The 72,089-nt window shown below is 40.3% G+C and overlaps 1 long non-coding RNA gene across 1 annotated transcript; it reads right to left on the minus strand.

The window, feature by feature from the left end:
• Positions 1 to 5,764: 5,764 nt before the first annotated feature.
• On the minus strand, positions 5,765 to 59,542 carry LOC121020909 (uncharacterized). The gene is made up of 4 exons (XR_005786356.1): positions 59,416 to 59,542; positions 23,878 to 24,022; positions 9,110 to 9,254; positions 5,765 to 6,514 (listed from the first exon to the last, which is right to left on the minus strand). It is a non-coding gene; the product is annotated as an uncharacterized LOC121020909 (long non-coding RNA).
• Positions 59,543 to 72,089: the final 12,547 nt, after the last annotated feature.

Genomic DNA, 72,089 nt, shown 5'->3' on the forward strand with positions numbered 1-72,089 from the left:
AATTATTCACAGCACGTAACCACTCAGAATCATTGAACTAGTTTATGAAATCTCTGAGGGCAGAGATGGTGTCTTTCTATTTTTACACTGCCTCCTACAACTCCCACACGAGAACATCTTTGTGAATTTGTTTGATTTGATATGATCTGGATTTATCTTTGAGGTCATGCATTAGCAAAGAGAGATACAGTTATAAATTCAGTACTTAAAGGAGAGTTACAACCTCCCAGCTCTGAGATCCGCTGTTTTAATCAACATTCGTTATCAGAAAATATGTCTGTCCCCAAAGAGATGTGTCATGTGGTCATTTTAAGTTCCATTCTCTTCACCTTGTCTTCAGTGCCTTAACTCAGGGCCTCCCCACTGCCTGCTTCTTTGTCCTCGGTCTATCCCTCATCTCTAGTTATTTCCCAAACTGCACTATCATTTCACGTTACAAATCTCATCAGGTGATTCTTTTAGTTCTCTTCTGGCTTTCAGAATCAAGTCCAAAACCCATGGTATTTGGAAGATCATTGCAATGGGTCTTCTGAGGACTGCCCCCCCCCAATTCCCCAGCTTTCTAGTCCCCAGTGATACCCTTTTTCTCCAGTGAATGGATGCTGAGCTCCAGCCTCACTGGCCTACTCATTTTCTGCACCATATCGGGTAGCCTCTCTTGCCTTTAAAATTGCTTTTGCCTCTTTTTTTAGTGTGCCCTTGCCCTCATTTCTCCAACTGGCATATAGTTGGTGAAATCAATATATGATAAATAATGCATACATGCATTTAGAATTTGCCAACTTCTAAAGTAGTTCTGTGTCTTTGAGATACAAGGAGAGTGGCATCTGGCATTCTGAAAATACATGAATAAGTAATCATAAAGAAATAATAATTTTTAAGAACTCAGTCTACTGAGTCTACTGAGCTGTTTGCAGGTCAGCTGAGCTTCAGTAGCTTGGGCCAGGAAGATGCCTTTTGTGGCCAGGGAACATGTAGGTTTCTGGTTCACATCCCAGTCATGATCCTGTGAAGAGCTCCTGGGAGACTACACATGGGTAAAGTCTTCAGTCTTAGCATGACTGGGCACCCAGTTGGCAGTCATAACCCAAGTAAAGGGTAATGCAAGTGACTGCCTTGGTGCACGGTTAGTTACTTAACCAAAGGGTTAAGCACTCAGGATTCTAGAGGCACCTGCAGAGGGAATTATCCATCAACCAGGCACATAAGCGAAAGGGACAAGCTCATGAAAAGAAAAAAAAAACATCACTCTGAAGATGGGTAGCTTGGAGGAGGTGAGGGACACAAACCAAACACCCTTCCTTTATGAGTCACTTTCGAAGGTTATTTAATTTTTTTTTTTTTGCTTTGTTTTAAAAAATTATGAGTTAAAAGGCTCAAACAGCCTAGGGAAGTAAATCCATGCATACTTCTAACATTAGTTAATATTTACTAAGAAATCATAGGTTACAACAAATTAAACTTTTTGGCATTCTTACTGAGCTTTTCTGGCCAACCATGTTAGTGACTGTTCCTACAGATAGTTTATAACCTTATTTTTTACCCTTCTAGAGCAACCAAAGTGCACAGAGTTAGAAGAACTCTGGGTTCACGTGGTTCTTAAGCCAGGGTCTTAAGAAAATGGATTGGAGGTTGGAGAATGGGTCAGGGTGAACAGGCAGACACTAGACATGCCCACTAATAACTGGGAAAAGTGAGTTAAATTTCTCCTTGTTTGAGGTGGAATTCCTTCATATAAACCTGGGCACCCTCAGAGAGAAATGCTTTATAGTCCAAACTGATGTTTATTTTGGACTCCGTTTCTCTTTCAGCTTTCAGTTGTGACCTTAGGAATGAGCTCACAATTGGAAGCAAATCTGTCTTCTGTTTCTACTGTTAAAGAATTACCTACCCACTGAAAAACCACATAGGATTAACAATGGCCTTGTCCCAAATATATGCTTTTTGGAATTGTACAAGCTGTATTTATGATGCTAGCAAGTTTCAGTTCAACTGCTGAAATATTTCAATAAGAGTGATTGAATTCTTAGTAAATGGAATGCTTCCTCTGTTCAATTTTGGCCTGTTGAATGCTGGAAGGTGGGTAGGTCTGACCCATTCATTACACATATCTGGGTGATAGGAAAGGCAGGCCTTTGGATTTTGATGCCATGTATGTTTTTGGCAGTATCTCAGACTGAAATACTATGAATCAAAAAATGGCCTTTAAAAGTTCTTTTTAGCCTCCTAGTCTTGAGACATGGTTAGGGCTTCTGAATGCTTACTCTAGTCATATAATTCATGATTTGGTAGGGGCGCCTGGGTAGCTCAGTCGGTGAATTCATGATTTGGCATATCTCTTTTGTGGATTTTAGTTGGTATTGATTCAAAAATATCTGATGACTTCAATTTCCAGAATCACCAAAGCGAGTGGTAGTGTTTTTGTACTTCATTGATCAGATTGTTGAATAGACTCCAGGTTATCCACATTGGATTAACATCCCAAACTCTGTGGATGGGCTGGAGAAGGTAGAAGGAACTAATATTCATTTGCTCATTTGTTCTTCCAACAAATTTTTCTTTGGTACTGACCCAATGCCAAGCTGAGTGATTTACATATAACATCTAGTCAATTCCTAAATATTCTATGAATTTTATAGGTATGGAGACTTAGGCTCAGAAAGTTTAAATAACTTGTAAGCGGAGGAGGTAGTAAGCGAAGGACCTGAGGTTTGGATTTAGGTCTGCCATTAAAAATAGCGAAGGCTTTTCCATTAAGCACGCTCCCTCATGAACGTGTCATATGTATGAAAACACCAACACAGCTAAAAGAAGGAAGAAGAGTCTGGTTGGGAAAAACCAATCCCTCTAGCTACTAAGGGAGTGAGAATATACCGCCATGTTAAAAGCACCTCCCTCCTCTTGGTCATGGTGCTGAACGTCTGTCTCCCCCATCTTCCTTCTGTCCTCCCTTTCCCCACCACCCAAGACGTGTCATGAACTCCCACAGCAGGCACATTAGGGAACATCATTTCGAGAGTGCTCCTCGAGCATACCTCTGACAGACTCTTGCTTTGAATCGCCTCAACACATTTCAGAGGAGAGGATTCAAAAGGGAGTTTTAAGAAGAAGCAGACCTAGCGTTGCACAGAGGCAGCAAAGACACCCTTGAGGTCATTCTTCTCTTTTTTCTACACTGATGTATTCTCTCCAGAGTGATAATAATCTTTTTTGAAATGCAGGTCTAAGACGGAAGGAATTTTTATCTGGAAGAGTAATATAAATTAGCTTTGACTGCCAGTTTCCACTGATTATTACTTTCCAGGCGGAATTCCTACAAATTCTTGAGGCATGACCTCCAATGAAAAAATAAAACCCCTTTAAAAACTTGTTGAGAAATTCCAGATAACTTTCACAAGAGATTTAATTTTAGAGCATTAACACAATCTTGGTTGGAAAGATAAAACTACAATGCAGTTATTTGGTAAAAGTCATTACTTCACAATGAAGTCATTGGAGATTATTTTACTGTGCTTATCTGTCCCCTCTCTCTCTCTCTCTCTCTTTTTTTTTTCTTTTAAACTTGGTTCCTTTCTCCCCAAACTAATTTTATTATGCATTACTCAGTGCACTCTGGATTCACCCTTATAAAAGCATAAAGTGTTTCAACAGATAGCCAGCTGGAGGCAGCCAACTTGAGATTCAACCTACCGGTATGAGCAAACGTTGTGATTGGTTCTTACATCTTAGTAATATGTTCTAGGCATGATTGACTACGTATGGTTTGGGGAACTATAAGGGAAGGTTCTGGGGTTTTGTTTTTTCAACATGATATGAAGCAATGGATTCAAAGGGATTTCTGTATATCGTTGAAAGAGATTTAGGGGTGAGGAAGTGAGAGCCTGCATACTAGTATTTACTGCGGGCTTGATAGGCGACACGTGTGAAGATGTGGGCGGGGTCTCATCCACATTGGACACATGGCGAGAGCGAGAATCGGAAAGGTGAAGTGATTTGTCCAAGGACTCTCGCCCTCTCAGCGGTGGAGCCGGAGCAATTCAAGCCCAGGAACATCTGACTGCAAGGTTGGCCTCCTTCCCACGGCAGGGTGTTGCTCCTTCTCGAGCTGGACTAAATGCGGATGGGAAAACATGAAGACTGGGGCTACATGTGCAAAACGTATCAGTGGTCCCAAGTGGCCAAACGGAAAAAGATGTCATTACTTACCATTTTCCCCAAATTTTTCATTTACTTCAATTCAAAGTGTCATTTAAATTATATAATCTTATTGTATACATAATCAAGATAAATCAGTATCTGGTAAAAAAAAAATACGTACATATGAAACTATATGTAGATATACGATACCAGATAGATAGATAGACGGATAGACGATATAGTTTTATATACATCTATGCCTTTATCCTCTAGTATATATATGAATATAATCACATGTGAATTATCCTTTATCTTTCAGTACCTAACATGAAGAAGCATGAATTCACAGTTATCCTGTGAATATAATGATTATTATTAACATAAAATTTCCCTTTCCTGTTTTAACATTTTAAAAACAAAACAGTCACCTGATGTCCATGAGTAGGTGGAAAAGAGATCTATAAAATAAGAAAGAAAAGGGATATTGTGAACCTTTGATACTCTTTATCCTAAAATGTTCTAATTTCCCTGAGAATAAGCCAGCGGTGGAAATTATCTTTTAGATATTTAAATGTTTTTTAATTCCTTTCAAGAACATTCCCATTTTACCAGTTGTTGTACAAGAAGTCAAAATGAGTGGCCTTTCCAAGAGTAATTCAACATTATTAATTCTCAAGTGATGAAATCTCTCAGCATAATTTATGTTACATAAATCTATTCGCTCATTAACCTCATTGATTGAGCATCTTATTTATTCAAGGCATTAGAGACACAAAAATAAACAAACACATTCTCTTCTCTAATCTTTGCAGTATTCTCGGGAAACAGGCATAAAAACACACAATTATGGTACAGAATGGTGAGGATTATGTCCGATGTATAAACGGACGAGTGTATAGCTGGCCTTTCTAACCTCCCAGATGTCCAGAAATCAGAACTATATGGAATGAAAATGATACCAGAATATGTAGGGAAGTTGTGAGGAAAAAATGCAAGCTTGTTTTTATTCCGTTTAGACCAGGTTCCTTTCTTTTAAAAGGCGCTTCAATAAATATTTCTCCAATAAGAATCTAAAGCAGTTTTACATGCATTATGTCTCTTAATCTTAAGAGTATTCCAGAGATGTGGGAGAAAGCAGGTGCTTGTATCAGTTCTAATTCCTACATGAAGGTCTATCATATCTTCAGTTACTTCCTAGGCAAGATAACAGAACCCTGTTCAGTAGAATTCCTTAAAGTTTTATAACTCTCCAAAAATTTCTCTGAACCCTTCTTTTTTTTATCTGATAGAACTCTCTCTCTCTTTCTCAGATATACAATTTAACTCTCTTTCATTTTCTATTCTTAATATCTTGTAAATGCCTCTTCACTTTTTATTACTTGCGAAAAGTGGCCAGTAACTAATTCTCCCTTTTAAATTTTCTTTTTTTGTTATTGAAAAAAAATTTAAGTTTGTTTATTTATTTGGAGAGAGAGAAAGCATGAATTGGGGAGGGGCAGAAGAGGAAAGAGAGAGAATCTCGAGCAGGTTCTGTACTGCCGGAGCAGAGCCTGATGTGGGGCATGAACCGATGAAGCCGTGAGGTCATGACCTGAGCCAAAACCAAGAGTCAGACACTTAACTGGTTGAGCCACCAGGCGCCCCTTAAATTTCCTTTTTTATTTCACAATAATTCATATTTGTTTTGGAGAAAAAAAACTACAAAATACAGATTATCAAAAGCAAAGAGAGGACCGTGTGTGTGTGTGTGTGTGTGTGTGTGTGTGTGTGTGTGTGTGATGTGAATGTGTGTGTTGAGAATAGGGACTCTAATCAGAAACAGGTACCACAGATACAACAAAAAAGGACATGGGCACACCAGGAGACAATGGACAATAGTATTAAGGCTGCATCTTTCTCCTGACTTTGCCCTACAATAATCCAATAATTCTCCCATTTTTAAACTACCATTATTCCTGTTCCTTCTTCGTTCATTTCCATTTATCTCAGCTCAGAAATGTTACGATAATTGTTACATGATCTCCTTCTTTCTCTTTTTTCAATCTATTCAGATTCAATTTCCTAAATGAATACTTTCAAAGAATCACTCCCCTGGGTAAGATTTTTTAATATCTTCACTTGTCTTATGGTATAGAGTACCATCCGAGGTCCTTAACATATTCTAACAACAGACTAACTTCATCTTCATTTTTTACCATTCTCCTACATATACCTCCCCTTTCCACAGATCAGAGACTTTTCCCCATCAGTGGAGAAGCAGGGTCCTGGAAATCAGACTGATCTGGGCACAAATCCTGACTCCATCACCAAGGTTTGGGAATCCGGGCAAGCTGATTCATCCATAGAATAGAGATAATAGTCTCCTTTCAGGATTTGGCTGGAAGATAAATGAGAAAGATATCTGAACATATTATTTGATTCCCCTTCTATGCAATCAGATTGTCCCTTGCTCTTTCCCCTCAGGCATCTTTGCCTGGGATACCCCCTGATTCACATCCTTGTATTCTCACTTGTTGTTTTTCTCCTCTTTGAAGATCTTCTAGGTCATTTCAGCTCACAGGAATTTCTGCCCTTCCTCTGAATGCCTAACACATTATGTGGTTTCCTGCTTCACAATCCACCATTTGCTGGTGAGATCTCTGAGATCTTACTCGACATACTATCTTGTTTTATTATTTTTCTCCTATACGTAGTGTTCCATGCAGTCCTGCTTTGTTTCCCTAAATAGACTGTGAGCTCACCAAAGATAGGTCCTTCCACTCTGTATTCTCAGTGCCTCACAAATGCCAAAGCATAGATGGTACTCAGCTATACCTTTACTGAATTCACATTATGTTATCTTCCTGAGGCCTGCTCCCTAAATTCTTATCCACAAAAGAGAATTAATTGATCAATTGATTCATTCACTCATTCACTCATTGGTTTTCCAAGAAGATGTATCAAATGTTTGCTATGTACCTGACAATGATTTAGTCACCCCAGATAGGGCCATAAACAAGAGAGTCAAGTTCTTTGTTTTCATGGATCATCTTTCATTCTAGTGGGAAAAGCACACAACTCAAAGGTAAGCAAATAAATAATTTAAGAGTCATAAATACTCTGAGGGAAATAAAATAGGGTGACAGGAGAGATGGTGACAGAGAAGCAGGGCTCTGCCAGGGGTTATGCAGGTTAGCCAGGACTCTTTGGACATGGGACAGATGATTCGCATCTGGCAACTGACTGTCTTCTGTCACCCAATGGCATTGATGGCTTCTCCTCATCTATGTGCAGAGCACAGAATGTGTGAGCTCGAAGGGTACTCAGCAGTTATAAAGTCCAGGAATTCTCAACTATTATTCCATTGCCATGTGTTCATTCAAAGTGAAATCTCACAGGAAGGTCCATAACCTCTGTGTATTTTCATAGTTGCATTGGAAACCTTGGATCTGGTCTATGCTATTTATGGGAATGGAGGTACAGTTGGGGCCCAGAGCTGAATGGTCAAGAGTTAGATGCCAGGCAAATATACATCTTTTGATAATTGTTTGGCTCATTTGGCCATCATTTAAAACCATTTCTTTTTTTTTTTTTTTTAATTTTTTTTTTCAACATTTATTTATTTTTGGGACAGAGAGAGACAGAGCATGAACGGGGGAGGGGCAGAGAGAGAGGGAGACACAGAATCGGAAACAGGCTCCAGGCTCTGAGCCATCAGCCCAGAGCCTGACGCAGGGCTTGAACTCCCGGACCGCGAGATCGTGACCTGGCTGAAGTCGGACGCTTAACCGACTGCGCCACCCAGGCGCCCCTAAAACCATTTCTTATGGGTATGATTTATTGCTCTACTTCCATTTTAGAAGATGGTATTATCCCATGTATTCACTTAGTTTATTCCCCACACTTAATTCCAAGTAGCTTTTGTTTGTTTCCTAAGGCCAAACCAGTGATAGAATAAGGGTATACAGCTTTTGAGGAGCCTCAGCTCTAAATTACCTGGTCTTGTCTTTTTGGTCCTCAGTGATCCTTTGTGCCTCAATTATAGGACTTGACCCATTTTGCCTTGTATCATCACCATCTACAGCCTTCTACAGAAGACTTCGTATCTTCTACAGAAGACTGCAAACTGTGAGCAGAAACTGTGTTTTAATCTTCGCGGTGCCCACCGAAAACAGTATCTTGCATTAGAGTAGGTGCTAAACGTCTGACATTAAATGTCACATTCTGACACACATTCAAACAGAGAGAGGTATTGAAATATTATTTTGAGAATTGATAACATCATTGGCATATGTGGGTAGCCTCCCCAGGTGGCCGACTTGCCAAGGAAAGCACTCATTTGAATGTGTAAGATCTGGTATGTCATCAGAAGCAATTAGTATGACTTCATCATCATGGCACCTATTTAGTGAGTGACTGTTAAGTTATTCAGACAGGATAGTAGGTGCTTTGAGTGAGACTCAAAAGAAGCACAAAACAGAGCCCACATCTTTAGCAAATTAGCAGTTTAGATTGGGAAGCAAGAGTCCAAAAATGTAAAGTCTATGTAATTAAATTCTAAATTATGTAGTGAAAGTAAGTGAGGCAGAAATCCAAGAAGCCATCACTAAGTGACAGCTGCGGAGCGTAGGGAAGGGACCAGACCGTGGATTGCCATGAAGGCACCAGGCACTGCTCTGAGGTGCCAGACCATCTACACAGACCTCTAGGGGAAGTAAAGGCTAGTCCATCGGAGCTCACGACACAATGAACCAGTTAGAAGAAGGAGGAGCCAAACTGACTTTCACTTTTCCCTATCCGGTGCCTGGGTGGCTCAGTTGGTTAAGCATTTTTCCTATCGGGAAGAGCCTTGGCTTGCCACAGTACCTGAGGTTTCAGAAATCCTAGTGTCAGATGTTGTTCCTAAAGGAGAAACATTCTGAGCACTTGGGAGAATGCAACATTGTCCTTGAACAGGAGGAAGTCAGCCAAAGAGTTCCCAGACATTACTCACTGGTTCGGCATATCCCACAACCTACGAGGCTGTCTTGTGCCGTGTCACCGAGGGGACCGCAGTTTGTTCTTACATGGACTCTGGCTCAGTAAATTCAGAACGGAGAAGGAGCGGGATTTCTGATATGAAGATGTGAGACACATGCCTTGTAGGGAGAGATTACAAAAGAAAAAATGTTAGAGGACAGGCAATGCCAGGTGATAGACTTTGCCATGTATCACAGGTAAGGAGACAAACCATCCAGAGCTCTAGATACAAACATCTCTCTCCTGAGGTATACAATTCCTTAAAATTTTTTTTTAACATTTATGTATTTTTGAGGGAGAGAGACAGCGTGAGTGGGGGAAGGGCAAAGGGGGAGGGAGACACATAATCTGAAGCAGGCTCCAGGCTCTGAGCTGTCAGCACAGAGCCCGACGTGGGGCTGGAACCCACGAGCAGTGAGATCATGACCTGAGCCAATGTCGGACACCCAACCAACTGAGCCACCCAGGAGCCCCGAAGAACAGGCCTCTATACGGTGATTCTTAATTGGGATCAAAAAATATATAGAGTGCTGTTCTCATAGGCCATTAGCCTGAGGCAAGAAGTTATGAAGAGGTTAGAAAAGGGGCACCTGGGTGGCTCAGTCAGTTAAACGTCTGACTTCAGCTCAGGTCATGATCTCGTGGTTCATGAGTTCAAGCCCCGCATCGGGGTCTGTGCTAACAGCTCAAAGCCTGGAGCCTGCTTCGGATTCTGTATCTCCCTCTCTTTCTCTGCCCCTCCCCTGCTCACTTGCCGTCTCTCACAAAAATAAATAAACGTTAAAAAAAAAAAAAGAAAGAAAGAAAGAAAGAAAGAAAAGAGATACCCTGATGAAATAGGATAGTTAAAGATGCCTCTTTCCCAAGCCTCTCCATTTATCTCAAAAAGATGTTTGGCTATGAAAGTGGGTGGTACCTGCAGAGACTTCCCAAAATTATTGTCAAGGCCACAATCGCTGATGCGAAACACTAGAGTAACTGTGCTTGTCTTAACCAGCGCACACAGCTCGGTTATGCAGAATAACTGCACAGTGAAGAGTGCGCTGTTCAGTGCATTAGAGATTTGTTGGAAAACCCGAAGTTTAGACATAGAAGTTTATTGACTGTATGTTGGGCTTTGCAACAGATGCCGTCAGGATAGAAAAGAAATACAGGGCTGATTCCTCCGTTGAGAAGAACCCATAGTTGCGGTGACCATATGTTCTTGGTAATAATAAGCTCTTACCTTCAACATCACCACCACCACGGCACTACCCTGATTCCACTTTGTTTATACAGTGTTTTTTTTTACTTAACCCAAGGCTGTTGGTGGTATCTTCCTCCCGTTTTCAGATTAGGTCCGATGATCTTCATACATGAAGAGTAACTTAATCTTTGGACACTCTGAGAGTCCCCACTATTACTGGTACTTTCTAGAAGACAATGAGCTCTACACATGGAACTGAATTCACAGCAGTCATACACACATATAGATGCATACACATGAACATTACCATCTTCAGCATAGACCTTGAGAGTACAGGGTTGGAAAACTTGGAAAATCTCTTTGCAAATTGATTTCAGCAAGTGCGTTGCATTCTTTGGATTCTTTAGCTCTGGCAAATATTTATCTTGTAAAAAAATAAACTTTGTAAGTAGATAAAAGTTTTGGGACTCTGTAATAGGTAATTCTATGTGTCAACTTGAATAGGCCCCAAGGTACCTGATGGTCAAATATTATTTTGGGTGTGTTTGCCAGGGTGTATCCAGATGAGATTAACATTTGAGTATGTAGACTGAGTAAACCAGATCGAGCAGATTGACTTCTCTAATGTGAATGGGCCTCATCCAATCAGTTGGAAGCCTGCACAGAATAAAGAGTCTGAGTAAAAGCGAATTCCTTTTGCCTGACTGCCTTCAGGCTGGGGCTTGTTTTTGTTTTTTGACTGTTTGTTTGCTTGTTTGTTTTTCTTTCTTTGGACTTGAATAGAAACGTCAGTTCTTCCTGGGTCTTGACTCTGTTGCACTTGGACTAGAACAACACTGACTTTCTTAGTTGTTAAGCCTCTGGACTGGGGCTGAGACCATAGCATCAATGCTGCTAGGCCTTCAGCTGCCAGCTGTAGATCTTAGGACTGTCAGCTCCTTAATGACATCAGCCAATTCCTTGTAATATATCCCTCTCTCTCTCTGTCTCTATCTCTCTCTCTCTCTCATTTTCTTTGTCTCTACATGTATATACACACACACACATATATACACATATACACATTGAAAATCACATATATATATGATATATATATATATATATATTATAAATATCTCTCCATATATATGGAATATAGGAGACAGATCCTATTGGTTCTGTTTGTCTAGAGAACCCGATGAATATAGAGCCAGAGGAATACATTAGCTGACAAGCTAGAAATGAAATTTTGTTCACCTACACCCCAAAAGATGTATATATAATAAAGACCCGTTATTTTTCTCATAGGCTCAATAACTGGTTTTGAAAATAATTTTGAAGTAGGAATTCCAAATAGGTCTTGAACAATGGGAGTATTTAGTAGACTCCACTGCCTGACCACCAAATCTGTTTCTTCCTCTTTCTGAGAATATAGCTTGACTGCTTTTTCTGTGTGACTGAGTGCTTATGTATACTACTTTTAGTTATGGCCCATAAACACCCCCCGCCCCCGCCAAAGCACACACAAGATTCCTCATGCTCGCTCCTTCCTTCCTTCCTTCCTTCCTTCCTTCCTTCCTTCCTTCCTTTCCTTTTCTTTTTTTTTAATGGTTATGTATTTACTTTTGAGAGAGAGAGAGCACAAGCAGGGGAGGGGCAGAGACAGAGAGAGAGATAGAGAGAGAGAGAGGCAGAATCTAAAGTAGGCTCCAGGCTCCAAGCTGTCAGCACAGAGCCCAGCGCAGCGCTTGAACTCACAAACTGTGGGATTATGACCTGAGCGGAAGTCAGGCACCTAACCAACTGAGCCACCAACGCACCCCCCTCATGCTCTTTTCTGTTCAGTGGTGACTTTAGTCATGTATTGAAGGTGGTGGAACATGAGATGGAAGGAGCCTGAGTCCCTCCTTCCAACTGGAGGACACTTGGTCGGGAATATCCATTTGTGATTTTATATGAATGAAAAGTAAATTTCTATTTTGTTAAGCCACTGAGATTTCTGGAGTGTGTTTGTTCTTTCTCTTTTTCCAGTTTTTCATTTTAATTCCAGTACAATTAACATACGGTGTTATATTAGTTTCAGGTTTACCATCTATTGATTCAACTGGCATATGGCAGTTCTATAACGGTGGCTGGTAGCTGGTATAACCTAAGCAATACACAGAACCACTAGGATAAGAGTAGAGGTGATAATGTTGACAGACAAGATCCTGTGAACTTACAACTTCTGGTATGTCTGTTTAAAATATTCATCTCAGGGGCGCCTGGGTGGTTGAGTCAGTTAAGCGTCCAACTTCAGCTCAGGTCGAGATCTTGCAGTTTGTGGGTTCAAGCCCCATGTCGGGCTCTCTGCTCTCAGTGTGGAGCTCGCTTCTGATCCTCTCTCCCCCACTCTCTCTGCCCCTACTCGGCTCATGTTGTCTCTCCCTCAAAAATACATAAACTTTAAAAATAAAATAAAATAAAATAAAATAAAATAAAATAAAATAAAATAAATAAAATAAATTATCCATCTCAAAATACAGGAATTCTACCTTAGCTTGTTAGAATCCAGTTAGTCCCATTTGTTGTGTGCCATGTAGACAAGTAATCAGAAGCCAAACAACAATAACAGCAACAACAACAAATCATCATCATCATAAATGATTTGGTTTGGAAACCTAACCTTAGATTTGATCTGCTTGAGTTGCTCTGCTAACACTAAGCCAATTACATTGCCAGTTTGACTCAAACAAAATTGATTTTTTAAACAGTAGTTATAGTGGGCTCAATGGGGAAAAAATACTATTTGGGGTTAGAACACCAGAATTTGAGCCCCAGCTTTACCGTTTGCTGGTGGTGTAAACTCTGCAAGTCTCTTACCTCATCTCGGAATGGGATAATAATTGTCCCCCAGTGCACTGTTGAGAAGATCAAAGTGCTACACTTTGGAGGAGTAATTATTTTTGCCTGTTTTCAAGGCAACTCCTTTGGGGGGGGGGGGTGCGTGCTGAACGGTAAGTCCAGCAGTTTTCATTCACTCATTTCCTGCTTGCTACCTGGGGTCTTGACGTGTCCAGGAGGTTGTGAATCTTAACTTATAAGGGCCCCAATCCATGCTTGAGGGTCTGATAGCTGATTTGAGTTGGAAGACGTGTCACAAGCAAGCACTCATGTGTTTTGGAAGCAGGAGCAAAGAGACCAAAAGACCAAGCCCTCTGAAGAAAGTAAACACAACAGGAATGCTTTGAGGGTGACGGAGCCTGCTCTTATCTCACTTCATACAAGCTTAGACTTCAAAGCACATTTTGTGACTCACATCCACTAATGACTAAAAGCAAAGGCCAAGTTATGAATTATGGAGTGGAGAGGGGTGGGGGAAGGAAATGATGGCAAAATCTTGAGGAAAAAAGTGAAGTTAAATGAAACTCATCTTCATGATTTTCGTATTTCCGTGAGTGGGCATTTCTTGACCCCGCCGGGGAACATAACGACAACATAGGAAAGTTGGTTAAGAGAATGGATTTTGGTGTCAGAAAATGCTGAGTCAGACTCTCAGTTCAGCCACCTGTTCTGTATGTTCCCTTGGGAAACTTACCTCTCAGTACTTCACCTCCTCCTTAATGGAAAAATAATCGTTCTTATGTCTAAAGATTGCTGAAAAATGAGAAATGCATCGATGCACGTAGAGAATTTAGCACAGTGAGATAGATTCAACATTAGCTCTAATTGTTTTTGGCTTATCCTTTAATATCACCGTGGCTTATACACTATATGTCATTCACACTGCAGGCTTACTCATCAGATCAAATTATTGCAAAGAATATACCTTCTTAGTTTTCTGATCTAAGAGTTGTCTCTTCCTCCCTGGTCCTGGACGTGGAGTTGCTGCTAAGGCTTTTGTGCTTAACCCCCATCTTTCTCTGTCAGTCAGAGAATGGAAGAGAAGGAGTGGAAACAGTGATATATATTTTTTTTAATTTCAAAAATTATGAGAGGCAGCATTGCCTTCATGTGAACACACATGAACTGTGTTTGGTGCTATAATCTGCAGATCCCCGATGGACCATCAATCTACTCTTCTGGAATCACATGTGTCAGTAACTCCAAAGTTCTGGTTTGAAACCAGGAGTCTGGCATATCCCAAATTCAGCTTAGTGTCAGCATTCCTGCTCTCCTAGCACACCAGTCTTGATCTTTGGTTCTGTTGACCCATTTGACTTCCCTGCTCTGTCAGAAGGCCCTTTGACTGTGGGCCCCATGCTTCTTTCATCTTTCCATCCGTTTCCTTCACTCAGAATCTAGCACAGTTTTTTGGACATGGGAGACACTTAATACAAATTTTAAATAGGATAAAAGGCTTAAATAAATTTGATCTGACTCCCAGTTAAGGAGCTGCATCACTATTATACCACCAGATGATTAGATATTAAAGGTGAGAGTCTAAATAAACACATGACCCAGTAAATGTTTCTTGAGTGTCTATTTTGTGCCTGGTATTATGCATTTTTCCTTTCTGATATTTCGTCTAACCTTCAACTAAAAATAGAATTGGTGAGGGGTGCCTGGGTGGCTCCGTTGGTTAAGCATCCAACTCTAGATTTTGGTTCAGGTCATGATTTCACACTTCATGAGATCAAGCCCTGTACTGGGCTCTGTGCTAATAGCTCAGAGCCTGCTTGGGACTCTCTCTCCCTCTCTCTCTGCACCTCCCCTGCTCTTGTGTGTGTGCTGTCTTTCTCTCTAAATAAAAAAATAAACAAACTGAAAAAAAATAGAATTGGCTAAATAAATATTTAATACTAGGCAATTTTGCCATTCAAAAAAATATGCACACAAAGTCCTCCAACAATCTTTGAAACCCCATGCAATAAAAATATGTATTTTGTGAACCAGGAAAACTTGGAAGGTTATCATGGACTCATCAGTTGTTCTTACTTTAGTGCAAATTAGTCTTATCATCTTGTTTTCTGAACACTTGTCGAGGTGCTGTAAATAAAGATGGAGGCTTGTGAGGAGAGAGGGGAGGGGAAGAATTGATATTGGTGCTTTGGAAAGTTTGGGACCACACCTGCCCATGTTTGGTGACTTGGGTAGATGAGGAAAAAGACAGTGGAAGAGCCTAGGCTTTGGATCCATGAAAAGGAATTCCTTTTTTACCCTCCTAACTAAGTTGCAAGTCTCCAAGGACAAACTACTAACATCAGTGTGTTAGTTCGGATTGTGTTGGACTTTGTCTTAAACAAAGAAGGGGGTTGATTCTTCTCCCCTGACAAAAGCCACCCTTAAAGTAGGCCTTCCATCCTCATGTTGGTTGCCATGTAATCCCGAGATGGCAGCTCCACTTCCAAACTCAATCAAGAAGAGGATCAGCTAAGTGAAAGAGGCTAAGACTAAAGAGAAATGATTCCTCTTAATCAGCTTTTCCAGAAGTCTCATCCAGGGTCACCTTGCAGCCACCATCAAGTTGGCAAGAACCCTGTAACAGAGCCATGCTGACCAATGAGGAAGGCTAAGAAATGTCACCATTGTAGAGGGGGTACATTACCACTGCAGAGAAAACTCACGTTCTGTTCATTAAGAAAAGAGAATGGATACCAAGTAGGCCACTGATTCTCTTTGCCACGCTTTCCCCATTTGCATAATTGAAAAAATAATACCTACCCTATAATGATTTGGAAATTTAAGTGAGATAATGCATTTGTATAATCCCTGGCTTATAGCAAGCATTTAGTAATGTGCGTTTCCTCTACTTTCTCGTTCAAGTTTCCCCTGATATCCAAAAATAGAGTGTTCCTGTGAAACCTTTCCTGCCAAACTGGCATAAAGCAAAAAAGCAATTACCATTTATTTATAAGGAAAAGTTTTTGAGTGTGCGCAGACCTAAAGAACAACCTCTCGTAGGCTGTTCTGATACCTTAGGACACGTCTTGCTGACAGATGCAAAAGTAACTACAGAAAAGACACAGATGCTCACAGACACAATAGAAGCTCTGGAGGCTTGATGCTGAGATGCTGCCTGTGGATCCAGGGAAAGAGCTGGGGAAGGAGCCAGGGTAGGAGCAGGGGAAGGAGCCAGGGAAGGAGCAGGGGAAGGAGTGGGTCGGCACCATTCCTGCTGCCCAGAACACGCTGCTTCTGTAATGCTCACTGCAAAACCCATGCTGACGGCTATTTTCTCATCTCTTACCTTTTCTTCAGATATCTTTTGGTTAGCAAAAACAGGTACTAATGTAGGTCTTTTGTAATAGCAAAGCGGTATAATGCAAACTTTTGAAGAGTGGGAGATAACCCGTATGTAGCAGACAATAAATGTTAGGTAACAGGATGAACTTTGTTTTAAGTTTATTTATTTATTTTGAGAGAGACAGAGGCAGCACGAGTGGGGGAGGGACAGAGAGAGAAGGAGAGAGAGAGAGAATCCCAAGCAGGCTCTGTGCTGTCCGTGCAGAGCCCTCCACGGGGCTCAAACTCTCGAAACCATAAGGTCATGACCTGAGCTGAAGCCAAGAGTCAGTCGCTTAACTGACTGAGCTACCCAGGTGCCCCAGGATGAACTTTTAGAGCATCTTATGGTTTTCATATGCCGTATTGTAAACCTTGGCCTAGTATATCTTTATTAATTCATTAAAGCAGAGATCTGAACTCAGTAGACTATGAAAGAAGTCTTGGACTCTTCGTTTGCAATAAATACTGTGGGTCATTCTGATGCAGGTGACTCCCTGAAAATTGTTTAAAGCTCAGTGCTTTAAGAGAAGTATCTAAATAGTAGAAAGAATAGTTACTACATTTTTGATCACGTGTGTGTGTGTGTGTGTGTGTGTGTGTGTGTGTGTTTTGAGGATGATGGATACTTTGGGCTATATTGGTGGTAACACAAGCAAACCTTAGCTTAATGAGAAACATAGAAATGTCGAATATTATTGGGAATCTAAACTCAAGAATGATTTTTCTCTGTTTAAAGAGTGTGGCAATATTATTATAGAAATTAGTACCTTGCGAGTAGTTAAGATGATGCACAAAAACAAACAAAAAAATATTAATGTACCATCACCAGGATTCACGGAAATTTTGACAAGTCAAAATTTTGTATAAAAGTCAGGTCTTTTAGCTGATTAGGCAATCTACAGTTGGCAAAAGGTGCACTGGAGTCAATCTTCACCTGGCAAATTTGACTTCCTGTTTCTAAGGAAAAAAAATTTCTCCCTAAAAAAAAAAAAAAAAAAAAACTCATAAAATAACTCCCAAGGCTTTTTGCACATCAAATAGCTCTTACAGAATCAAATTTTGATGAGGTAAGTGTAAGGAATTTAGTAACATATGGATTAAATTTCCCTTAAAATAGACATTTTAAAATGAGGAGGAAACAAAGTTCTTGGTAAAATATGAAAATATATTTTGGTTTGCCTTGAACCCCAAACACAATTTGAAAAATAGTTCAAGATGTTCACCAAGCCCCCAATACAGCTGGTTTCACCCATCTCTAGTTCCAAGATATAAACTGTTGGGAGTTCTGGTAATTACAAATATTACGAAAGCATTAGAAAATATTGGAAAATAGTCAGAAATGAAGAAAGAACAAAAATTTAGAAATAAACAAATCCAAACTCAGGGATTCTGTCTCCAAAAACTTAAGGGTGGGCAATCCTGACCCCAGATAGCTGATGAAATTAATTTCAATTTCTTCTTATGTTTCAGAAGAAAATAATTAATGACAAATATGGATGCATAAATATTTCAAGAACACTTCTGATAATAATAAAATGACAAAGAAAATGTGTTCCATTACAGAAGACAATTTGTTAACAGGCTACATCCAAAGTACCTACGAGAACAAGACTATCTCAAAGAGCTAATGAGATCGTTCTTTAGGGGCAGAGGCTCTTACAAATTTTGATCAAAACCAGTTAGCTCCATTGATGAAGCCTTGTACGAACAAAATTAAGGTCATGATTTAATTGATTCTTAAATTTTTACAAGCTTGCCCTCTAAAATCAGTCTCACTATAGTAGGGCAACCTTTCTCGAATTCAAATACATCATGTCACCTTTTAAAATTCTTCCTGGGTTCTTCACTGCCCTCAGAAGTAAGTCCAAACTCATGACATCAAGGACCTTCCTGTGTACCTATTATGACTCATTTTTCACTAGCTCGTGTTTTACTATTATCTCCTAGATAAGTCTATATTCTCATACGAACTATTTACAGCCCTTACAATGTTTCTGTAGAGAAACATCCTGCTGATGATGTAACTTGGATTTTTTTTTCCTTTTTTCTTGCTGAAAGAGGTACTGTTACATCACTTTTATCATCTTTAGAAGAATAAAGGATCTTGAGGAACTGAATGCAGTGTTCCCAATCCAAAGAGGATTGCTCTGTGGAAGATAGGGTGGCCGTGAGCAAGCAGGCACCTGTCCTGATTATTCAGGAAAGGACAGATAAAAAGAATCTAGTTCCAGGACTGAAAAAGAAAAGCTGCCTGACCCCTGGTGGTACAAGTCCTTGGGAAGGAAAAGACATCAGAAATTCTAGGTCTGCAGGACATGAATGTTTAGTCCAGTCCTGCCATCTTTCTCCTGCAGTAGTTATCATCTCTGAGAATGACACTGTATGGGACCCAGAGACCCAAGGATTAAGGACTTGGGGACTGGGCACTCTCATTCCACTGAGCCTGGTTCTGAGGGTGGATCTTCCAGCCTCTAAGATCCAGTCTCTGGTCCATCGCCATCTTTTGTGGACTGTGTAGGTCCAGTTGTGAACAGTGTCACCAAGTGGCAGCAAGAGGCACAAACAACAATGAACTGAGTAAAGCCCAGGCTCTTTACTCTTGGGTGTTAAAAGCAGAGTGATGACCTTCTCTTGGGCTATATCAACCTTTGGAGTTTTAGCAGACTCAGAAAACTGAGGAACTGAGAGGTGGAGAGCTGAATGTTTGACTGATCCTATGTGTATGGACTGAGCTAGTTTCCTTTCACGTGTAAAAGAAAAAGTAAATCCCCCCTGCCTTTGCCTAGTTCTGTGGAGTAATCACTCTCTGATGCACTTCTCTGACTCCCCATCATCTGGAGGGCTCCTCAAACCCCTTGTCTTTCTGTCATCTCAAGTGCCCCTTCATTCAAAAGTCCTGCTTGCCTCACTAAGCCTGAAGTGTCCCCCTTAGCACCCCACACAGACATTCATGCTACCTTTCCCCTCCCCCAAACTGTGATATTTCCTTCACGTTGCAACCAGAACTCCCTAAGTCAAAATGCCCAATTTGCTCATTTTTCTTCCATCCTACCCCTCTCCATTCAGCTGTGAGATTTAATGCAAGAACTGCATGTTATTCACTGATTCATTTTCACTACCCAGCATATCCTAACTGGTAATAAGACATCCAAGTCTTCAGTTAGGAAAGAGGAATGCCCATGCCAAATACAAGGCTCAAAAGCCATGACCAACAATAGCTCTAGTTTTGTTTACGAGCCCTTGAATTGACTGAATAAAATAGATCGAAACTGGACCAAGGTCATCAGGGAATTGTGTGTTTAGAGAAACACAAAGCTAATGAAGAAAGTCCTGGGATTGTTCATTCCCTAATGAAATCATCATGTCCTCAAACACTCACCAAGAGGAAGTGGAGAACTCCCAAAGTATCCCTGGGACACTGGGCAGAGAAATATTCTCGGAGGGCAGATTTGAAGGCTGACAGGTGGACTGGCCAAGGAACTCACTCCGCTGTCAGTGTAGGAAGGAAGCCCTGTTTTCCTACAAGGGAAATGACATGTATTTTGGACCAGTGACCCCTCAAGATTGCTCCCCATAGTGTCCTTTCACAAACGGAACACTTTAAAATAGATCATTTTTTTTCAGGCAAGTTCCAATCAGAAAACAGAATCAGCAGAGATAATATAACACAGGGAACTGGTGAAACTGATGTTGGAGAATAAGGGAAAACTGAGGTAACACAGACAGTAACAGGAAAGTAGGGCCTGTGGAAATGAAGGACACAGTTAGTAGTTAACCTCTAGCAGTGCAGAGGAGTTCCCTGTGGGGCTGGGCTCAGACCTCTGAGGAGGGTCTAGACTCTTCAGGAAGCAGACTTTCTTCTACTTTCTTTCTACCTCTGGAAGCTGAGATATAGACCTCTGAAAAGGGAGCGCTATGCATCTGCCCTGGGGAGAACCTCCATGGAACTGGAATCCAGAACTGTGAGATGGAGGGGAGGGGTCTCTTCTCCCTGGTCCTGTCTTCCTGTCTCCTTCTGACATCCCCTACTGGCAGAAGCCAGAGGACAAAAGAGAAATGTGTTTTGCAGAGTCTTAGCCCCAGTATCACGGAGAAGAGCACAGAATGGTGGACCGGAGGGAGAGGCAGGAGCTTAGTAAGCATCATGTTCCAAGCTTTTGTTCACTCACCTTAACATATGCCCTTCTGAATAGGCCTGAACTTTCAGAAAGGAAGAACATCTTTATACCTTTCTCAGTAAGATTCAACTATCTGTTATACAAGTGCAAACTCTGTGGCCATCTCCCCAGAAAGAAGAGACACAAAGTCCCAACAGTCAATGGTTTCCATCCCTGGGCAACGAACATGGTACCCATCTCTGAGCAATGTTAACTATTCTTATAATCCAGTCACTGTCCCACCAGAATATCTTGCAACACAAACACTAAACTTGAAAATGATCCGACAATATAACAATCCTTGCATGAAATAACAGGAAGGGAAAATAACACATAAGCCATATAACACAGTAAGGAAGGCAGAAAAATAGGCATGGCGGCTACAGTCTTTGTTTCTGCAAGTGTCATGAAGCCATTTATTTTTTTAAATTTTTTTTTCAACGTTTATTTATTTTTGGGACAGAGAGAGACAGAGCATGAACGGGGGAGGGGCAGAGAGAGAGGGAGACACAGAATCGGAAACAGGCTCCAGGCTCTGAGCCATCAGGCCAGAGCCCGACGCGGGGCTCGAACTCCCGGACCGCGAGATCGTGACCTGGCTGAAGTCGGATGCTCAACCGACTGCGCCACCCAGGCGCCCCATCATGAAGCCATTTATAATTTATTCCCTCCACCCCCCTAGTCTGGGTTTTCTTTTCCCTTAGTTCCTCAGCTAATTTAGTTCTTTACCCGCTATGGTGACACAAACCTTTCACCCTCACGGGCTCTGCCTCCTTTTGGTTGTTGCCATTTTCCATTAACGTTTGTTATTGGGTGTGAAAACATGAGAAGGTGCCCAGAGAATCTCCTAAAATCTAGACAGAATCCTTCCTGTCCCCTCGGCACAGAAGTAATCCAATTTCCCCCTGGGTCATCAGAATCAGTCACCCAAGCAAATAGCAAGCTTGTTTTCTGCAGGTGGTTCAGTAGTAGCACGAGGACCCCGGCATGACCGGTGGGCACTTTCAAAATGCTGGGGTAATGAGAGCAAAAACCAGACTCATGCGGGAAATTTTGGAGATTGGTAATTGGGCTACTCCTTGGAGTAGTAGTTTGCCAGGGGTAAAAGTTAGGATCCGTGTAAAGAGGTGTGGAAGAGTGAAAGAGAAATGCATAATGTGAAGTGAGAACGAGAGGATAGCATCACCGGCACCGTTCGTGTACCCCAGACCAAAGCAGTGGTTCTCAAAATATTTGAAATGTTGAAAGCGAGAAGCGCCATTTCTTGCCAAGTCGAGTCCCAATGCCTTGGATAAAATTGGGCAGATGATATGGCCCCAAGATTACAGAATCTGCCTATAATATATTCATCATTGAAGCACACCTTGCCTGAAACTCAACCTCTTAGCTCCCTCATTAGCTCAGTTGATAAATTTAGCCAGGCTGATTTTAAAAGGGCAAGGGGCTGTGGCTGTGTGAGGAATATACTGGGCAGGATAGATACACAGGTGTTTTTAGCAGTAGAAAGCAACTTCATTCTTGAAGACAGTGAGAAAACAATGAAGTGAATCTTAGGTGTAAAAAATCTCGGGCTGTGATTTAAGAATCAGATAACATTAGAATATCAATAATGGGATGTATTTTTCCTTTCTTGGGAATTATTTTTGTCTTTCACACTTTCCAGCATGCTTCCAAAAGTCAAGCAAAACAAGGAAACTGTTGACTTGAATCTTCCAAGAAGTAAAGAAGGTGAGAGCTTACAGAGGACTTCTCCAGGCTTCGATTTTGTTCTGAGAAAACAAATCAGAAGCCTTTAGGGATCCTATTTGTGAATATCCTCTTCCTCACTTAGCCTGTTTTCTGTCCCAATTATTCAGAGCTCTGTTGTTTCTGATCTTATGAGCACGGATGTGTGCTGAAATTAAAAATCAAATGCATAAATATTGCAGTAAAGGAAAAATAGAAAATCTGAAGTTAGTCTCGGTTTTAGATTTAAGGCTGTCTTCTAAATGCTACTTGTCTAACTAATCCTTTTCCTTTTGATCCTAGGTGTTAAAACAGGAAAGTCCGGCATGCAATTGGCTTCCTGGTGTGAATAGCAAGACTTGAAGTTCAAAGATACTTGTGAAATCCAGACCTCATTTTATTCATTAATCCCTATAAGCAAGTGCAGCTATTTAGCTAGACAATCAGAGACCTAGCCTGACTGTTCAATGTATAAGCAGAAGCCTGATTGTCCTATCCTGCAGCAAGATTCAGGGAGAAAGTCACAAACTGTAGGGTCAAAAGTTGCAGGTGAGGGGGTGCCTGGGTGGCTCAGTCACTTAAGCCTCCACTTTGGCTCAGGTCATGACCTCACCGTTTGTGAGTTCGGGCCCCAGGTCGGGCTCTGTGCCGACAGCTCAGAGCCTGGAGCCCGCTTCGGATTCTGTGTCTCCCTCTCTCTCTGCCCCTCCCCCACTTGCACACTCTCTCTCAAGAATAAATAAGTACTAAAAAAAAAAAAGTGCATGTGAAAACACAGGGATTAATGGAATTGGTCAGTCATGGAATTGGAGGGACACTGAAAAAAAAACCTAGGGTAGGAGACCTTGTGGAAAGGCAAAAAAAAAAAAAAAAAAAAAGGAGAGGGATGATTGAGATTTAGATCCTTGTACTGATTGCCTGACAATCAATAGTCCTGCTCTGGAGACGCCCTATTCACCTCTACCAATTAGGTGGTTTGGGAGAAGCGGGGAAGGAAGAGACTGAGCCAAACAGGCAAGCAGTGAAGTATCCTCTAGGCATCTGTCCGTGTGCCACGAGGCCGGTGTAGTCAAAATGGGCAGAGCCCCACCGTTGACAGGTGCTGTGAAGTCCCTGCCACCTCTCTCGGTAGTGCCCCACCCTTACTCTGGACTTGGTTATACTGCTCCAGACAAAACAGGTACCAGAGCGACCTGCGGACAGGACTGTGGTTGCCACAGGGCTGGCATTCATTCAACAACGTTTAACGTAAGCCTCAATAATCACGGAGGCATTGTAGAAAAATTGAGAGCAAAGACAAAAACTCTAATAAGAGCCCCAGAGAAAAGTACTGTAGATTCATTCCTGCAGTTGCACTTGCCTCTCCTGTGTAATAATATTTATGGAAATACGTTTCCCCTTGTGGGAAGAAATATACACACGCATGTGCACACACAAACACACATCCACATACATTCACACAATCACTTTTCGAAGGCTGTGACTTACGCCTCGTCAGCTTTCTGAACATCAGTCGTGTTTTGACAAATCGGCAGAATTCCCAAGAACGCAGTAACTGGCCAGGGAGACCGTGATCTCTTTACCACCAAGTCTAAGTGCATGTTTCTCTGGGAAAACGTGTTCATGCCTTACCCTGCAAGAGAACAGAATGTGGCCATATGGTTGCTACTAGGAAATAATTATCCTGTAAGGGAAATGGGTCCCAGTGTCTGATACTTAATCCTCTCTCTGTAACGTGGGTCAAGGGCCCTGGATTCTAAACTTCTTTCTCTGGGGGGGGGGGGAGGGGGAGGGGGGAGAGGGATGAGGTGACACCGCGGTTTCTTCTTCTTCCCTAAGACAAACGTACAATTCTTGGCTGGAATGTTTCGAGATGCCTGTTGAACTGGGTCAGCGCACCAAACAAAATCTTCTATTGTTTTATTCCACAGAAAACTTGCCTTACCTAACGATTCCACATCTACTCAAATAAAAAGAACAAAAGGGTAAACTCAGAGCCCTGTCATCCCCCCACACACCCCTGTTTTCTGCATTTAATAAAGGCAGCAGCTAAAATTTAATAGCATTTGGAAAGCCATGAAGCCATGTCCTGGAGTTACATGGCATATTTTATATTATAGTGGTAGAGTTAGGAAAGGAGTGAGGCTCCAATGGGTCTCTTGCTGCAAAACTTGGTGTCTCCACATCAGACTGATATAGATGGTGACTGATATACAGGATGAAGCCAAAAAGAAGTGTGTGTGTGTGTGTGTGTGTGTGTGTGTGTGTGTAGGGACAGGTTGGGGAGTTGCAAAGCAAAGTGTCAGTAAATATAATTTTTTATCATGGCAAAATTATTGGTTTAACTGATATTTCACTGAGTTATCTAAAGGCACATATGGTAACCTTCCTAAACATAAGAGGGTTCATTCCTGCAAAAGTGCTTATAGCCAAGCTCTTTCTTGCGTTTCTCAAATGAAGTATTTTTCGAGCTAAGTTGCTTCGTGTACACAGCAGATCTGTTCCCAAATACACCAACCTTATTAACCAACGCTGGACTCAGGCTATTTCCTATGGGAAACACAATTTTTTTTTTTTTTGGTGTTCAATAAAAATTTGGGCCAAATTAGAAAGTAAATAAATGAATACTTCTCAAGAATCCATGATAACACTTGCTGAGCAGTGGGTCAGGCCAGATTTAATCTAAAATCGTTCTGCTGCGTGTAAAATGATTATGTCATAGCATTTGTCTTTAATTACTCACCTCTTTCCAAAGGCTTGACTCATAATGTGTTTCTCGGTTAACCACAAACACTCGCACTACAAGACTTGTCATATAGATTCACTCACCCCCCTTCCCCACCCCCTCTGTTTTTGCACTTTGCAACATTGTTAAGTCACAGCTCCTGAAAAAGAAATTTTGAGACATTGTCTAAACCATCTCCCCCTTGATACTTTGAAGACTCCCATGCTAAGAAAAATAACCCTGGCTTCTCTTGACTCATGAAGACCAGTAGAGCGAGCTTAATAGTAATGGAAAGAGCAATACCGTATCATCACGATTTTGTACTATATGGTGCCGTTCCCGTGAGAATGTCTATGAGTTCAAGAACATATGAAAAGAATTAAAACAAAGGATTGTAGCTCGTAATTGAGTACAAGTCAATTAAGCAACCACATACATATTTTTCCCTCATCGCTTCACTTCTCACCTCACCTTCCCCTATGAGAAACAGAGTGAATTATAATTTAATTCAGAATAAATTAAATCAGCCCACTTAGCACATATTGTTAATCCTCGAAGTTTTAGCAGAGGTGTTGGATCCCAGTAGTGCTTTTTGCCATCTCTCCAGACTAATCCCGTGTGAAGTTTGGGATTATAGAATTTGGGGGAAATGTGGGAAGTGATGCAATCCTGAAGATATGTTCATCCAGGCCTGGGTTGTGTGTGTGTGTGTGTGTGTGTGTGTGTGTGTGTGTGTGTGTGTGTTTTCCCCTTGGGTAAAGTAGGAAGCACCTGAATGATGTAATTTGGGCGCTTCAGGCGTTCTGACTCCCAAATCTCCACCCCACTGACCTGAAATCCCTCCTATTCTAGTTGAGTTTGTTTTGTTTTGTTTTGTTTTGTGTTGGGGAGGAGGGTGGCGTGGAAGTTAGTTAAAATAAAAAGGACTTTGTTAACAACAGAAATAGGCACATGAATTTTTCTTTAGGTAGTGAAAATTCCCCAGTTAAAATGCCAATACTGGCAGGGATTGGCAACACATTAATCTATGCTCCAGGAAGAAGCTAGAGAGATGGCTGGGACCATTTTGGGGGCTGCCTGTTGTCATCCCAGTAGTGGTTACTACTGTAGGGTGTGGTCCCCAACTCCCTTCTGTGATTCTTTTTTTCTTTATCCATAGACATAGATATAAGTATAGGTATACAGGTATATAGAGAGACAGAGAGACAGAGAGACAGAGACAGAGAGAGAGAGAGAGATGTGTATAGATATTGTCAAGACTTTGTAGCTAATCTACCTCTGGTGAAAGATTTTCTATCTAGCTGATGGGCCATCCTTCCACCTGGACCCAGGCCTCCTACATTCTGATTCCAAACTTCATTAGCCTTCTTTTCTCTTATTCCTGCCATTGTCCTTACCCCCTTTGACTCCATGCTACAAGAATGATTATTGTCTCCTCATCAACACTTTGGTTTCCTTTCTCTCTTGCTTGGTAGTCACCATTTAGAACCTAACTGACATCTCAAAAAATCCTCTTTTATATTTGATAAGGAAATAAATGGTGATATAACAAACACACCCTCATAAAATAGAACGAGCTTTAACTTGGGGGCACGATTCCTACACGAACAAGCACATTAAGAAACCTCATTCAGGGGTACCTGGGTAGCTGAGTCAGGTTGAGTGTCGAGCTCTTGATTTCGGCTCAGGTCGTGATCCCAGAGTACAGGGATCAAGGCCTACGTCAGGTTCCATACTGAGTATGGAGCCTGCTTAAGATTCTCCCTCTGCTCCTCTCCCCTGCTGGAGCAGTCTATAAATAAATAAATACATACATACATACATACATAAATAAATAAATAAAAGAGACCACAATCAAAATTGCACCTGACATGGGCCCCAGTCGTTGACATCATCATTCACCAACCCCGGACGTGTTCTGTGGCTTATAATTGCTTTCTTCCCACCATCCCACGTTTGAGCACCTGTGACTGGCTGGAATTGCGAAAACATTTCTGTGTCCTATGTTTTTATTCAGCAAGAAGCATCTACTCTTCTATCCTTATTTGTAATTGATTTTTTTTCTTTTTTTTAATACATTTATACTATATGCATTTTCCAGTTACCTTAGGTCCTTTTTGGAACAAGGCAGAAGTTATTTGGTAAACTTACTAATGTAATTTTTTTTAATCTTCCTGGTTTTGCTCCTTATCTCTTTCTGTGGCTCAACATTTCCTTAGCCTTGATTTCTTGATCTGACCATCACGATAACCTATAATTGAAGTAAAAAAAAAAATCTAGGTACTGGTTCTAATTATACACTTAGCAGCTATAGCACCAGAAAGTTCCTTAACTGAGCTTGCTTTAAAGGAAGACTATCCTTACAACAGGGACAATGTGACAGATAGATAAGAACAAATACGAAAGATCCCCAACATAATACCTGATATATACAATATGCTCCATAAATGCTCCTTGATTTATAAATTATAAAATACAATTGTCACCATCCTGACTTGATTTTGTCAAGCATATAGCAATGACAATGGGTGTCTTACATAGTAGGGTTTCTGAGAAACCTCTTCTCTCTGGTTTAAACCTTTTCCCTTAGTCCCACATGTGATGTCACTAATCAAATAGGTACATAACAAATTTTAGTTATTTATTTTTTTAAAGAACTTCTTTTTTTTTTTTTTAATGTTTATTTTTGAGACAGAGAGAGACAGAGCATGAACAGGGGAGGGTCAGAGAGAGAGGGAGACAGGATCTGAAACAGGCTCCAGGCTCCGAGCTGTCAGCACAGAGCCCGACGGAGGGCTTGAACTCACAGACCGTGAGATCATGACCTGGGCTGAAGTTGGACGCTCAACTGACTGAGCCACCCAGGCGCCCCAATATATAACAAATTTTAGATGAGGACAAATGGTGACTTACTTGAAATCCCTTTCTTCTTGACTTAATGAAGCATTCAAAGCAGCCACCTCTATTTTGGCTTTTTGTTACATATTTTCCCAAGAGCATGACTTGGTTTTCTCGGGAATGTTCAGTCAGCTTTCATTGGTGAAGGCAGCATGCCATCCATTCCCCCCCAGCCAACTCTGATACCGCTTAATGGGGGTGGGAGGAAGACATTGGTGTCCCAGGGAAATTCAATGTCCAGTTTTCTCCCTCTCAGTCAGCTACGATAGCATAAAACAAGCACTTGAGCTTCAACGGTTTTGACTGCCTCAGAAAATCATAGATCCTATGGCATTCAAGCGGGTTAACTGCCTCCCCCAAAGCATTCCAGTAATCTCCTCTTCACCTCCTCTAATTTATTACCATATCTTTTGACCTTCTTTCTTTCTTTATAAAATTCATTAAGTTGCCTATTTGTAGAGCAGAGGCTAGTAGATAACTGTTAAAACTTACTGGAGGCCTTTGCTTGGGAATAGACTTACAGATCTCTCGGGCACAAAATGCCATGAAAGCATGTGGGTTTTGATAACTTTTGGTTGTGTGAGGAGGGATAATAAAAGGACAAAGTCCTAAGAGAAAAATTAAACTTTCCAAAGACAGAACATAGCTGCATTTTAAGTAACCACTTTAAAGACAGGACTGCTGTTTTGGCAAAAGCCAGTAAGCCACACAAAATTAATTTCATGTTTCATTGACATTACTTTCAGGAATTTCATGTTGACATAACCTATAGAGTAAGGGTGAGATAGTGCAGACAATATATCTAATGCTGCTACACCAACACAAAATATTTTAAATCTGAACAGAGACCCAAGGTTGTACAATAATCATGTTCTGTGTAAAAAAAAAAAAAAGAACAAAACTGTGATTTTCACATCAGCTGTCCAAATGCTAATTGCTTCTAGTGCAAAAGTTTAAATCAAACTGTGAACTCTCTGTGGCTCCTGTGTGGAATCTGAGAGACATTTCAACCTATTTATGATTTTGCCTTTCGTGTAGATAGTGACCCTTTTGTATGAGTGCCATGTTAAAAAATGTCAATGAATGTGTGACTCCAGGTTGTATGTCAAGTTAATGATAAGGTACCTATGAACACTTACTTCTGAATACATTAAATATAAGAGTTGCCTTTCTACAAAACATTTGGTAGGTTGTTGATTTGGCCGCTGAGATGTTTGTATGTCCCGTGACAGCTGTCTGACCCGTTCTTTACATTAGTAAATGTCGCCACAAATCCCTGATCCAAGTGCTGAGAAAACCATTGAATGACCAAGGCTCTTTCTTGCTCTGAGGCAATAGGCATTGTTTTCATAATGCAGAGTTTCTAATTCTACCTCTTGACTTCCAAAGTCACATATTAATAATTGGCAGCAGTCAGGCTAGAATTGGGGCTATTGTAAAGGCTTCTCAGCTAGTTTCTATCTTCTAAAGGCATGTATTAGCACATTCATTAAAAGAGTTATTTTCATCTGGTTGGCCTGTAATTTGTACCCTTTCAAGTACACCATAAAGGTGGGATTTCATTTAGTCTGGCGGAATCTGGAGACCACTTGGTAATACCAGAATCTCAGTGTTGGCTAGGTGTTTGGATTTCTTGAACTTTATGATTTCCAAATTTCAGAATGACAACCATTGCTTGAAGTCATGGGAAATATTTTCTCTTGTGATTTAATCTTACCACGTGTAATAGCTAGTTGTTGCCAAAATAATGCTGCATAATATCCCACCCCAAACAGCATGATTACTCTCACACATCTGTTGATCAGCTGGGGATCAGCTGATCTAAGTAGGCCTCCACTAAGCACTATGCAAATTTCCAGGTTGGATATGGGTCTGCTCCACATGTTTCTCTTCATCTTTCGACTGCGGACTAGCTGGGGCATGTTTATCTCATGGGAATGGCAGAGGCATAAAGAGGGATAAGTGGAGACATACAACGTCTCTAAAGACCGGTTCCCAGAACTGGCAACTCTCACTTCTGCCCATATTCCAGTGGTTAAATCAAGGCAATTGGCTAAAGCCAAAGTCAAAGACTGGGAAAGTACATACTACCTCCAGTGAGAAGAACTACAAAGTCATATGCCAAAAGGGCAGGACACAGCGAGAGGTTATGCACTGGGGACAACCATTCCTTCTTCCACATTGTCAAATGTCGAGGAAGGCATACAAGTCAGTTGTAGCCATAATTCAAGGAATTGATGATGGAACAGTTGAGAGGTAGAAATCACTCAGCAAGGAAGAAGGTCATGCAACATCTTTCACTTGAATTCTACCGTTAGCTTGTTGTCATGCTAAAGTCTCATAGCCTCTAAGGGTATTTCACAGTTGAATTCTAATTATGCAAGTTACATAGAATGTTGATGGTTACAGTCAATACTATCTCTAGCCCAAGGTTGACTAATACAAAAAGGAAAGAGTTTTATAGAGATTTGTAAATATAGAGATTTGTAGATTTTTTAGGGGTAAGATTTTAAGGCAGAAGTGATGTGCCAGTAAGAAAACTGGCAGCTTCTGCTTTCTCTTTCTCAGAGCCCAGCTGCTCATTAAATAGTCAGGATACTTTCTGCTGCTCTAGACACCACCTGGAAAGACCATATTGGCCAGGGTGTGGGGTGGAGGTGGGAGATGGGATGAGGGAGAAGCTATATGGAGGATAGTGGAGGAACCTAGCCAACAGCAAGAGCTTAGATCCTAGACCTGTGAACCCAGCTGAGTTGTCTCAGCCAGGTTCCAGGTGTTCAAACTACCCTAGCTAGGTATGAGTATGTACATACTCATATATATGAGTATATACATATATATATATATATATATATGAGTGTGTGTGTGTATATATATATATATGAGTAAAGAGGCCATCTTGGATAGTACAGCCCCCACAGACATCACATGAAACAGAGAAGAGCCATTCTCTCGATATGCCTCATCTGAATTCCTGATCCGTAGAGTTGCGATAAACAATAAACTTGTTACTGTTAATTTAATCCACTATGGGGGCAGTTTTTTAGCCAGGATAAGATCATTGTAACAGTGACTTTTGTGAGAATTTCTCCAAAAGGTGGAATTCTTGTGGTCTGTATCATTTTGCCATTTTTGGCATTTTTTCCAGAGGACATGACATTGTCATCATGGGGAATGTCAGTGATGATATACGATATTCTTGTTATTTGATGAGTTTGGAGAGAGAAGAAGTAGTTTATTCTTTTCAACTGAGTATTATTTAATTTTGAGTTCTACAATTTACAACCGGATTATCTAAAGGAGAGGGTCAATAAATTAATATATTAGCTGGTTTTCTGTCAGAAGATTAAGCCAGGTCAAAGGATCACTATCTATTGGAAGCTCTAGGGGAGAATCCATTTGGACTGTTTGGCAGAATTCCATGTTTTGTTGTTGTGAAGTCAAGGTCCAGATTTTCATGTTGGCTGTAAGCTAAAGGCTATTCTTAGCTTCTAGAGGCCATTTAAATTCCTGGTTCCTCTCCTCTCTCTTGCAGCAATGGCAGGTCATGTCCTTCTTGTACTTCCTGTCTCCCCTTCCACTTCCTGTCTCCCTCTGCTTTTAAGACCTCATATGGTTAGATTTCACCCAACTTGGTAATCCAGAGAATTATCCTTTCCTCAACTGCAAAAAGCTCCTTTTACATCATGGTATATACTAATACCACACTCAGGAGTTATGCGAGATGCGTCCTATGCAGCTATATGTGACAGCTCTTCGAAGCATTTTAGAGCAGAGGGGAGGCAGGTTACATGTCCAAGGCTCCATTTCCATGTCACCAACCCTCCCAACCAAACTGGCAAGTTACCACTTCACTCACGTTTCAGCGCAGGACCTCTCTTTCCATCCTCTCTCTCTATTAACCCAAGAGAAAGATTTTTCCCTCAGACACAAACAAACAAAAGAAATTTTTAAAGGAAATATTTATAATGGTAATATTATTTTTAATTACAGAAAGAAAAATTTTAGGATAGATTATTTTTTTAAGAAAAGGACCTCCGGACATCTGCACAGATCCTTTAGCTCATTCTCAAGCCTAGCTATTCCCCTCTCAGTATCCTAAATGCTTTCTAGTTCCGCTCACTAAATTATCCCTCAGTGTCCAGCTGAGTCAGCCTTTCTCATGTGTCACCAGCCATTACCCAGCCAGGAGACAACTACCATCTTGTCCTCCTTCAGTTTATGTTAACATTACTCATGACTAGTAATTACCTCACGATCTAATTACGAAGCAATGAGTTTGACCATGGGATGATTGATAGGGTGCCATGCTTCTCAACTTTATCGATGTAGTGGGGGAACAGTGTTCAAAGATATCTAATGTAAAAAGCCCATTGTTTTAAAAGCTCAAATGAGGGGCGCCTGGGTGGCGCAGTCGGTTAAGCGTCCGACTTCAGCCAGGTCACGATCTCGCGGTCCGTGAGTTCGAGCCCCGCGTCAGGCTCTGGGCTGATGGCTCGGAGCCTCGAGCCTGTTTCCGATTCTGTGTCTCCCTCTCTCTCTGCCCCTCCCCATTCATGCTCTGTCTCTCTCTGTCCCCAAAATAAATAAACGTTGAAAGAAAAAAAAATTTTTTTAAAGCTCAAATGAAGGCTTCCTGTTCGTTAAGTGAGATTCCCCTTCCCCTGTCTTTGTAATTTCTGAATCTCTGTGATGTCCTGAGGCTTCTTTGGGCACAGTTTTGAAAACATTAGTATGGTGGAAAGAACTGTAGAGTGGGAGGGAGAATATGCTTCCCAATTTTTTCTGTCTGTGACATTGGACAACCCTCTGAGATTCTCTTCTCATCTAAGTGAGAATAATACCTTTTCCTACCAACCCACAGGACTGTGTGGGCACCAGTCTCATATCCCATGATAATTCTCCCCTTTTCCACCCCAATTTTCTAATGACTCGGGATTGTTTGTGTCTTCCTAAAACCCCACCCACGTTTATGATCTTGAGCCATTGACCGACTTTTCTTCCATATCTAGAATAAATTGTCCTTTCTTCTTTTAGCGAACTTTCGACTCTTCCGGCATAAATGACAGCTCCTCTCTGAAGTATTCAAGCCCAGTCATAATGAAGGGATTGTATGTGTGTGTGTTCTTTCTGATCCGTGTTTGCATAGTAATTTGTAGAAAAACCTATTATACCATGTCTGAATTTCTATTAAGCTCAAAGGAATATGCAATTTTATTTTTTATGTCTGATATCTAATATAGTCCTTAGCACAAAATAGGTTCCCAGTAACTGTTTTCTGAATGAATGAATAAAAAACTAAACATATGGAGTATTTGTTATTATTATGCTAGCTGTCTCTATATGAAAACTGTATTTTCTCCCCCTAAATACCTTGCCTTCGGCTCCCAAACCTTTTGTCACGTTAACCTACCAATACTCCACTATACCAAAAGCATTGGTGGTAATGTAGAAGGCACAGAAGAGTTAATAAGAGAAAAGGAGAAATTGTACATTTCATGGTAAACTTTTTAGAATTTCCACTACACTTGTCTGTTCTTCCAAATCCCCTCTTTTTCCTACTCTTGTAAGTGGTTCTGCTCCTGTATCCAAGTCCACATATCACAATATTTCTTTTGTAAATAGAAAACTGTCTTAAGTCAAGTCCAATTTTCTCTGTCAAGTTACATTTTTACATTTATAAAACACTAATTCACAATAATATTTTTATTAGGTTAGTTCACGCATTTTGTTTCTTTTTCAACTCTGTTGTCAGTTACCACCTATGCCTCTATTTGTGAATCTATACCCTAGAATATTCTGAGTTAGTTCCATTGAAACCATTCCTTCCTGTTCACACTCTTTGGTTCAAGTTACCAGTCCTGTGCACTTGATAACTCCTCAGGGCTATAAGTACCGAATTACTTCTAAGGTAACTATAAAAGTGAAAGATCCAGGGGACATTTCACAAGGACAGCATATCCCATATCTTAGAACATGACTTTTCCCATTTACATATAAGTAACTTTTCTGGGGTATAGCTTTCCTTTTAAAAACCACCAGGATTTAGGGGTGCCTGAGTGGCTCAGTTGATTGAGCATCCGACTTCGGCTCAGGTCATGATCTTGAGGTTCCTGAGGTCGAGCCCAACGTAAGGCTCTGTGCTGACAACTCAGAGCCTGGAGCCTGCTTTGGATTCTGTATCTCTCTCTATCTCTGCCCCTCCCCCCTCATGCTCTCTCTCTCTCTCTCTCCCCAAAAAAAAAAAAAAAATTTAAAAAAACTTTAAAAAACCCCACCAGGATTTATAAGAAATACAAAGTGTGATATTTAATTGGAAGCAGTAATTTGGGGAATAGAAGAAAAGTTATTTGTATAATAGTTCAGTTGAATTTTTTTTTGGTATCAAATTACAAATTGATTGTTTCCTTGTTATGCTTTGAAGTGAACTAAGGCATTTAGATATTTGTTCTACAGTGTAGAATTTTAGAATAAACTGCACTAAGAACTGAAAACTTCACTTTTCTCTGGACTGAGAACCCCCCCTCCACCATGCCAAAATCATTCATTCATTTGTCAGTTACATATTTACTCATCCACTTCTCCTTTTATCACTAAATATCCATTGAACATTTCGATGTGCCCAGAGATGTGCTACCACTGGGTATACAAGTGCCAATGAACAGGTGTCTTTCTTTTTTTATTATTATTAATTTTACTTTTTTAATTTACATCCAAATGAGTTAGCATATAGTACAACAATGATTTCAGGCATAGATTCCTTAATGCCCCTTACCCATTTAGCCCATCGCCCCTCCCACAACCAACCCCTCCAGTAATCCTCAGTTTGTTCTCCATATTTATGAGTCTCTTATGTTTTGTCCCTCTCCCTGTTTTTATATGATTTTTGTTTCCCTTCCCTTATGTTCATCTGTTCTGTGTCTTAAAGTCCTCATATGAGTGAAGTCGTATGATATCTGTCTTTCTCTGACTGACTAATTTCACTCAGCATAATACCCTCTAGTTCCATCCACATCCTTGACTTAACCACATCTGCAAAGCTCCCTTTATCATATATGGTAACATAGTCAGAGGTTCTGGGGATTAGGACGTGAACCTCTTTGGGAGTCCGTTACTCTGTCTACCACAAAGATGGCCAGAAATGATGTTACATTATTCAGGGAGTAAAAATACCTGAAGAAAGCTTGTGGTAAGATGGTGATATAGAAACTATCAACATGATGTAGAATATTCTCTGACTCATAAAATATTCCTCCTGAATGCTTTTGTTTCTTGTATTTATTTGATTAGTGTAGGGACATATGAGGGATTTTCCATGGAGTGGGTCATAAGCACTTGCGGCTCTCACACTGACTAGCTGTGTGACTGGTGCACCTTCATCTAGGCAATATTTTCACCTATGCACACTGCAAAGGCTGTTCCAGTTCTGTTCTATATGTGTGGACTGCAGCCAATCAAAATCATGAAAAGTGACAGGGCACCTGAGTGACTCAGTTGATTAAGCATTTGACTTCAGCTCAGGTTATGATCTCATGGTTTATGGGTTCAAGCCCTGCACTGGGCTCTGCACTGACAGTGTGGAGCCTGCTTGGGATTCTCTCTCTGCCTCTCCTCAACTTGCACATTCTCTCTCTCTCAAAAATAAATAAACTTAAAAAAAAAAAAAGATCATGAAAAGTGAGGTGCAGAGATCAGCAAACTATAACGTACAGACAAAATCTTTCCCTTCATCTTTTTTTAGAGTATTATGAACATAGCTGTGCCCATTTGTGTCTGTGCTGTTTCTGATTGCATTTGCACAACAATGGCCAAGTTCAGTAGTCGCAGCCAACACCGTCCAGCCTGCAAGACCTAAAATATTTATTAGCTCGCTGTTTGCAGAATATCACTAAGAGAATGGACTTTGAAATGAAGGAGACACGCATGTGAGTTCAGCTCAGCCACACTCTAGCTCTTTGACCTTAGGAGGCCACTAGCAGTGACATTCATAGGTATCTGGCCTCCTAGTGTCTTTTTGCCCTTTCTGATATTTTGGTTCATAGCCCATCCACATTTTCCTGAGAAACCCCTCATTCCTCACACTCATTTTATGTGGTTTGTTTAGAACTTGCACTATCCCCAGTCAAGGATAAGCATGAAACTCAGGCCTAATCCAGAGGGATCTTTTAGGAATTTGTTCAAGCACAAACACATGATTTGACATGGACCAATATCAGCCAGGGACAAGTGTATACTATGGAGGCAAGAAAGGATCTCTCGCTGTTGGTTACCATCTTACCCCCACGTGGGTCTTGGGAATAAGACCAACAACAGAGAAAAAAAGAAATAAGAAATACAGAAAATTACAAGGTTATATGATATTATTTGCAACCCAGAATGAAGCCACACATGAAGCCCACGGAGTTTTCAGTGATAGGAATCAAAACATTCTGTCTCTCCTAAGGTCAGTTTAGGTTTGGTTATCTGTTGCTGGTTGCAAACGGACCCCTAACTAATGCAATCCCTAACTTTGTCAAGACCATTTCTTCATCTTTAAACACTAAAAATGTCTACCTCAATATTTTCTGTGACAAATAATTGAGATTGTGTAGCTGGCACATGGCAAAAACCTAGTCAGTGGTAATTACCACCATCATTATTTTTGTCAACATCATCATTAATATTGAAAATTGACCTAAAGTTGCTTCACTCAGTAAATTATGGAAAATGCTACACATGCTGTACTCAGCTCTTAATATGGAAACTTTAGTAACTCTGTATCTTAGATTTTTTACTTGTAAGGTAAGGACAAATAACTTTTGGTCTTTCTTTTAGGCAGTGTTTTGAGAACCAAATGATATGTTGGATGCCATCATTTTTAATAGTATGACATGTCATATTTACCTTTGTAATAAATCTTTACAATAATCTTCAGGAATATGTAAATAAATCAATGAGAGCAAGTTAGATCCAAATAAGATCAGATCAAATTTCCAGGTGTGTGTAAATGCCTATATATTAAATTCACCCAGCTGTCAGTAAGGTTGACTGACCCCACATGAAGGCTGGAGATACCCCGGAAAAAGAGACAGGGGCACTGTCTGGTCCTGTCACTGGCAGGTCCCTTAGTCAGGCTCATATTGAGTTCTATACACTGGGTTACCCATGCTGCCTTGAATCAAGATATTGTCTGTGTGAACTACGGAGAGATGTAGACACCACTACTTGTCCAAAGAGAATCAGGAATTTAGAACCAGGAGGACTGGGTTCCAGATTCTCTTGTGCCATAACATCCCTATGTGCTATAGGGAAGGTTACTTGATTTCTCTGGGCCTCAGTTCCCTCAAGTGTAAAATGAGGATGGAAACAACTACCTTGTTTATCTCATATGATTTTGCTGAGAAGCAAAGTTGATGATAACTATGACCAAGTTTTAGGAAAGAGCAAAGCACAATGCTGTTCTATTTGCTATCAATAAGAATTTACTCCTTTTCCACAAATTTTTAGAAAACAATGTTTTTGCATCTAAAATTTGCACAAATAACAGCTAATTGTTGTTTCACTCTGAGTCAGCAGCTGAATGGTGTCTCTGGTTTGCCAGGTTTAAAAATAGATGCTAGTCTTCTACTTAACACTGGGTTCAAGAGAATTTAGGTTTGGCAATGGGTACCCTTTGCATCTAATCCCATTTCTGTTTAGGGGCCTTCTTAAGACTGTTTAGAAAAACTTTGGGCAGAGAACACTCTTACAAAACAACATTTGATGAGTTGGAGTAAATGAATTAGAAACATATGGATCAAATTTTCCTGAAAATACATCAGAGCTGAAAAATTAAGGAGAAAAAAAGCACTTAGCTTTATCCAAATATGTAAAGGCCAGCTTGGGAAACTTGACCAACCCAAAACCCCACTGCATTTTTTGCACTGTGTATTGGCAGAGTCTTGGGGTTCCTTTCCTTTGACTTTCTGTTTTACTAACCAGTTTCTCCCTTTCCAGTGCAGGAATTTACAATTATAACATCTCTTTCTCCAGGATTCTCAAAAGCGTACACATGAGAAACCTAACCCACTGATCATGAATATTACGTGTGTTGATGAAAAATATGTAGTGTGTAACTATCATGCAATTAAATTAATATAATTCAGTGAACAAAATGCACAGTTTACAATAATTTATACAGAATATTCTGTAACTAATATCTATAGTTTTGGGTATTAACAAAGTGATGGAAATTGTTACGTGTATAGTGTTCAGGTCTGCTAAGTCTTTCTGTTGCAGCTTGAGTAGGCTTTATTATTTGTTTGAAAGACCCAGAAGTGGATCAATTCAATATTCTAATGCCAGTATCTCTTCTGGATTTAACCTGAGCCTCAAACCACATAAGCTGCCTAAATCTTTCCTCTGTCTTTATTCAGGAATCAATACGAATTTCCACCCATTGTTTATACCCAATAAGAGTAGTGAACGCAAGCTGCCAATTAAGAGGGTGGGAGATGAGGGGCGTCTGAGTGACTCAGTCGGTTGAGCATCTGACTCTATATTTTGACTCAGGTCATGATCTCATGGTTGTAGGATCAAGCCCTGCATCAGGTTCCACACTTGGCAGGGAGCCTGCTTAAGATTCTCTCTCTCTTTCTCTCTCTCTCTCTCTCCCTCTGCCTCTTCCCCGACCCCCACTCTTTTTCTAAAAAATAAAAAAATAAAATTGTAAGTACCATTGGGGTGGCTAAGCTGAGATAAGGGAAAAAGGATCGCCATTGATCACTGGTCTGAAAATCATCACTGAAACTGCAACTAAAACTTGGATCTTTCTACTTGCACCTTTATTTATATAAATGGGAAACTCTATTGTGTAACAGGATGAGGTAATGAATTCATCTAACATACTACCTGGTGAAGCATTCTCTATCCTCTCCAGCTCCCAGGGCTTCCTCTGAACTGCAGTAGCTCTTGGGTGAACTCATTTAGCATTTATCTTAACCTGTAGGGCGCTACTCACTAATGTTCCATATGTAAGTATCTGCCCAATCTGGCCATCCACTTGGATATTCCAAGGACAGAAACTGTATATGAATCACAAAACCCACAAACAATGCACATGGAGTGCATTTGGGATACAGGTTTTTAAATTATCATTATTCCATTGGTTTTTGGATAGCCAGCTTGTCTGATATATTTTCCACCAAATAGATTTGAAACTTCATACAGAGTTTAAAGTTAATAATTTGAATATGTATTCCTAGATTCCACAACTTTTTAAATAATATATGATTGCTTTGTACAATTTGTTAATTTGATTACATTATGTTATGTTATATTTTCATCTTTGGATGTTTGAAGAACCTAAGAAGTGCAATTTCCCTCGACTCACTTTGCTGTAATCTTTATTCATTTATATAGTCCTTTGTGTTTTTTCTTTTTTATATTTTCTCTTCCTTATGATTTTTTTTATTTTTTTTTAATTTTTTTTTAACGTTTATTTATTTTTGAGACAGAGAGAGACAGAGCATGAACAGGGGAGGGGCAGAGAGAGAGAGGGAGACACAGAATCAGAAGCAGGCTCCAGGCTCTGAGCCATCAGCCCAGAGCCCGATGCGGGGCTCGAACTCATGGACCGTGAGATCGTGACCCGAGCTGAAGTTGGACGCTTAACCGACTGAGCCACCCAGACGCCCCCCTTATGATTTTTTAAAATTTATTTTTAATTGAAGTATAGTTGACATATAGTATTATGTTAGCTTCAGGTATACAGCATAGTGATTTGATAATTATATTCTTGTTAAAATGCTCACTACAATAAGTGTGGTGGACATCTGCCTCCATCTGTCGCCATACAAATTTATGACAATATTATTGACTCTAGTCCCTATGTGATCCAGATTCTACTTCTTTTAGCAACATATTATATATGCTAATTCTATAGTGCACATGCCTGAGGTTTGTCCTCAATCAGAAATTCCTTCAACTATGAATTTTTACAAATTTTCTTCTTCCTTAGATTATATTGATGTGGCATGCCCCACAAGTGACATGGCTTTCTTTTCAGAAAGGGTCCAATTTTATTTCATTTTTTTTCTGAAAGTAAGGTTTATTATTTTGGGCCAACTTGATAAATTGTCAGATTCAGTATTAGACAGTTGGGTAATGTATGTTTTATTTTGTTTTAATGTGCTGCATTTATTATACCCTTCTCTCCTGAACCAAGTGGCCTTTATATTATTAAAAATCTAATGAAAACAAAGTTCACAAAGAGCCATTGTTAGAGAATACACTTATCATTTCATTTTTTTTCTATTAGATGGACTTCCAAGAGCCTGTTTTTATAGGTCTGAGCATGAATGACAAGCTGTTGCTTTAGATTTATGCAGAATTTATAATAAAAATGAATAAAATTTATTTTAAAGCAAAATCTAAATTAAGTGGATTCATAAACCATTGCAATAAAAAGTTGATTGAATCTGAACCTTGACAATTTCTCTATGAGGTACATTTGACATCTTTCTAGTAGATTTGATTTACTGAAACAAAGTTTTAAATTAAGGTCAGGCAGGGGAAAAATAACAGTGCCATTTTTGATACTTTTTGTTAAAAAATTCTTTATGTCTACATTGTATTTGTTCCCACTTATTCAATGCATTTCTTTTTTTTTTTTTTTTTTTTATCAGCACAGGCAACAGTCACAAGCCATCCATACTCTCTTCTAGTTCAACAAATTTGGCGATATTTATTAGCTCCCACTCTTCCCTTTGAGCCTGCAAATCAGTAACGAATCATCTTAAACATCACCTCACTCCTGTTAGAGAGCTTGCTCATTTTCCTTCTGGCTGGCCTTTGCCTCAATATACCTACCCATTTAGCCATTCTCTCTTCCATCTGGAACAGGAAAAGAACCACTCTCTCTTCTTTTCTGACACTGATGACTCTGCAGGTAATTTTGTTTACAGTCACGTTTGCCTTTCTATGCTTTTTCATTACCAGTGACTCCCTCTCCAAATTCTGCAGTATCTTACATTCTCTCTTTCTGCAGAAAGCTGACCCTCTACTCAAGATTTGTTCCGGTCAGTCTGGAACAAAAGCAGTTTTTTGAGATCTGCTACCCCCTCAAAAATCACACCCATCCATTCCCTTCTCCTAATCACGTTTCTAACAGGATGGACTCTCTCTGGCCACTGCACTTCCTTACTTGTGAGTGAAGCCGCTAGTGAGTCTTCTGTTATACTTGCCTGAATCTATTCACTCAAAGGGAACCAGTGGACCCCTATTTTTTTCTCAACCCACATCCAGTTTTACTTTTTTAATAGTACTTGGAACTGTAAGCGGATCTCCCTTTCTAGAAATGTCTCCTCTTTGCCCTCTGTGTAAGAATACTGTTCTGGTCCCTCATGGGTTCTACCCATTCAGCCTCTCCTTCCCTGGCTGTGTGTCCTCTTCCATTCACTAACTGGGAGTCTAACCCTAGGTTTCGTCTTTTTGTGCGTTACGTCTCTTTTAAATTTTTTTTAATTTTTATTTATTTATTTATTTATTTATTTATTATTTTTGAGACAGAGAGAGACAGAACGTGAGCAGGGGAGAGGCAGAGAGAGAGGGAGACACAGAATCTGAAGCAGACCCCAGGCTCTGAGCTGTCACCACAGAGCCCAATGCAGGGCTCGAACTCGTCAGCTGCGAGATCATGACCTAAGCCGAAGTCGGATCAACTGACTGAGCCACCCAGGTGCCCCAGGTTACATCTCTTTTAAATGCACTTTATTGGAATTCTTACTCTTAGGGGCTTTAAATAGCCCATTGCACAGGTGGCTGTCTGCTGAATATGGGCAGCATTAACAGCTTGGTATTAGTCCCAAATTCCATTGTCTTCTGAATATTACTGCCTCAATTCCCCATCCTAATCTTCACCTCTCTGTGAGTAGGACCAAATTTATCATGTTAATCCCCTACACCAGCCAGACTTCCCAATGGTAACATAGCTTCCAGAATAAAATCCTTGGGGTCCTCCTTGACTTCTATTTCACCTCTTCTGATGAATCGATTAATGAACCCAATCAGTCCTTCCTTTGACATGTTTCTGTCTTTTCTTTCCAGACCCCCTGTATCCTTTACAGTGAAATCATTCCCCCTCAGTGTCTTTTATTGCTGGACTTTTTCCTGAGACACCGTCTTCATAACATCCCTTCACATGGTGCTCCAATCCATGTTCATTCATCTTGTCCTTGCTTCAAAGCTCTACTCACAGACTATTTTTTCCACAGTATTTTTCTTTTTATCTTTTTAAAACAAGTTTTTAATGTTAATTTATTTTTGAGAGAGAAAGAGAGAGAGCAGCGGGGGAGGGGCAGAGAGAGAGGGAGACAGAGGATCCAAAGCTGGCTCCATGCTGACCCAGCTGCCCCTCCACAGTATTTTCCTTAATCACAATAGTCAGAAGCGACCACCTTCTTCACAACACTTAATCGTAAAATACAACTTCAATTACTGAATAGGAATACAGTAAAACCGTGGTTTGCCAGCGTAATTCATTCCGGAAACAGGCTTGCAATCCAAAGCACTTGTATATCAAAGTGAATTTCAAGAACCGTTGGCTCGGTTGTGACCATGTGACATTCGCCGTCAGGTACTGCTTGTATTACAAGACATTGCTCGTTTATCAAGTTAGAATTTATTAAAACTGTGTGCTCATCTTGTGGAACACTCACAGAACAAGTTACTCACAATCCAAGGCTTTAGTGTGTTTCCTTTTATATTTATAGCAGCCTAGATTACCGAGTGTGCTCACATACAATGCATCAGGTACCCCTTCCTCATTTGTGACCATTAGCTATTTGTATGCATGTTTAGTCGCCTCTAGCGTAAACTCTCACGAGGACTGGTTCCTTCTAATTCTCCCCACAGTACCACACGGTGTCTTCCACCAGGTAGGTGTCCTAAAGATTAATCTAATGTGTGAATGCATGAAGAAAATGGCAGTGAGCCATGCACTGAAAAACTGGCAGCCTGAGGCTGGCTCTTTTTCCCTCCCCTGTACCCAGTTTCTGCCACTTATGACCAGTTGGGTTTTGTTTGTCTGGTTTTGGTTTTAACTCACAAATCGACTTGCACTCTAAAATACAATTGAAGACGGAGCGCCTGCGTGGCTCAGTTAAGCATCTGACTTCGGCTCAGGTGATGATCTCACGGTCCGGTCCGTGAGTTCGAGCCCCGCGTCAGGCTCTGTGCTGACAGCTCAGAGCTTGGAGCCTGCTTCGGGTTCTGTGTCTCCCTCTCTCTCTCTGCTCCTCCCCTCCCCTGCTCATGCTCTGTCTCTCTCTGTCTCTCTCTCAAAAATAAGCATTAAATAAATTAAAAGTAAAATAAAATGCAATTGAAGAATTCTAAATTATAATTAAATATCAAGAGAAATTAGGTACATATGTGCTGCTGAAAACGCATTTCTTACTTTTTAAGGAAAGAAAAACTTATTTTTAATTACTTTACGATTGTATTAATTTTTGATTGAAGTGCAGTTGACCCACAATGCTACATTAGTGTCAGATGTACAACACAATGATTCGACAAGTTTAGAGGTTATGTTATGCTTGGCATAAGGGTAACTACCATCTGTTACCACACAACACTATTACAACACCATGGACCATACTCCCTATGCTGTACCTTTCATCTTGCGGTTTCTTCATCCCATAACTGGAAGACTGTTATCTCCCACTCCCCACCCCTCACCGACTCCACCCCCCTCTGGAGGCCATCAGTTTATTCTCCGAATTTATGGGTCTGTTTCCACTAGAAAACACATTCCGAAGGTGAGTTGAGATGAGAACACCAACAGAGATTTCTGCTTGACGTCCTGCACTAGGCGAGCTGGCTTTAGGTTGGGACGCGCACGGGATGGAAAGGAAAAGAGAGAGATCCCATCCATTTCCCTTCGCCTGCCTTCTTCTCTTCCTCCAAACACACTGCTGTTCAGAGGAAGAAAAAAAGGGAAAGTATAAGAAACACAACATTCAGAGGGCATGGCTCCAGCAGGCCTCGAAGACAAATTTGGACTACTTCACCACCACACTCTTCTTGGGTCCCCAACCCCTCAAGTGTGTTCTCACACACATGCTATTTGTTCCGCTTCAGCACTGGGAAGGTTCGTGCATCTTGGTCTATCCTGTCAGTTCCTCCGGCCCACCGGAAGAACCCAGTAGGGGTAGGAAGAAAAGTCTGGAACGCAGGGTTGTGCAAGGCAAGGCTGCCCCCCAGGGAAATCACAGAAGCGGGTCCAGGAAGGGTGTGGCTCTGAGCAGCCACCGGGTACGCAAACAGGTACATATGAAATGAGTGAGAACGGACAGAATTGGGATCAGGAAGACCTCGTGTTGGACCCCACCCCCCGGGACACCCCCCCCCCAGAAATCCCTGTGACTTGGGGGAGGACCTGTAAAAGCGGGCAAGCAGACAGGGAGAGGATCCCTGAGATTAATGCATGTGACCCTATTGGTATCCCTGGGCCCGTGGTTGGGTAGAGGAAGGCCAGGGAAGAGAAGTTGCAAACTAGACAATAAAGGTTGACTACCAGCAGCAGACTCCGGATAGCAATCCAGAAAAGCTTGATGAGCAGGGAAACTGAGAGCACACAGGGTGGAGGAAGCAGAGGGCTGGGCCTGGGGAAGGCAACCTATTTTAACAAATAAACACCAGGGCTCCTACTTCCTTTCTCTTACTTAGGGTTCGACGAGCTATGTTTATTTCAGCTAAGACGTGTTGGTAAACCACAGAACACCTCAGATAATCCCTTAACTTTGCTTCTTGTTAACCACTCTCCCTTTTTTGTCCTCCTTTATGTCATTCATTAACATTTCTCTTAAATTGACATCATTGTTTTCATTTTTATGACTTAAGCTTTTTCAAAAATCTTTCCTGGTGTTTGAACTTGTTGCCACTGTTTCTCTCATCCTTATTTCTGGACACACTCGTATGCCTGGATTTTTGTTTAATCCACTTTTTGGCCATTCTTAAAACAAAATAAAATCTAATACAGATAGTCTTCAAGTCAGCATCCCTGATACGCACTCTTGGTCACTGACATCTGCAGAGAAATGAGCACGGGTCCTGATGCTTCCACAGTCACCAGGGCCTCCCTGAAACACTGACAGAGGTTCAACCCCTGCTTTTCATTGGAGCTGACATAAATACCCACCCCTGGGATTCTGCCAGGGTTTCCCCCCTCTTTTACTCACAGTAAAAAAGAGAGTCTAGATGCCAATAGATGTGATCCACAAAATATGTGCAGAACCTAATTTATTTTTTTCTAAGCAAGAGGTGTGGCGAGAATGATCCAAAAACCCCCTTACCTTCTCTCAGATGTCCTGCCACCCCAACCAAGACATTAATGGATTCAATTTTCCCCTGAGGTCTAGTTCACTGGAGGAGACAGGTCAGTAAGGTGCATGAGGCATATTTTCCCTTGCTTCTCTTTCTTTTTTCACAACAGGGTCCAGCTTTCTCTTGATGCATAGTTTTAAAAAAAATCATCAAGCCCTTGAACTTTCCCCCTCCTGGGAGCAGCCAAAAGAAAATCCTGAAATATGTTCCTTGGCAGAGAAGTGCTCTTATTCCCATGGAAAAGAAAAAAATAAAATAAGAAATCTGGATTATTGTACATCTGAGGGCTATATGGGTCTCCCCAAAGACTTTGAGGCAAATATGTGCTTCCTGTGATCCAGGGGCGACTACTGTTAAACTGGCCAAGTCAGCAAAGAGGGGAAAGTCAAATTTCAGACAGGAGGCCTGTCCGTAAAATAAACTTGGCTTTGCTCATATTGGGTGTGCTGTCCAGCTGTTGCCTTTATGTACAAGTTGGGCACATCCCACCTCCATGGCCAGCCACTGCCTCTAGGCCATGGGCCAGGGGTAACTTCCAGCAGCAAAGGAATGGGGGAAGGATGGGTTTGGAAGGAGCTGCCATAGTGAATGGAGTGAGAAGATTGGCCAAAATGGGGAAAAAGCAGTGAGCCAAGGCTAGGTTGGGGTCAATTCTTGTGGATCTGTAAATCTCCTTCATGGATCGTTAGTGCTGAAAGGAGCCTCTGGAGGTCACTCAATATATCCCTCTTCTTCCCCTGGGTCACTTCAACACATGGTTTTCCTTCTGGATATGATAGATTTTCAAGAAGGAACATGATTTTTGCCTTCTTTTTTTTTTTTTTAATCTCTGAAATTCTCCATTTAATTCTTATTTTGAGTACTGATATACTCTACTAATCAGGTCAATAAGCCAAAACTTTCAGGGAATGAAGTAATCAGCTTTGGCTACCGTACAGACCATGGTTTAGTGTTAAACATCCATCCAACTGTCTTAGAGATATTCAGAAGAGCGGAAGGGTATGCACAAAGCATTGATATCCATTGACCCGTCCTGGGAAAGCAACCTGTATCCACAAATTTATTCGGCAAATATTGATTGAGGTCCTGTGATATGCCACGCCCTTTCTAGGCACTGCTTCTAATGGCTGAGAATGAAAAACAGATAAAAACCTTCACTCTGCCAAATTTACATATCCTGGTGGATGGAGAGAAAACACCATCTCTAAGAATATAATGGTCTTAACTATCAGCATGTCAGCTAATGTTGAATGCTACTATATCAGAATCATTTCATTTTAGCCTCACAACAACTTATTTAGGAGGTAACATTTTCTAAATGAAAAAAAAAAAAACCTGTAAGTTTAAAGACTATGAATAACTTGTCCAAGGTTGTACAAAGGTGAAAGAGGTCTATCTAGCTCATTACCACTAGACTGAATATACAAACATCATTGATCTAGAGAGTCCCCCGGTTTTGACCATTAGTTCTCTTGAAAGTAATCCCAAAGAAATCCTTCTTAGAATTATCATAATTTTATAGTTTGCTTAGTGCAGCTTTGACTGAAAAGCTGTATGTTAGGAGCTAAGCTAGGGGTTGAAAAGGCAGTAAGGTGTGGCCCCTGGCTGCATGAAACTTTTATTACAAGAAGAGATATGGGCAGTATGATGGTATAAATGCTATGAGAGAGGTGTGAACAAAATGCTAACAGAGCATAAAATAGCGAAAACTGAACCCATCTTGTAACATTCAAGGAGAGCTCCTCAAACATGACACTACCAGTGAAGTAGTGTGTGTGTGTGTGTGTGTGTGTGTGTGTGTGTGTGTATGTGATGAGGGAGAGAGTAACATGACAGTCAAGTCGACAGAATGGGAAACACCAGGAATAACCCAGAGATCTGGGACAATATGACATGTCTGAAGAACTTTGAGTAGCATCTTTTTTTTTCAAGTTTATTTATTTATTTGGAGAAAGAGAGAGAGAGCATGGGAGGGGCAGAGAGAGAGGGAGAGAGAATCCCTAGCAGGCTCCACACTGTCAGTACAGAACTCAATGTGGGGCTCAAACTCATGAACTGTGAGATCATGACCTGAGTCGAAATCAAGAGTCAGACACTTAGCCAACTGAGCCACCCAGGTGCCCCGTGAGTGGCATATTTTAAACCTAGACTAGGAAAAGGCCTCTATATGTGTTTTTACTCTTATTGTTTTTATTCAAACCTATCACTGTGTAGGTTTGTTCTGTTTTAATCTCTAAAATAAGATGGAAAAAATTGTAACATGATTCTAGAATACCTCCATTCTGTCCAGGCAAAAATTGTAGTTTCACTGGAGAAGACTAAAATTGATTATTTCATTATCCATTGATGCCTTCGATGTCACTGAATGACTCCCAAGGCCAGAGTTAGAGTCAGATTCCATTGTATATCAAAAATGAATAACTTTCCATAGCAGAATTTTTACATGCAGAATGACATTCCTTCAAGCTAATTTGTGCAGAGACACCTTCGTGCTGCTGTAGAAGAAATAAAGAGATGTCTATTTTTGAAGTAATTATTTTGTAGCACCAGATGCCGATGTTTTCTGTTCAAATTCGTGAAGCCACAGGCTGAGATCCACAGGCATGCTCTGCCACACTGTATATGTTTTCAATCAGTTCTACAAGGTTGTTATTTTTTTTTCAATGTCAAAACTTAACCCACACACGGTCTCATGAGGCATGGAGATGCCTAAGCCACAATGCTGGGTTGTAGGACCTAATATCCGTGTAATGATGGGATTGGCTGCAGGGCACATTTGGAAATAATCTTCAGCCTTTGGGATTGAGACTGAGGGCAGGAAATAATAAAACTGTGTGAAGCTACACTGCCTCCTCCTTCTGCTCCCAGCATTCTGCATTTTGAGTAGAGAATATCAACATTCCACCAGACTCAAGAAAACGTTAAGACTTGCCGAAAGATAGCAAAGTACAGAGCTGAGCAGAGAGAGTGAGCACCTTGAAGAATGGAGTAGAGCCAAGAGAAGGGCATTTGGCAGCAGTGGAACAGGGAAAGACAGGCTGCAACTGAAATGCAGATGTTGGAGGTCTCCAAACATCTCATGAAACAAACAGACGAAGGGAAATGCTTTTCTAAGTAGCATGCACTTAACCCTAGGCCACTCGATGACACATGATTTTTATTGAGCCAAGGAACTCTGTAACGTTTGTCAAAGGGCTGGACATTGTGATGAATATGAATAACATCTGTAGTTCTGCTAAGTGGGGTGAAAGGGATGAGCCTGACCCATCTTCTGGCATTGGCTTTGGAAACTGACTCCTGGTAGGGCGTTTTCAAGAGCGTGAAGAGCCCAGTGGGTCAAGGGCCATTTTCTGAAGTAATTGGCCACCTTGTTCTGAACTATCATAACAAACCATAGGTAGAAAAGAAAGAGATCAGGAGCCTTGTTCAGATTTTACCATGTCTACCCAAGGCCTTCAAGATCTCCCTTTTATATGTGTTAGTACAGATTCTGAGATATCATAGCCACTGATTTGTACTGTTATCTAGTACTTACTAAATTCTTCTGGTTAGTGCTTTCAGACAGAATATGTTTGATAGCTATTGGTTTAGAGGAGACATGTAGTAGACAGACTTACACATAGATATTTTCCCTCAAGACCTTTTTATTTGTGGGTCTCCAGATATTGAAAATACTTACCAGTAGCAAACTGTTGGGATGAGAAGGTCCATTCTTATCCAGCAGTACAAGTGGAATGGAAGAAAGGAAAGGGAATAATGGAGAAGAGAGAGAGCTAAGGAGCAACTGAAGGTATAAAGCCAGAGGGAAGTCCCTCTTTACAAAGTATCACTTAGGCGCCCAAGTTAGGATCAGTCTAATTACTGGTCCTGTGTTAAAATAGTAGAGTCTATGCCATAAAAGCCCCTGGTTTATGTCTGATAATAACCAATTGCTTTGCAGAGAATGCCCACATTGGTCCCTTTATCCCCAGCCTATCCACATCACTGATGGTTAATGTTCTTGCAAAGAAGTACAAACATATCAAAAAGTTGTTGCTGAGTCTAGCAAATTAGCAATCATGCTTCTGTTTTCTCTTTTACTCCCAAAGTCATTCTGAGGCATTTAAAACAAATCAGAGGATGGTTTTGATGTACTATAGTGAAGGAGTCTCTCACACAGTTGGCAAAGAGTCACCTCCAAATTCCACCTGGGTGGAGCTTTATAGGAGTTTTTAATTTTGTTTGAAACTCAAAAGAGAATTTATAATTTGAATGTTACAAACACCTAAGAAACCACTTTCTTTACAGTTATTGCCATCACGTTTTTAGCTGGTGTGCAATTTCACACAACTGAAAAGTTTGTGTTTCTCAGAGATTTGTAATTTTTACTTTTAATTTTACTTGGGTAGAAAACTTTAGGTATTAGTAAATTATAATCCCAATGTTACTAGTATCTCTCTATTAATATAAATATAGCTTCTAAAAGCTACCTCTCTTTCACTTTATAGAGGAAGTATGACTGAGGAAAGAGCTTGAGTTCTGCAGCCAAATCTGAGGCTGAAGACGGGTGCTATCATTTCCAGCTTATTTAACTGACTGCAGTTTCTTAATCTCTTTGATCCCCAGTCTTTTCACCTTTAAATTGGGATATATAACACCCACAGGGTTGTTGTGAGGAATAAATAAGATAAAATATGTAAAGCATCTATAAAAAAGTAGATACTCCTATTTTTTTTTCTTTACTGCTTATTAATAACTCCCTTCCTTCAGGTGTCCTCCCAGGAACATAACAGGTGTACATCCCCAGTCCAACCCCTGTTGAACAACAACCCTAGAGACAAGTTTTCTTATCTATACCCTAGAGGTGCACTGCCATCACAATTATCTCAGTTAAAGCTGTATTCATCTTATGTTTGACTTACCACTCTCTAAATGGTTTTCCTTGTCTTAGTTTGTCCACCATATAATTCATCTCTTTATCAATATTGAGCTTTCTCAAACACAATATTTATCATGTCACTCTCTTTCTCAAAGACATTCAATTATTCCTCATTTCATACAGTATCAAAATTAAATGTTGATTTCTTTTTTTTAAGTTTTATTTATTTATTTTTGAGAGAAGGAGAGGGAGAGAGCACACAAGCAGGGAGGGGCAGAGAGAGAGACAGAGACAGAAAGACAGAGAGACAGAATTCAAAGCAGACTCCAGGCTCTGAGGTATCAGCACAGAACCCAACACAAGACTTGAACGCACGCATTGTGAGATCATGACCTGAGCCAAGGTCAGACACTCAACCAACTGAACCACTCAGGCATCCCAGTGTTGATTTCTGATTCCAACACTGATGGAGTTGGAGTAACTGGTGCCAACTAACCCTCCTGCTTTCCATAGCTAGAAAACTGGACCAAATATGTGAAACAACAGTTTTAAGAGATAGAGAAGTCATCAGCATAAGCATGTATTGTCTAAGAGAAGTGAACAAAGAATATGCGCCTTTCTGTTATCCCAGAGTTTCTTTTCTGGAGACATTTACTAGGTCCTGGCATAAAAGGGGGAACCCAAATAGATCACTGTGAGCCTCCTGAGTTGAGAGGACAAAGATTAGTTCAGAGAAGCTGAAGCCACTGGAGTTTGTGGAGCAGAGTATCAGGAGTTAGCCAAGCAGAGATAGAACCCTTGAAATCCACACAGGGGCCTTTCAATGTTTGAATACCAAGCTAGAATGTCATGCACAGAATGAGACTCCATGAGTCCTGGCAAACATCAACTACTAAAGAAAGAGAAGCTGTTGGGAAGCTGGGCAACATCTAAAAGGGGCATGGTGTTGGGAAATGATTATGTTCTAACCAACCACAGGAGAGGTATTTTGTTGGACACTGACAGCATTTGGTAGGAACTCTGGAAAGATCATGCCTCAGTGTAAGCCAAATTAGCTCTAGAGTAAATGCTCTACTGGACATACCCAAACAAAGCTTGAAAATATCCACTGAAAGCATAAACTGGCCTCCCCCAAGTGACTTAACTGCCTGTCAAAATAAAATTCAATACTCTTTAGAGGAAGAAAATGAAATCCAAACTCTCAACCACACAAAAAATCAGTATATCTAGCACCTAATCAAAGATTACTAGACATTTGAAGAAACAAGAAAATATAACCCATAAACAGGAGAAACATCACCCAATAGAAACAGAACAAGATAAGAGGGAGAAAATAAAAATAGCAAATAAAAGCTTTAAAGCCAGTATTATAAATATGTTCAAGGGTTAAAAGGAAAGCACAAATAAAGAGAAAATAGGAATAAAAAAAGAATCTCTAGCATCAAAATAAACACCATTTAAAATTAAAAAATTCATTGTGTAGGCCTAAGAATAGATTAGATGCTGAAGAAGAATGACCAGTGAATTTGTAGATATGGCAGAAGAAACCAACTGAACTGAAAAAAGAGAGAAAGAAGACTTAAAAGAAATGAATGGGGCACCAGTGACCCATGGAACAATATCAAGCAGTCTATCATACAGTTTCAGAAACAGAGGACTGAAGGGAAAGATCTTTGAAAAAAAGAATGGCAAGAAATTTCCAAATTTGATGAAAGCAAGAAACCAGAGATGCAAGAATATCAATGTACCCAAAGCAGGATAAAAACCAGAGCAAACTATACCAAGGCATATCATAATCAAGTGACAAAAAACAAATATCAAGGAACAATTTATAAGATAGCTAGAGGAAAATGACATGTTACATTCCGGGTAACAAGGAGAAGAATAAACACATATTATTTGGACTAACTGAATCTGAGATCATTTGAGGTCAGTAGACACAGACTACAAGAAATGTTAAAGGATGGTTGCAGGCTGAAGGAAACAATTACAGATAGAACTCAGATTTCCACAAAGAAATGAAGAATGCTAGATAAGGCAAATGTAGATGAAATAGAATATTTCTTTTCTCATTTATTAGTTGCTAAAGAAGAGATTTGACCATTATCATTGACCACAATGATAATGTGTTGTTGAGGATTGAGATGTAGGCAGAAGTAGAAGCTATAATAAAAACACAAAAGGTGTGGCTCATGGCTACTGCACTGGACAGCACAGTTTACAAAAATCACGAAAACCAAACAAAGACAAACATACAAAAATCTATTAGGTAATAAGCCAAAAGGAGATAAAAGGGAATACCAAAAGTAATTCAAGTAGTCCCATAGGAGAGCAAATACAGAATGGAAAAAGAACAACAAACAGGGCAACAGAAAACACATAAAGCCATCATGCTGACAATTATTTAAATATAAATGGATTAAACACTCCATTAAAAGGCAGAGATTGTTGGACTCTTTAAAAAGTGAAAAATCAAGACCTGACTGAATTGGCTATATTCTTTTGGAAAAAAACTAGACATCAGAGAATGGAATATTGCCAGAGATAAGGAAGAACATTAAATAATAATAAAAGGGTCAATACGGAGGATGTGTAGAACACTGCACGCAAAACAGCAGAACATAACTTCTTATAGAAGCACATGGAACATTCACCAAAATAGACCATATGGTGTGCCATAAAATATGTCTCAATAAATTTAAAAGGATTGAAACCAGAGTATGTTTTTTGACCACAGTGGTATTAAATTAGAAATCAAAACCAGAAAGATATCTGGAAAATCCCTAGATATTTGGACGTTAAACTGCATACTTCTAAATCAATGTAGGACAAAGAAGAAATCAGAAAACAAACTGAAAAATACGTTAAACTGAATGAAAATGAGAATTCAAATATATTAAAATATATGGGATGATATTAAAGTAGTGTTTAGAACAATGATTCTCAAACTTCTTCTCAAGATTCCTTTGCACTCTTAAAAAAGTACTGACAGTTATAGCAAGTTTTGTTTGTGTGCATTATATCTATCAATGCTTGCCTCATAAGAAATTAAAACTGAGAATTTTTTAAAGATATTTATTACTTGTAAAATAAAATAATAAATCTGTTGCCTACTAACATAACTGAAATGCTTTTATAAAAATAACCATATCTTGCAAAAATTAATGAGAATGGCATTATTTTCCTTCTTACAAATTTCTTTAATGTCTTGTTTATTCAAAGACATCAGTTCCCACATCTGCTTCTGCATTCAATCTGTTGCCATAGGCCACTTTAATTGAAGTATATAAAGAAAATCCAGCCTCACAAAGACTTGCAGTTAGGAAAGGAAAGGCTATTTTAATAGCTTTTACAGATAATTGTGGATATTTTTCTTTGACAGTATGCCAGAACTTGAAAAGTGACAGCTTGAACTTTTCTTACACTAACTGCATTAAAAACCATTATGTGGATTTTAATCAAAGTGCCGCTTTGCACTTTGAATGGATATTTTACCCCTACATAATTTTCTTAAATTATACATTGGTCAGTTGGAAATTGTTGCTACACTGAATTAAGCAGCTATTCTGAATGTTGATGCGTCATATTATATGCTATCAAAGATTCCGTTTGTCAATATCACTACCAATGTCATCACAAGAGAGAAGTTTGAAGCCCTGCATGACAGATAAAAGTGTCCAAAATTCTAAGTTTCAGTTGCAAATTCAAATGTTTTCACTGGCAACAACAACAACAACAAAAATAGCAGTTGATTTTTTTTTTTAATTTAAATTCAAATTAGTTAACATACAGTGTGGTCTTGACTTCAGGAGTAGAACCCAGTGATTCATCTCTTACATATAACACCCAGTGCTCCTCCCAAAAAGTGCCCTCCTTAATGCTCATCACCCGCCCAGCCCACCCCCCCATCACCTCCCTCCATCAAAACTCAGTTTGTTCTCTGTATTGAAGAGTCTCTTATGGTTTGCCTCCCTCTGTTTTTATTTTATTTTTCCTTCCCTTCCCCTATGTTCATCTGTTGTGTTTCTCAAATTCCACATTTGAGTGAAATCATATGATAAATCTGTCTTTCTCTGACTGACTTATTTCATTTAGCATAAAACCCTCTAGATCCATCCATATTGTTGCAAATGGCAAGATTTCATTCTTTATCATCCCTGAGTGTTGTATATATACACCACATCTTCTTTATCCATTGATCAGTCGGTGGATGTTTGGACTCTTTCCATAATTTAGCTATTGTTCATAGCAGTTCTATGAACATTGGGGTACATGTGCTCCTTCAAATCAGCATCTTTGTATCCTTTGGATACATACGTACTAGGGCAATTGTTGAATAGCAGTTGATTTCTTGAAGTTACAGGTCCTCTCCATTAATTTTGAGATAATGACTGCCAATTATGCACATTTTTTCTCAGTCATTTTTCTCCAAGTGAAACTGGTGTTCTCTGAAAAAAAGCAGCTAGTTCAGCTCGCAACTAAAACCATTGCCCAAGTGCTTTGCCTTGAGATGGCCATCCTACTTCAATATGCAGCAACAGTGTTTTTATGCATGCGTTCTGTCGCACCTCAAAGAATATTAAAAAGATTTGAACCACACACTAAGAGAACAAGCAACCCAGTTTCGAAAGGACAAAAAAATTGAACTGACATCTCACTTAAGAAGATATACAGATGGCCAATAGAGCCTATTAAACATGTTCAGCATTGTATGTCATCAGAGAAATGCAAACCAAAACAACGTGAGATACCATTGCCCACTACTAGAATGGCTAATTGTCCAAAGTTGGCAAAAATATGGAACAGAAACTGATGTGTGGTTTATTGTTGATGGGGATGAAATTGTTACAGCCACTTCACAGACAGTTTGACAAGTGTCTTACAAAGCTGAACAATTTTATCATATGATCCAGCAATCACATTTCTAGCTATTTACCCAACTGATTTAAAAACTTATGTCTAACATCCCCAAAGGCAATAGAATTAAAAGCAAAAGTGAATTACTGGGACCTTATGAAGATAAAAAGCTTCTGCACAGCAAAGGAAACAACCAACAAAACTAAAAGGCAACCAACGGAATGGGAAAAGATATTTGCAAATGACATATCGTACAAAGGGCTAGTATCCAAAATCTATAAAGAGCTCACCAAACTCCACACCCGAAAAACAAGTAACCCAGTGAAGAAATGGGCAGAAAACATGAATAGACACTTCTCTAAAGAAGACATCCAGATGGCCAACAGGCACATGAAAAGATGTTCAGCGTCGCTCCTTATCAGGGAAATACAAATCAAAACCACACTCAGGTATCACCTCACGCCAGTCAGAGTGGCCAAAATGAACAAATCAGGAGACTATAGATGCTGGAGAGGCTGTGGAGAAACGGGAACCCTCTTGCACTGTTGGTGGGAATGCAAATTGGTGCAGCCGCTCTGGAAAGCAGTGTGGAGGTTCCTCAGAAAATTAAAAATAGACCTACCCTATGACCCAGCAATAGCACTGCTAGGAATTTATCCAAGGGACACAGGAGTACTGATGCATAGGGGCACTTGTACCCCAATGTTTATAGCAGCACTCTCAACAATAGCCAAATTATGGAAAGAGCCTAAATGTCCATCAACTGATGAATGGATAAAGAAATTGTGGTTTATATACACTATGGAATACTACGTGGCAATGAGAAAAAATGAAATATGGCCTTTTGTAGCAACGTGGATGGAACTGGAGAGTGTGATGCTAAGTGAAATAAGCCATACAGAGAAAGACAGACAGCATATGGTTTCACTCTTATGTGGATCCTGAGAAACTTAACAGAAACCCATGGGGGAGGGGAAGGAAAAAAAAAAAAGAGGTTAGAGTGGGAGAGAGCCAAAGCATAAGAAACTGTTAAAAACTGAGAACAAACTGAGGGTTGATGGGGGGTGGGAGGGAGGAGAGGGTGGGTGATGGGTATTGAGGAGGGCACCTTTTGGGATGAGCACTGGGTGTTGTATGGAAACCAATTTGACAATAAATTTCATATATTAAAAAAATAAAAAAATAAAAAAAAACTTATGTCTACACAAAAACCTGACTGTCAGTGTTTATTATAGCCTTATTTGTAATCACCCAAACCTGGAAGGAACCAAAATATCCTTCGATGGGTGAATGAATAAACAAACCTTGGGACATTATATGATCATCTCAGTAGATACAGAAAAAGATGTATGACAAAATACAAAACAAATTCATGTTAAAAATCCCTTGCAGCAAATTAGAATAGAGGTAAAACCCACATCTAACATTTACTAGTGAACGATTGAATGTTTCAATCTAAGATCAAGAGCAAGTCAAGGATGTCTGCCGTCACTGACTTCACCTCAACATTGTCCTTGACAATGTAATGGTGCAAGTAAAAAGGAGTAACAAGTATCCATATTGAAAAAGAATAAGTAAAACTGTCTTCATTTTAAGAAGGCATGGATGTACACATATAAAATCTGCAGGTATTCACAAAAAAACTACTGAAATTTATACTGTCACAGAATACAAGGTGCACATGCAAAAATCCCGAGTATTCCTGTTTTCATTCTTTTCCTCAGTAACTGAATTTCTACAAAACTTCGAGTACACATGAGCCACAGCCAAAACCACTTCTGTGTACCATGCTGGTTGCCATTATTCTCTGCGTGTGATTTGTACTCATGCATGTCCCGCCTCCCTCCTCCAGGACCTGAGCCCTCATTCGCCCAGCCGGTGGGTCTCTCTCTCTCTCTCTCTCTCTCTCTCTCTCTCTCTTATTTATTTATTCATTTATTTACTTTTCTGGTGGGTCTCTTAACTCTCAGCCAGTTTCCCTCTGGGACTTCTTTTGGCTGAAGAAGCTTGCCTTGCCCAAGGTCAGGCCCCTTTCTGGAGACAACCTGGCCCAGAGAGTGGGTTGATTTGCAAGCATAACGCTCTGGTACTGTCTCTCATCCCCAGTATGAGACAACCTTGCATGGCCATCTCAGCTCCAGAGCTCCCCACGCTACTACTAATTGGCTGAAACCTGTATTGCAACTCATGTCAATTCATCCTCTCCCTCTGTCCCGTTCAGATCCTGCTTTCTACTCTTCTACAAAGGTGGTGTTCTCCAGGGCTCTCTCTGGTAAACTTCCTGCCCACATCTCAGATTCTGTCTTCCAGGTAATCCAATCTAGACTGCAAGCCAGTTGAAGGCAAAGAATACTAATTATTTCGCTTCCAGACCCCTTAAAGTTCACAATAAGCCCCCCAACGGACACTTAGTATCGCTGAGAGTCCTGAGCAGAGTGTGTGTCCACTGGATGTGCCCTGGGCCAGGAGTTACGCCAAAGGTAGTGCTTGAGGAGATACCATAAAGCTGGTTCCCCCTGATCCCTGCCCCACACACACACACACACAGGATGTAATGCCCTAGACAAACGCATGTGCTGCACTTTTGGCGAAGTTGTTCGTGACCTGAGTTTATTTTTATGGGTCTTCCCATACCTTTACAGCCAGTGCAAACCAAGGGAGAGTGGAGAGGATGGGAATTTTCAGCAGAATTTTAAGACAGTTCACTCTTGCCAGTTCATTTTTTTCTCTCCCACTACACTATTAAACTAGTTTGCTTTCTTCATGTTTTCGTTGTACTGACACTTATATGTCTTTCACTTTTATGGAGACTTTGTGGCATCAAATAGACTGTAAGAGTTTTGTGGGATTTTTAGCATTCTTTCATACGCACGCGTGCTCATGTTTGGTTTCACACACAGGGGGCACTTCCCGAGTGCTGTATTTCAATATGTATTTTCCAAGTTGGCGCGTGAATCATGAATGTCACGGGAGTTTGGGGATTCCACAGGGCCTCTTTAGGAGTGAACCTCACTCTGTCCAACCAGAAAGATGTGCTTGTTTCTTCACTGGGTATAGCATGCTCTTTCTCTCCTACTGAAAATTGGGACTATGGCCTCCCAAAGCAAACAGTAGCAACCTGCTTAATGTCCCAAAGAAAAACATATTCCTACAGATGAGAAAGGCTTGCCCTGGATGCGAAGAGACCAGAAAGTGCAACTTTAATCCATAGATTTGATCAGTTATGATAGTTTTTGATTTTTAAAATGGTCTCCTATTAATTCCACCTGTATATGTGGACAGAGAGAATGAAATAATCCACTAGAAGGGGTAAAATGCATACCATTAAAGCCTGACGGTGAAATAACAGCTATTGTATTAACATCCTCGGTTGCTCAAGAGAACAGCAGAGAACACAATCATCAGCAACCAGATCCTTCACGTCCTGTGAGATGTTGACAGTCATCCGGTTGACCTTACTTCAGCTCTACCGAGAGGGACCACGAGTGACCTTACTTCAGCTATACCAAGAAGAACCACACTGGATCTTCTCAGTAGGTCAAAATGAGGACTTTATTGATCAAGGCCATTTATCAGTGGCACTAAACTAAACTAGGAAACAAGGCTAAAGTTCAGGCAACATTAATTCCATATAAATCAGCAAATAAGGGATTTTCTAACTAACGAAATCTTACATCACACTTAAGAAAGGAAAAAAAAAAAAAAAAAAAAAGCAAACTCCTGGCAAGTAAACTCACTTTTAATGTAATAAAGAGATTTGCTGGCTACCATTTACATTTGTGACTAATTAGTAATCACGCCATGGTGTCACAAGATCATCGTGCTTACCTCAGCAGTGTGGCAATACCTCTGAGCATCACCATGGTCTTAACCTCTTAAAGGATATACAAAGTAAACTGTGTTTTCTTACATTGGGATTTATCCCCTTTTAACTATCCCCAGAGTTACATCAGCCTCATTATTTGGAGGATTGGGCTCTTGCAGAGCATAAAACAACCATTGCTTTGGAGATTCGACAAGCGGTATTATTCTTGTGAACAATGGAAAGAACAGCAGCAGATACCCAGTGTGAGCCTTCACAAAGCTTTCCTTTCTTCTTGAAAATAACACCCCTCACCTCATTTTATGCTTGAAGGTCATTTGCTAAATCATGGGATGTGGATTTAATGATCCGGTTTCTTAAAATAAACATGGAGCGCATAACAAATAACATCCCGTGTACTTATGGAGAGGGGGGAAAAAAACCGACAAACAGACACACAAAAGTAATGAAAATGTCACCGTAGGGATATAAACTGATTGTAAAGAAAAAATGCGAGTCCAAATGTTCTATTACCTGACTCACCTGGAATCAAAACCATCGTTTCTGTAGCATGGTGGTCAAAGACGGCTTTATTTCAAACTTCACACATAACACATGAAAGGGCTGGTTATGAAACGGCCACAAGCCTGGAGCTGGCATGCTATCCGGTTGTGTAATGCAAGGAAAGGTAAGTGTGTGGGCACCTCCCCAGAGCGACTGCATAAAGAGTTCCTCCCCTGAGGCTAGACATCCCCATTGGCCCAGGGCCTTGCAAGACTCAGTGAGAACTTTCGCGGCATCCCGAACAACGCAAGACAATCTCTTTGGAAAAGCCAGTCGGGGTTGTCAACCTGTCTCTCCACACATAAGAAATTCCAAGAGGGCATTGTTGATAATGGGCTGTTGCCAGCAAGAGCTTTGCATAGCGACAGGGAAACCGCAAACCATACCAGCTTCAAGTTCAGAATCTCGAAAGCTTATCTAAAGCCCTTCCCCACTTAGTGAACTTTCAGAATCGAGCCGGAAAACCTGCATGACGAGACTTTCTTGGTGATAAATTTTAGTTCTCCCTGCTTCTTCTTCGTGCTAAATGTCTTCATTAGACCATCTCTCCTTAGAGCTTCTCATTTTTCTCTTTAGATTCATGACACCGTGAGGCTTGCCTTCAAAACAGTTATTGCATTTTGTATGGATAGACAGTGGTGTAGTCCTCCGACAAACCCTGCCTGCATGTAAAAACATAAGCTCCACGAGAGACAAGATCATAATTATTCCCATTCTTCCCCGTAGTCCAGCTCCCAGAAAAGTCCCAGGCAGAGAATGAACTCTCTAGTATGTTTGTGAAATAAATGGAAGTGATAAGAAAAGGATCTGCGTATGCACATTCATACATGCGTATATGCTCACGCAACATATATTTCAGAATCGGAAAGGGAAACCCAAGAAGACATTTTCCTCACAGATTCATATCACATCTAATAGAACAAGATCCACGGACTCCTTATTTCCACATAAGGGCACAATAAGCCTGTTTTCAAGAGCAGGCTCCATGGGAGCCAGAGGAGAGGTCTTTCGTAGAAAAAGAACTCACCATCGCCGTGTCTGGGCAGACCTCTCCACTGGGGATCACCCACTGTTACCTTGTTCTTTCTGCCCTGTGAGTGGAAAAGAAGCAAAAGGTGATGAAATTAGAAAATGCGAAGTTTTGATAAAAGAAAATGTTCTAATAACCCCTGAAGACTCCTGAAAAACTAAAATCCCAATTTCTTCCCTTTCTGCCTAGTCAGCAGAGTCCTCAAACAAGAACATGTCTCTCATAACAGCTGAACTTGGGCAAGTTCAAAGTGTGCAAAGTGTGTGTGCCTGTGTGCATGTGCACAGGGGTCATAGCAATCCTCATTCCCTGATACGGATGTCAGCCAGTGGAAGGTCCACTTTGCACTGGTTTACAGCCATCAGCCCTCCAGTCTCTAAGTTGGAGAACCAGCTGTTAGGCTGCCGATGCCCTCTTCTTTCACACGAGGACTGAGGAGGCTTGAGCCACGTGGGGAGAATGGACTGCCTGAACTTCACCTCATCCAGGTCTCTAGGAGTATGACTTTTTTCTTCTTTCACTGCAAGAGCCTAACTGGGAAGAAATGTTCACACTGACTTTTTTTTTTTTTCAAACCACCTCACCAAATGGCTTTATTTGTTAGGGAGTATGTGCATCTTCGTGTTTCCAGTTGCTATACATCTCAAGCCCTTTCTCGGTGTTGAGAGCTCAGAGAAGGCAGGAATGTGCTTTACCACGCACTTCTCTTCAACTCTTAAATCCAGGCGTGGGTGACCTTCACACTCAACTTAGCAGCAAATTTGTAAAATACACGCGCAAAAAGGGTTGGCTTGACATCTCAGAAGTCCAAGGAGCTTTCTCAGTAAAGCCTCATTTCTTAGAAATAGGAAAAGTTGCTCTTCCAATAGTAACATGCAGTGGCTCCAGAAAGAAAAAGGTGTTATTACAAGAAAATTGTTATTCACATTATTTACGACAACGGTGAGGGGAAACAAGAAACTCGAATCTTAGAGGGATTGAGCTTGGCGAGAATCTTCGATTTTAAAAACATTCTGTTTTGGCAAATGTGATCTTTCCGTGTCCATTTTTATATTTCTGAGAAGTAAATCATATCTTCCTAAAACAGTTAATCTCTCCTTCATTTAGAGAGATGAGCATTCAGGCTTTGTCCCCCCATTTTGGCCAGTTTTCTCAAACCAGTAACATACTGAAGGATACGAAAATGGAATGTTAATCCCTTTGAAACCTCTCCACTTCTCAGTTTTGATAGACGAATAGAATCGTATGGTGAGAGGAGGACTTTGATCTGTTACTTCAGTCTCCTCATTCTGATACCTAGAGATGTGAAGTGATTTGTCCAAGATCACACAGCAAGGAAATAGTGTGTATATTTCTAATCCAAGTCCCTTGCTCCTTCTATTAAGTCACTCTCCCCACCCCACATGCACTTAATAGCCAATTGTTACATGATAAATCAAACTAGACACGCAGACAACCAAAAATAGGTACAACTGTTAAAGTATTTGGTGATCCAAAGGGAAAGTTCCAGTGGCTGAAAGATGAACATGTATAGAGAATTGATTTCCCAACAGTGCAGAATACATCTTATTTAAATGTTTGTAATGCTTATGCATTTAATACTTATGCATTTTAATACTTATGCATTTAATACTTATTCATTTAATACTTGTGTTAGATATGTGTATTTTGTTAGCCTGTGTAGCCTTTAACTTTTGAGAACAGTGAAGAACTTGGTGTTATATAAACAGGTTGGAATTCTACAAAGAATTTTGGACAAAGGAATGAAACACAACATAGCAATAAAATGTTTATCTGCCATACTTTTTGCATTCAGCTCTCCACCCCATTCTGGTAGTGGCTCAGGCCTGGACAATCACAGCAGCATCTTGGTTAGTTCTTCCGTGTCTGCTGTTTCCTTTCTGGAACATCTCCTGGCCACAACTGAACTTGATGATGTTATTAAAATGCCATTCTGATGTCACTCCTCTGATTGAATCAGAACCAAGCTCACTACTGGTAAACTAAAATTTAACTTCTTGCCTGAGATTCCAAATATTCTATACCATATCACACTCCAACCATATCTTCCACTGTTCCCTTTGTACCCAACCTTCATTCGGTCCAAATCTTACTACCTGCCATTTCCTACGTGTACCTTGAGATTTGCTACTTCCGTACCTCCTTCTAGGGCACCTACTTCTATGACGTCTGCCTGGCTCAAGTCTACTTATTCCTCATGGATCTGTTTAAAAGTGACTTTCTTTGTTCTGGATTCATAAATACATGCTGGTGGTGGCCAATATGGCGGCGGGGGGGGGGGGGGTGTGGGCAAAATAGGCGAAGTGGCTCAAAAGGTATAAACTAAATTTTTAAAAAGTGAATGTTGAGAAGGAAAATGGAGAAAAAAGATGACTTGCATACACTAAAAGAAAAGTGACTTTCACTGGTTACTACCTTCAGAAATACTCTCTGCCTCCTCTGAGGTCTTACAGTTCTTCATTTACACCACTTGTGTGTCTTAAGGAGCTGACTCTGTTCCAGGAACTGTGATAAGAGCTTTCCATGGATTATGTCATCCCATTCCCTCAACTGTAGGGGAAGGGTACTATATTATTCTTACTTGACAAAAGAGCAAACTGGTGTTCGAGGGGTTATTTGTCTAAGATTGCACAGCTAGGAAATGGCAGAAATCAGAGCAAGCCTAATTGCCTTTGTATCCAAATGTATATACATCAAAGTCATAGACTCCGTATTCATCGGTGCTGTCACAGTCCAAGACTCCACTGTCTCTGCCTGGGAATATTGCCAGGATTATCTCCTCCCTGCTTCCTCTCTTGCCTCTTCATATTTCATTGTCTACACCTGTGCCTTCCAATACAGTAGCTACTAGTCACATGTAGCTATTAAGCATTTGAAATGTAGCCAGTGCGCACTGCATTTTGAAGACTTAACACCAAAAAAAGTCTGTGAAATATTTAATTGATAATTTTTTTCTGCATCTTTTAGTCTTTTAGTTTTATTGAATTCTAATTAACAAATATAATTATAAGATATTTAAAGGGTACCTTGTGGTGATTTGATACGTGAATAACATATCTATCACCTCACAGATTTGTTTATTATTATTTCTTGGTGATAACATTTAAGCTCTGCTCTCTTAGCAAGTTGCAATGATAAAATACAGTGTACCAGCCATGGTCACCATTACATCCTGGGACCTTACTCATCTTATAACTGAAGTTTATACTCTTTTTTTTTTTTTTTTTTTTTTTTTTTTGAGAGAGAGAGAGAGAGAGAGAAAGCACGAGCAGGGGAGGGACAAAGGGAGAGGGAGAGACAAAATCTTAAGCAAGCTCCACACCCAATGCAGAGCCCAACTTGGGACTCAATCTTACGACTAGGAGATCATGACTTGAGCTGAAATCAAGAAAGAGTTGGGCGCTCAACTGACTGAGCCATCCAGGAGCCCCAGAATGGTTATACTCTTTCCCAGTCTCATCTAATTTCCTTCATCCCCAAGTTCCTGGGAGCCACTTTTCTACTCTTTGTTTCTAAGAGTTTGACTTTTTATATTTTATTTTTTAGATTCCACATTTAAGTGATAGCTATGAATTATTTGTCTTTATCCTGCAAGCTTATTTCACTTAGCCCACAAAGGGGCCTTGCTGAAGAACACAGATGGCAGACTGACCGAGGTTCTTGATCGTGTCATTGAACAACTGAATAACTCAACTCTAATTCTATCTTCTCCAGGGTGATAATAAATACTCTTTAGGGTTTGAATTGAGTGTTATTACTTGCAGCCAAAACACCTCAGCTCCCGTAGTAATGCCTACTCTCTATTCCATAATACATTCTCATTCCCAGTTTTTGATCTTTGCACCCTAGCCTCTGGTCTTGGCTTTCTGTAGCTAACTCCTTTGTATCATTCTAGGATCAACTATGCCTTCCCTGATCAGTCTCTCTAAAGTAGCCACAGTTTCCCAGGCTGTCTTTACCTCCTCTTGCTCTTTGCATTGTTTTCAGAGGTATTAGTAGCATCTGATCTTGATTTTGTGATTACTTTTTAGTTTGTTTTCCCTCAATAAAATGTAAGCCCAATAACTTGCCAGGCACAGAGAAGAGATTCATTAATATTTGCTTAACAAACAAACAAACTGAAATTTAAACATAAGAAAGCACTTTTGCAGAAGAATCATTCTTACCTTTCATGAGCGAACATAATCAAATAGTCTCTATTTGGATTTATTCATATACAAATTTGTACTGGAACCACATAGAATATGCTTAGTTTTTAAATTTAGGTTTCTGGGCTAATTGGGATATCATTTTTGCAAATTCCACCAAGAGTCAAGTTGCCTATTTAAGCTACATCTATACAAAACCAGCACAACCAATTGACAAGAAGTTGGAAAATTCAGTTAAACTGTGTGCTTCTGTACTCAAAGTGTGTTTAAAACAAATTTAGGGGAGAGTGCACCTGGGTGGCTCAGTCAGTTAAGCCGCCAACTTCCGCTCAGGTCATGAACTCACGGTTTGTGGGTTCGAGCCCTGCGTTGGGCTCTGTGCTGACAGCTCAAAGCCTAGAGCCTGTTTCAGATTCTGTGTGTGTGTCTCTCTCTGCCCCTCCCATGCTCGTGCTCTGTCTCTTTCTGTCTTCCCAAAATAAATAAGTGTTTAAAAATTTTTTTTAAAAATTGAGTTCTTGGGGCGCCTGGGTGGCGCAGTCGGTTAAGCGTCCGACTTCAGCCAGGTCACGATCTCGCGGTCCGTGAGTTCGAGCCCCGCGTCGGGCTCTGGGCTGATGGCTCAGAGCCTGGAGCCTGTTTCTGATTCTGTGTCTCCCTCTGTCTCTGCCCCTCCCCTGTTCATGCTCTGTCTCTCTCTGTCCCAAAAATAAATAAACGTTGGAAAAAAAAATTAATTAAATAAATAAATAAATAAATAAATAAATAAATAAATAATTGAGTTCTTTACCATGTGAAAAATCTAATAGTTTGGTGAAAAATCGAATAGTTGCATCAGATATCAGATTTATTTTTACCATTTTGCCACAGTACTGTTATAGCCTATATTTGAACACAAACAGCACAATACAACAGTGCTGTAGTAAGAGTATGATGAAGGTATGTACAAGGCTCCAAAACAACCCAAAAGAAAGATCCATCAATTCACTAAGAATTTGGAAAGAATTCACAGAAAGGTGATCTTGAAATCTTGTCTTGAAGGATGAGTAAGGAGGCCAGTTGGGTCTCTATATAAGTGATTGCCAGTCAGTTCTTAACGATCAGCACACTTTCATGCATGAAATTATGTGATTAATTTATACCTTTCAGATCTCAGTGATTTATGCTCCATTATGCTAATTTGTTGCCTGAGTTATTTGGCAACTGGTCATACACTTTCTGCTTTTCTCGTAGAAGTGCTAATAAAGAGCAAATGACGCAAGGGAGCATTGAACAAGAGGAGGAAAAGAACCTGAGTTGCCTGGGACTTGAAGAAACCACCTTGGATCACCAGGAGCTGACCTGTTTCATTTGACTGTCAATGTCAATTAATAACAACTCTTCCCTGGATGCCTCCACAAAGTTTAGACCTGGGAACGGTGCCCAAACAGGCCCTCTCTTCTCTTTTCTTGACGGCACTCCACAAAACCAAAATTCTTTCCATGTTTAGTCATAAAAGAAGGGTTATCAAATAAGTGAGAAGCACAAATGTGGCCATGGTAAATGGGAAACACAGCCAGCACCCTCCAGGACAGCAGTGAAATCTTGACTTAAATTTTTCTCCCTATTCTTAAAAAATTGTTATCTTTGTTTTGATAGCATCTCTGGAAGCCTTAGCTTTGATCTAGTGAAACTGCAAGCTTTCAACCAATGTGGCTGAGACCATCCATGATGATAACTTTAGACTTCAATACCTGGAGGTTGGGTGGGTTGACAATAATAAAAAAGAAAATTGGGATGATTGACTACATTTTAAATTTTAATCCAGATTTTTAAGTCTATGCATATGGCTTTCTCTCAATTCTGTTAGTCTTTCCTCCAACTGAAAAGGCCTCATCTAGACATTTTTGCCTCAGGCTGAGTCCATATTAGGTTGCTGTAGTGGGAGTGATCTATCTAACAGTATAACTTACTCAGTCATATCCTATCTAATAAAGGCCATACCTGCACAACTCGCTAACCTGCCAGCAAGAAGAAATCTTACCCAAAAAATTTGCAAATGATAATGAATGTATAAATGTTTGCCTTGTGTTGTAGTTTGATAAACAATAAATCTGATATTAAAAAGGAGTTATAAATATGACAAAGTTCCAAATATAATAAAAAAGAGGACCACTGTAAAGAAATCAGAAAGACTCCCCGTAAACATCAACTTGTATTAATTACTTTTCATGAAGTTTTGTTTTGGCAATAACTCTGAAATCTAAGTGACTTACAACCACAAAAGTGTATTTCTTGCTCATGTGACCTTTCATCCTTGGACCGGTTTCTGTTTTATGTGTTTTCATCATTCTAGGACCCAGGCTAAAGGAGTGATGCCATCTGGTATACCACATTCTCACAACAGAGGAAAAAAATAATGGTGTAACCATGGTACTCTAAAGCATCAGCTGGGAGATGGTAGGCATCAGTCTTGCTCATGTTCTGTTGGCCAAATCAAGTCATATGACCAAGCTTGATATCACCGGGCAGGAAGTACAACCTCACCACAGAAAGGGGACCAGGGAAGAAACCTGCATGGATGGGTCTCAAGAATAGAGGAGGACAGATAGCATATACTTGGAACCAATAATACACACTATACCCAGCTCTTCAAGTTAAAGTGGAGGATAGGACCCTTCCTTTGTGAAGGTTATATCTACAAAAATTGGAAAATAAAATGACTTTGTGTCACTTAGTGATGACTTTGGTAATGTGTGTATAGGAAAACAACTTCTTCAAATTCAGTTTGTTTTTTTTTAAGTTTATTTTTTTTATTTAGAGAGAGAGAGAAAGTATGAGTAGGGGAGGGGCAGAGAGAGAGGGAGAAAGAGACTCTCAAGCAGGCTCTGTGCTGTCAGAGTGGAGCCTGTCCCGGGACTCAAACCCACGAACCATGAGATCATGACCTGAGCCAAAGTCGGACACTTAACCAACTGAGCCACCCAGGAGCCCCACAGTTCATTTTTTTTTTAAGTTAAATTTATTATAAGGTTGAAATACAAGGTCATTGGTTTGACTGAACTTTTCATTTGTATCCGTTGAACTAGTTGGCGCTGGGGTTGAGTACATAAGACATGCTGATTCTGAGAGCCTAATTCCACGGAAAAGAATGCTAAGTGTCATATCCTTCTAGGGTTCTGAATCTGAAGAACTTTTAAGATACAATATTTTGGGGGGCCTATTATTTTATTTAAAAGTATTTGTCTGAAAAGGACATAAACTTCACCAGACAGACAAAGATGGACGAAAATAGCTAAGATCCTCTACTTGATCTATGACTTCATGTTTTTTCTTCTTTCATTTCCTTTTTGGATTTACTCTCTCTTATTAAATTACAAGCTGAAATATGAACTATATCTTTCTTCTTCTTCTATATCCTTCTTTTTCTAGGTCAGTTAACGTACCTTGGGCAGTAAATAATAAAAACATAAGAAGTCTATCTGCCTTAGATAATAAAGTACGTTCTTCATTCCACCTAGTAGTAAGTGCTAAGGTGGGACGACCCTAGGACTGCATAATTTGGTGATCAAAGACAATACTAAGGATACAAGTTCTTTCCTTATTTTTGTTCTGAAATCCTCAGCATATCAGCTTTATTCTTTGGCTATTCCCAGTGTCAAAACCAGGCACTATAATGTGTAGAGATAGATTCTTCCCTTTCTTCCCTTTACTTGGAGGTAAAGGAAACCCTTCCCAAATGCCCTCCAGAACACTCTCCCCGTGTCCCCTTGACCAGAGCTTTATCTCTGACCCATACTCATATTGAGGTCAATTATTATCGGCATATCCAATTTAGCTTCACCCCTTAATTTGGAGAGAGCTGCTCATTATAAGTCTAGTGGGAAAGGGGTAGATTGCCAAGTAAAAACATGGGGTGGGGATGGGGAGTTGGAGGGCTTTGTCAGCAAGAAAAAGTGGGATTAAGGTTGTTGGCTAAACCACCATGTTTGCTGTCATCCCAAAGACAAGATTTTCAATCATTCCAAATAAAGAGTAGAATGGAAGCAATCATGTGTATAATTCAAACTGTAACAATCCTGAAGTATTTGCATCATTAAAGGAAAAGCAGAGTTTGGATAGCAGTAACTAGAATGATCTGGTGAATCACTTCAGTTTACTATCACAAACCTGGTACCACAAAAATATTTTTCCAAGCAAGAACAGAGAGTGTGCTCTTTCTTTCTTTATTTATATTCCACTTAAGCCCCAAAAGAATTTGAGCAGGCTCATTTAACTTTGAACAAGAGTGGGCAGACAAATCTCCTTAATAATGAAACCAAATAAAATGGGACAATATTGACAATATTTTTTAAACATTCTATTTTGTTTCTTTTACATAACCTTCCCAAATGACAGACTCAGACACGTATGAAACAGAGAAAATAAAAAGACTGCTTCAGACTTATAAATTGTCACATCAGCATTTTATCTGCTTGTGTATAGAATGAAAAAATCAATAAAAGTAGAATTCTACTAACGTTTTTTATTCTAGTTGTGTAAAATGTCTTAAACCTTGTATATGAATGTTAGCACATCAAAACCAGTGTACAGGACAAACTTGAATATCTGCATTGATTGGGACCAGACTGAATGCAGATTTATTTAATTTGGTGAAGTATATCCCGGTCACATGCAAAATTAACAGCCCCTTGCAAAGTATTAGAGACATAAACCTGATCAAACCAAGGCATAAGAAGAAGACAAACATATCCCCCACATATAACCAAACTGCAGTAAGTACTTTAGAAAGTACTTTTTGGTGCACCTCGGTGGCCCAGTTGGTTAAGCATCCAACTTCGGCTCAGGTCATGATCTTGGGGGTTTGGAAGTTCAGCACCCCCATCCGGCTCTCCGCTCTCAACACAAAGCCATTGGGAGCCTGTCTCCCTCTCTTTCTGCCCCTCCCCCACTTGTGCATGTGCAGAAGTGCACACACGATCTCTCTGTCAAAAAAAAAAAAAAAAACATTTAAAAAAGTGCTTCTAGAGTGCTCAGGAAAGAGGGATCGCTTGGACTGAGGAAGAACAATGCATAATGTGAACTATGCCGTGAAGATAATGAACATTTGAAGATTTTCATGAAGGGAAAGCAAACTATTGTGTGGGGAAAAAAAGGTATTTCATGCCAAGCAAAGGCATAAGCAATGGCAAGTGTGGTTCTGTTGCAGCTATGACTCAGTGGCCCGGTCCCGGGAGGAGTCACATTCAGAAGGGCATGCTAGGAGTAGCAATTTTCCTCTTGGCTTGCAGTTCTAAATGAACCTTAAAGGAGATCGAAGTGCTTGGCCACAGCAGCCATCGCTGGGTTGCCCCGTTGTCCAGCTCCTTACGCTTGAAGAAGCTCCCATTCTTCTCCTGAGAAGCATTCTGTCTCTCTCATCCATTCCACCCCACCCTCACTATTTCATTTTCTTCTCTCCACCTCACTCGAAGCCTGTGAATGTTGACTCTCTTTAGCTCTGGTTCCTTTTCTCCTCGGACCTGACTCGGGTGACTTGGACCTTTCTCTCCACCCTCCTTTCTTCCAACCACTTTGATGCAATGGTTTATTGCCCTATATCCCAATTCTGCATTCCACAAATTCAGAAACAGAATAATCCTCCAAAATTGGGGGAAAGAAGTGGTATTAAGTCTGCTCTCTGCAGGAGGGCTGTGGACTCCCACAAATTAAACCTTTTTGTCCCATCACATAAGGGAGCTTGAAAATACCAAGCACCATCAAGAAGTACCGTCAGAGGGAAACCTGGAAATGAGATTTGGAAATTGCTTTGGGGTCAAATTGTGAAGAGTCTTGAGTCTGAAGTCAGTAACACACTTCTGTGAAAGTGACCAGCCTCTTAGATCTGTGCTTTAAAGAAATAATGCCATGGCTATTTGGAGTTCAGGGAAGCAATAATTTCCAACGCCCATCCTTCTGAGCTTCTCCATAGGGATTAACTCCCAGCAGACGGACTTCTTCACTAATGAAGGATGTCCTTGCTAACTTTTCCAAGCACTTAAAGGGCCAATAAATTAGGTTTCAACTAAGACAGTTGTCCACTCTAATGTCCTGGCCTCTCTCTCTCTCAGGCTTCTAGTAATGAGAAGTATAGAATACAATTCCTTCCCATACAATCTAACTTTCATATGCGTAAGTAATAACATGGTCAATTAATGATTCTATCAGCTCCTGGCTCTATCATCCTAGACAGATTACTTAATTTTTCTGGACCTTAAAAACATACTGCAAAACACCTAGAACAGTTCTGGGCAGAAAAGCGTTGGTCAACTAAAAGGTGTAACATGTGTGCCCTTACCTCTGTCTTTTTTTGCAGGACTGAACTGCGGATATGCATTACCTGGAGCCACAACTCAAGGGCACCAAAAAGAGGCAGGATTCATGGACCCTCACTGTTTGTCTCCCTACCAGTTTTTGGTCTCCACCAAGCACTTGCCCTTGGCATCCCTTAGGAAAGAATAGCCTTCCTCAGATAGTACAGAAATCATCATATAGAAGGAAGGACTGCCGTCTTCAAGGTCTGAGGGATGTAAATTTCTACTGCTATTCCTGAGAACAAAACAAAGTCGCTGACTAGTGAAAAACATTCTATCAGTAACTTTTTGTGTGTCTTTGGATGGGTACTATTTTATTCACAACAAATTTCTCAACAACAGTAATAATAATAAATAATTTTAATGGACTCCCACTTTCCCAGGCTCCTCCCACCCCTCTCTCTGAAGCTAACTATCTGATCTTCCCATCAATATCCCTGTTCTTTGAATACCCCTACACATGGTTCCTAAGTTCCAGTCTCTGAAAATCCAGTTCCATATTAACATTTTAGTAGGAGATAATGATTCTGCTACCCTACCTGCATAGCACAATTGCATTTTCAATCAAAACTTCTGAAGACACAATACCTATTTTATTCCAAAGAACTACTCTCCTGACCAAATTTCAAGCAGCACAACAGGTCAAATGGTAAGAGCATAAAGGTTCTGGGACAGGGAAACTTTGTAATCATATTTGTAAAAGAAACACTTCTTATACAGAAAGTCTGTCCTGATTTGAGGATTTCAGAAACATAAAATATTAGAGGAGAACCTAGAAATCTTGTCCAACTTCTTCACTTTCCAAATAAGGAAACCTAGATCCCCAGGTGAAGTCACTAGGATCTCAACAGAAATCTCTCAGCTCAGAAGGCCACCTTCTTTGGCCATTAGTAGAATTTGTCTTCTTTAGTTTCCAGTATGAGCTCTCGATTCTGAGATATCCAAAGGAATTTCACATGCAGTGGTTGCATAGTAAATGTCCTTTGATGATGCCTGAAAATATAAAATAACCAAAATGATTCCTATCCATATTTGTTCAGAAAAGTGATCAGCTCTACCCTTTGTGGACTGATCACCAAGAATTGGCAAGCTGTGCCCCCAACACTGTCCTAAATGCAAAAA

The sequence above is a fragment of the Herpailurus yagouaroundi genome, unplaced genomic scaffold (assembly GCF_014898765.1).
Source record: "Herpailurus yagouaroundi ecotype Mexico unplaced genomic scaffold, PumYag 253, whole genome shotgun sequence".
NCBI lineage: Eukaryota > Metazoa > Chordata > Mammalia > Carnivora > Felidae > Herpailurus > Herpailurus yagouaroundi.